This window comes from Cibotium barometz, chromosome 1 (genome assembly GCF_041138505.1).
Source record: "Cibotium barometz isolate CiBa-2024 chromosome 1, ASM4113850v1, whole genome shotgun sequence".
NCBI classification, from domain to species: Eukaryota; Viridiplantae; Streptophyta; class Polypodiopsida; order Cyatheales; family Cibotiaceae; genus Cibotium; species Cibotium barometz.
In genome coordinates, this window is record NC_141046.1 from 50,958,811 (window position 1) to 51,024,007 (window position 65,197).

A 65,197-nucleotide genomic window follows, 5' to 3' on the forward strand; every position below is an offset into this window, starting at 1 on the left:
CAATCACTGTATTGATAGGATCCATTAGTCTAGTCTACACCCATGGGTTAGCCAACCGCCCAATCACTGTATTGATAGGATCCATTATCAAAATTTGGTTATGTTTTGTCTCAGGTACTAGGGAAAAGAGTTCCTAGGCCCCCTATCCCCGGCACTCAAGCAAATTACAAAATAGACACACCACTTATGCACCCAATATAAAATTGCATTTTCATAGATTCAGCTGTCTTTAAAATAGAGTTGGAACAAAACCAAAGTGTTTCCCATCAAGATCCTCAGTATTTCATTTCCCAGTCCAATTTCGAATCATTTCTTCCTTGGCATACCTATGGCATCATTGGCAACTAGAATGCTCACCACCTGCTCACATAGGGGCCTTTTCAATAGTCCTTAGCCCATAGTACCTAGGAATATAATCACATAAAATCTATATGGACTCTCCATTGAAGATCAGCTAGATCAAACAACAAGATCCATGTAAAAGAGCCATGAACTCATTCGTTAAAGACCAGCAAGGCCAATCAACCAGATCCATGCCCATTTCAGAAAACAACTCCAACTCATTTTCTTCCCCGACGCACACGTGGGTATCATGGGTGACCCAAGCATCGTATAGTCAGTGCCCTCTAGGCTCCTTCGCAGGTCACCTAGAGCTTCACTCATAGGCTACTTCCTTGGTCCCTCATCCACTGTACCGGAAGCTTACCATTTTAATCGAACTGAGGCTGGTCAAGACCTTGGCCGACCTTGCCATGCGAGACGCCCTTCATTGACTCTCGGTCAACTTTTTTGTAACCTTTTCACTTAGATCCTCATCAACGACCTTATTTGACAACATAGTCAAAATGCCTCCTCCCGCATTCTTGACAACATAGTCAAAATGCCTCCTCCCGCATTCTTGACATAAAACAATCTTTAAAAACAAATTTCATATACAAATACAATTTCCAACAAACTCCCATTATTTCACATCATTTTTTATTATTCCACATTCTTCTACATCAATCACATCGCATCATTCCACATCCATTCATATCCATTCACATCGTCCTACATCCATTCACATCATATCACATCCATTCAAATCATATCGCATCCATTTGTATCATATCACATCCATTCAAATCATATCGCATCCATTCAAATCATATCGCATCCATTTGTATCATATCACATCCATTCAAATCATATCGCATCCATTCAAATCATATCACATCCATTTATATCCATTCACATCATTTCATATCCATTCACATCATTCCATATCCATTCATATCCATTCACATCATTTCATATCCATTCACATCATTTCATATCACATCCATTTATATCCATTCATATCCATTCACATCATTCCATATCCATTCATATCCATTCACATCATATCGCATCCATTCCATATCCATTCATATCCATTCACATCATATCGCATCCATTCATATCGCATCCATTCATATCCATTCACATCATATCGCATCCATTCATATCGCATCCATTCATATCGCATCCATTCATATCCATTCACATCATATCACATCCATTCATATCCATTCACATCATATCCATTCACATCATATCGCATCCATTCACATCATTCCATATCCAATCACATCCATTCACAACATATCCCATCCATTCATTCAGGTTAAAAGTATAGTTACTCTACTTTTGAATAGTGAGAGAACTTTTATAAGTCTCGGTTGGCTTAGTTAAAGGCAACTTTTTCTCGATTCCATTAAATCTAAACTTTTGTTCACTTTTTGGATCCTTGCTCCTCTCAAGGATTCTAGATTCCTTTCCCAGGGAATCTAGGGACAGGTTAGTCATAAGTATTCATGTTTATCCAACTCAGCGTGTTTCTGACATTTTTTTGGGTAAGTCAATATTAGGTAATTTGGGAAAAATCTCACATTTTGGGAATCAAATACTCCATATAGTTTTGGATATATCTTGAACATACTAACTCCAAATTTGTCGAAGATCATAGATTTAGATTCTACTCTTCAAGATCTTTCCGATGATATGTCACATGAGGGGGTTTTGACAAACTTTTGGGACAAGTTCACCATGCTCCCATTTTTCAAATGGGAATGGGATTTTTCCCAAATTATCTAATATGGTGTTGGGTGGAAAATCCTTTTCCCGTTCAGAATATGTACTCCAAGATTCTTTTTTTCAAGAATCCAGACGTATAGTTCAAAATTCCAAAAGTAATACGTGTTCAAAATTCCTTTTTTTGATTAAGAATTATCCGTGTTTTCTCGATGTATTCATATGAATATTTTCACATTCTTTCTCCAATTTCTCAAGATAAAATATGCTCAATATACTTCTTTTTAAATAAAAGGTTCATGGAATTTACAAAATCAATTATACCCATATTTCCTCTTTCCATATAAACACTAATGCATTTATCTAAATGTCGAATCATTTCCATAATTCTCATAAATTAAATGATTCTAGAAAATTTATGCATAACCTTCTTTATTTTTCAGACAATTCAATAATGCTCAAAACTTCACTTTTAGCATAAAATTTATTATGCATAAATTCATTCTCTAATGATATAAATTTTTCCATAGCTTCCCCATATTTTATATAAGAAATGATAATACTCAAAACTCTACTTTTAAATAAATAAAAATATCCATATTTTGAGATATGCCAAAAATTCCTCTTTTAATATTCAAAATGTTTGTACCCAGAATATCGTGAAAATTTCTCTTTTTGCATCTAAATTTTTTTGCATGTAAAAATAAATATAACAAAAATTCCTCTTTTCTCTATTTAAACAATTGTGCATAAATACTATAAAAGTATTCTCCATAAATATAACAAAAATCATTCTTTTAGCATGAAAATGTATATTCCTAGAATATAATGGAAATTTCTTTATTATTAAATTTATGCATAAAAATAAGATTCATATTTTTTTTGAAAAATTTTACCATAGCTTCGCTGTAATTTCGGAGAATGTTCAGTTTTCTAATCTTAAATAAATACTCATAATTAAAATGTGATAGGAACACCTCTTTTAAACTAAAATTCTATTATGCATACATAGCATAATTATATTTAAACCTTTTCATTATTCTTAAAATATCCATTCATCATTACTATATGAAAATACTTACAAAAATATTAGCATAACTCTCTTTCAATCTTAAAATGAATTAATATGATTTTTCTTAATCATAAACAAGCTTAAAAGAATTAATCATCATTTTTAACTAGATTAAAATCATAAAAATATTTAATCTTCTTCTCTAGCTTAACAAGCCTAGAGTTTTGATTAAGATAATGAGATTATCATTAAGATCCATCCTTTCTAACAAGGATCTAACCATAAAGATGATTAATCTTTCAAAAGGAGAGATTTACTAAAATGAAAAAAATATTATAATTAAGCATAAAGATTAGCATTAAACCATTTAAACATTATGAATCATTAAAAAGCTTGATTTCAAGAAAAAACCATCGATTAAAAAGTTTCCCAAGCATTAGAGGGGTTGGGAAGAAGATTATCATTCAGAAAGATAGAAAAACATCATGGATTAAGGCTTACCCTTGATTTTTGGATTGATTCTTTTAAAACGAAGTGAAGCCCATAAGGCAAACTTGGCCACCAAGATGGGGAGGGTAATCTCCAAGAGAGGATAGAGATTTGTGAAGCTCCAAAGCTTCCCAAAGTAGAGGCAAAATAGAGGGATAATAAACTTACACTAAAATGAAGATAATACTTGCATGTAAATACACAAAGATGAAAATACAAAGGAATGAGGGTCTATTTATAGGTGAGGGAGGCCATTAACCAAGTCCAAATGGATTCTAGAGGTTTCTAGTTTCAGTTTTATCCAGTTTGGACAAGATTTGGACCAGTTTGGCTTACTTTTTGATCCAGTTTAGAGGAGGAGAGAGGAGAGATAAAAATATCTCATTTTTTTAATTAAAAATGTAAGGTAATGATGAGAAAAGGGTGCCTCCTTCATGAGCCCCCTTCCCCACTTATGAGATATCAAAAATTGATTTTTTTTACTAACAAACCTCAATTTTTAACTAATAAACCGAGTACTTAGTCAACTCTTCATTTTATGTAAACATTTACTCGTTTTTGGGGGATTTTCTTTTATTCTTTGTATTTTTGTCATCTCAACACTTGGATTAATCCTATTGGCCCTTTAGAACCTTATTTGGACCTTAATCAAAAATTTCTTAAAATGTGAACCCTTAGGCTAAGGTCTCTTATACACATTCAATTAATTTCTAATGCACATTGGAAAATTATTTTTGAACTTCTATTTCAAGGGAAATCATCTTAAATATAAGAAGAAACTTTGTATCCAAAAATATCTCAATTCTATATTATCTCTGTCTAGAACATTTTCTCTCTCTAGGACAAAAACAAGGGAAAACAATATTTTCTTGCATACTGAAATAGGGGATGATTACAAAAATTGAAGGGGAGGTTTTTACACCTTTACATCTCAAAAGACGGAGAGAGGAACCTTACATCCTACCCCACTTAAAAATGCGAGATGTCCTCATCTCGCAAACTGGAGGATAATCTCTTTCTTCTTCTATTACTTCTAGCGTTACTGCCTTGGAAGTGGACGGCTGGTTTGGGAACTTCTCTCTTTGATTTTCCTAGTTTTTAGATTGAGGTCTTGCATTACTTTGCATTGAAGCTAAGGGTTGGTTAGGGAGTCTACCTCTAGGGTTTCCCTGATTTTAATGGAAAGGACCTTGATTACTATGGAAGGAAGGAGCTGGAATCTAGAATCTTAGTCCCTCACTTCCTTGTCCTGAAAACCTTAATCCAAAAGGAGTTGGGCAATCCATACTACGATGACCGTATCCCTAGCAGTTAAAGCATTTAACTTCTTTGTTCAAGGATGGAACTTTTGAAGTTGAATTCCTGGGGATTGTGTTGCGAGAAAAAGACCTTTCTTCCATTTTGGAATTTCTCATATCCTGAGTTTGACCTTGTTGTCTCTTAGGAGGTGGAAAGTTGGAATCACCTTCCGGAGCTAGGAATCTTTTGAAAGATGATGGTGTTCGCTTCGGCAGGACCTTGACAACAAAGGCCTTGGCGAAATCCTTCGCCATCCACATTGCTTCAGCCATGGAAACTGGCTTGGCATTCTTTACCAAGGTATCCAAGGGTTCGTTCATTCCCCGAATAAACCTGACCATCAACTGTTCTTCATCTAGTGGTGGCAAGTATTTGAGGAGGAGAGTGAACGCTTGGTGGTATTCCTCCATGGTTCGGCTTCCCTGGGTTAGCTCTAGGAATTCATTCATCTTAGTTTCCAAGAAGTTAAGAGGAAAGAATCTCTTCCTTAGGTAAGCTTTGAGATCATTCCATGTTTGGGTATTCCGATCCAAACGGTTTTTCTCACACTAGTTTCTCCATGCTACTCTGGCTGTTTCTACAATCTTCAGCCTGGCAAGAGCCACCTTACTCTTTTTGTTGTACCCTATGACATCAAAGTACTCCTCCATAGCTTTCATCCACTTCTCTACAATTTCTCCCAAGTGCTCTCCTTCACTTTTGAAAGGTACAGGCTGCTGAGATCTATGGTCTTTGCAAACATCTGAGTCGAGCTCTTCCTCATCAAGTCAGGATTAACATTCCTACCACGACGACCTCGATCCATGATCCTATCAATACGAAAATTCTTGTTAAGTCCTTTTTTCCAACTTAACCAAGATACTCTGGTGAAAAGACCACTTTATAATTTGAATCCAACTTTAGATCCAACTGATTTTGGGATTCCTTAAAGTTTGGTCAATCCTCATAGAATCTTACGCGATAAAGATCCCGTCTACAAGAAGAACATTACCAAAGAATAGTTTATTCATATCCTTAACACAATAATGGTTCATCAGACCAGTAATTCCATCTGAACATTTCCCTCCAAAATTTCAGTTATATAAGTTCTCAATTTATCATTCCTCAATTGGGTCCACTAGGTCAAAGGTCAACTGCGGACAATCTGTCAGCACATGATCCACTAATCTCATAGTAATTTGCTAAAAGTCTTAATCGTCTTCCCAAGTTACTAACATCATCACTCGGATTCTCTCCATTCATCCTCATCATGGCTTTATTCAACTTATCTACTACTGTCAACCAAAATTCTAAAATCATCATCTTTCAATTAGAATCCAAATCAATTCATCGATTCTAAACCAGAATTCTAGCATATCAACCAGCATCCGAAATCATCATCTAGGATAGCATTTTCGCTTATAACTTGAAGGTCTTAGATTCACTCGTATATATTGTCAATAAAGAGCTGCAGTTATACCCATGGTATACACGGGTAATCACGGTCCTTGGAGCTATAAGGTAAATACCATCATGTCTAGGCCTCAATCAGTCAGGGATTCCACACAATTGCGGTACTTCCATCTAAAAACCCAATTCCCAATTCATGAATTCCCATTCTGAATATCAATTCATCTGAATTTCAACACACAATTACAATCTTTTACTATAACTCTATGAAACAAATACCAAGGCACGTAAGATACAGTTGAAGAATGAACTTCATACTGTGGAGAAAAAGAGCATGTCTGTGAATGACTATGCGCTGAAGATAAAGGGTATTGTGGAATCCCTTGCATCTATTGGTGTGTCAGGAGATGATGATGATAAGGTGGAAGTCTGTCTACATGGTCTCGGGCCACAATACAAGGCATTTAAGACGTCTATTGAGACTCGGAAAAACATTCCCAACTTTACAGATTTGGTGTCTATGCTGATTATAGAAGAGAAGAGCTTGGGTGAAGATCAAAAGTCTTCACAAAAAAAAATAGTTCAGAGCAACAGGCCTTCTACACAAGTTCAGGTAGAGGACGAGGTAGAGAAGGCCGTGGACGCGGTCAAGGAGGTGGCCGTATAGGTAATCTGAATTATGGCCAGCAACAGCAACAACAACAGTCCCAGAATACACAACAACAACAACAACAACACGCAAGTGGAAGAGGCAAATTCAGAGGCAAGGGGAGTCAAAGAGGCCGTGGAAATTGGCAAAGGCAGTATAATGATGCACATGAATGCTATTATTGTGGTAAGCCTAGACATGTGCAGGGAGAATGTTATAAGAAGCAGGCTGACATGCAAAATGGGAAAGTGCAGCAAAACAACTATGCATCCTCAAGCAAAAATAATGAGGATAATGAAAGGTTGTTTGTTATGCAGCAGCATGTCGTGAATGCCATGTCTGAAAATGTTGAAGCACCACAAAAAGATAACGTGTGGTATGTGGATTCAGGTGCTTCGAACCACATGACAAGTCATGGGGAGTGGTTCAAGGAAATGAAAAACCCGGAAAGACTAGGTTTTGTGGAAACAGGGAATGACACTGCTCATCCAATTGCCCATGTTGGAGATGTGCCATTGTCTATGCAGGATGGTAAAGTGAAGTACCTTGCAGATGTACTTCACGTTCCGAACATAACAAAGAATCTGGTTTCAGTTGGCCAAATGATTGAGCATGGTTTGCAGGTTCGATTTAACCTTGATGGTTGTTATGTTGAAGACTTTAAAGACAAGTGCAGGTTGGTTGCAAAAGGCAACAGAGTGGACAGAATGTTTACGTCGAATGTAGACATGCTTAAAATGAGTGCTGCGATGTTTGCAAATGGTTCAGGAATTGTTGCAGACATAGACATTTGGCATAAAAGGATTGGACATGTGAATGTGCAAAGATTGAAGTCTATGCAGACTAAGGGAATTGTGGCAGGGCTGCCAAAATTTAAAGTGGAAGGTATGCAGAAAATATGTGAAGCATGCCAATTTGGAAAGCAAACAAAGCATGTGTTTCCACGTAACAGATATGTAAGCAGAAATGCACTAGATGTTGTGCATTCAGATGTATAGGGTCCTACGAAGACCATATCTATGGGAGGCTGCAGGTACTATGTGACTTTCATTGATGACCACACAAGGAAAGTGTGGGTATATTTCATGAAGGAGAAGAGTGAGGTGTTCACTCACTTTCAGAATTTCAGAGCTTTGGTTGAAAAGCAAACAGGGAAATATGTAAAGTGCCTAAGGTCAGATGGAGGGAGAGAGTACTTCTCCAATGACTTCTCTGAATTTTTGAAGAAGAATGGTATTCAGAGGAGACAGTTTACATGCAAATACACTCCGTAGCAAAATGGAGTTGCTGAGCAGAAAAACAGGCACATTGCTGAGATTGCGCGAGCATTGATGGAAGAGAAAAATATACCGCATAGCTATTGGGATGAGGCTGTTTCTACAGCAGTATACATCATGAACAGGACTTCAACTGTAGCCATACATGATGTAACTCCAGAGGAGAGGTTTACTGGCAGAAAACCTAATTTGTCTCATCTGAAAGTCTTTGGATGCATTGCATATGTGCATGTGCCAGATGAGCTGAGAACTAAGCTGGATCCAAAAGCTGAAAAATGTGTGTTTATTGGATATTCCCTTGAACAAAAGGGATATAGGTGTTATAACCCTGCTACACATGAGTTGAGGGTAAGCAGGGATGTTGTCTTTAATGAGATGAGCAGCTGGTATGCTGCTGAAAAAGAAGCTGTTGGGGCTGATGTGAGTGTAAGTGTGGTTGCACAAAATGCAGGTCAGCAAATCACAGTCTTTGAGTGGACCAGGAGAGTCCTCATCTAATGGGTCTGTTGATAGACCATGGAGTGGCAGGCTACATCATAATACCAGTCCTGCAAATGTGATTAGTACAGCACGTAAAGGAAAAGAGAAAGTGGTTGAGCCCCTTGGTATGCTTGACATTTTTGCAGGGCATTCTCATGTTGATGGAGAGAGTAGTGGCTCAGATATGAGCCTTGATGAGGAGCTTGGGATCCCAGCCATGAGAACACCTGGTGTAAAGAAGGCTATGGAAGCCATGAATGAAAAGCTGCGAAGATCTGAGAGAGTGAAAAATCCTGTGCAGAGATTTACCTATGATGGTTATTTGGCACATCACTATGCATATATGGCAAAGGTTGTGCAGGTTGTTGAGCCCACATGCATTGATGAGGCTATTGGAAATGTGTGTTGGGAGAAAGCTATGGATGAGGAGATGAATGCACTATATGGAAATGAAACTTGGGACTTAGTGCAATTGCCTCAAGGCAAGAAAGCCATTGGATGCAAGTGGGTGTACAAAGTAAAACATAACAGTGATATATGGCATTGATTATGAGGAAACTTTCAGCTCACTATTGCCAAGATGGCAACAGTGAGAGTTGTGATAGTAGTGGCTACGTCAAAGCAATGGTCTTTACATCAGATGGATGTAAAGAATGCATTCTTGCATGGGGATTTGCAAGAAGAGGTGTATATGTTGCAGCCACCTGGCTATGAGGATGTGAGTCACTCCGAGCATGTTTGCAGGTTGAAGAAAGCCTTGTATGGCTTAAAGCAAGCACCAAGAGCATGGTCTGACAAGATTTTTGAATATCTTGTCACTATTGGCTTTCATGTAGCCAATGCAGATTTCTCGCTATATGTGAGACATGGTGATAGAGGGGTTGTACTTGTTGTCATCTATGTAGATGACTTGATCATTACAGGGGACCATGATGCAGAGATCTTTGATGTAAAGATCTTGCTTAGACAGAAGTTTGAGATGAAGGATCTGGGGGAGCTCAGATATTTCTTGGGCATTGAGGTGATTAGGTGACCACACGGGATTGGATTACTGCAGAGACAGTATGGCTTGGACATGTTGTCCAAGTATGGTATGACAGGCTATAGGCCTATCTCAGTGCCATTGGATCAGAATGGCAAGTTGAGTGCAGGCTCAGGAGAGATTTTGGAGGATCCTACTATGTATAGGTGCATAGTAGGAAGCTTGATCTACATGACGATCACGAGACCAAATTTGAGCTATGATGTTGGGTTGGTGAGTCAGTTTATGCAGGTTCCATGGAAACCGCATTTGGATGCATTGAGACGCATACTGAGGTATGTGAGGTCTACTTTGCATTGTGGACTATTCTATGAGACTGGGACAGAGATATGTGTACATGGGTACACAGATGCTGATTGGGCTGGTAGTATCTCAGATAGAAGATCTACCAGTGGATTTATGTTTTCTTTGGGGAGTGCTGCTGTGACTTGGAGCAGCAAGAAGTAGACGGTTGCTTTATCTAGTACACAGAGGCCGAGTACAGAGGAGCTGCTACTTGCAGATTTGGGTCTATCAGTGGATAGACAAGTTGTCATTTTCTGTGACCACATTAGCAATATACAGTTGGCCAGGAACCCAGTATTTCATGCTCGTACGAAGCATATAGAGGTCCACTACCATTTTGTCAGAGAGAAGGTCTTGGCAGGAGACCTTGATCTTGTTTATGTCAGCATAGAGGATCAGGTAGCTGACATCTTCACCAAAGCATTGGGTACAGAGAAGCTCCGCAGATTCAGGGCTTCACTTGGTGTACATGAGAGATGGAGTTGAGCTCGAGGAGGAGTGTTAAGATATCGAGCTCGTCTAGTGAGGCGGTGGACACTGATGAAGACCCGCCTGGGGGATAGGCCCCACACTTACACCACTGGCATGGTTGGTGAGATCTTGGGTGATATGCAGCCAGTGGGATGACAGGCTGTGTGACAGCCACTCTAGAGACTGGCATAGTTATAGCGCCAGCTCATTTTAGTTGGGTTCACACTATAGAGAACCCATGCGTGTATTGGTTGAGTACCTTTTATATTGTGAGTACTCTTATCTTGTATATGGTGTGTTGAGTGTTGAGTGAAGAAGAAGAAGATATTCAGCCTCTCACCTTGTGTGTTCTCTATTAGGGTTTTGTGAGTGTGTGTGTGCTTGCAAGAGCTCAAGCTCTCTTCCCCCAGCATCTTTTTAGATTATGCTATATATATATATATATATATATATATATAAGTTGTTGAAGCTTTGTTGTGTCTATATATGCTCTTTAGTAGATGATTACATAGCTTGATTAATTCTTTAAGGTTAATATTTTCTTCCATGATTTGGCCTTAATTTCTTGGGTTTTGAATGTGCATTTTCAAACTTTACAGTTCTTGGATCTTGATACTCGGATCCCAACTTTTTGATTCCATGGGAATTTTGGCATCAAAAATGACACATTTCTATGGTTTAAGATTCAAGTTTGTCTTTTACAATTGTGAGTTATAATGCTTTAAAAGAGTTGGCACATACATTTGCGAGAACCAACAGGAAATAGCCGATGACTTGCATTAATATAAGCAATCTTCTTCTTTGCTTATTCATATGCACACCTATATGTATATTTAAGTGAATTTGGCTTAACGAAAAACCTTTGGGATGTCGACGACCACCATCGAGCATGATGGTCAAAAAGGTAATGGCCAAGCTAGCAACGTAATAACGGTCAGAGACTGTGTATTTGTGTGTTTTTGGAGAGAGAGAGAGAGAGAGAGAGAGAGAGAGAGAGAGAGCAGCAACATGTGTGGAAATATGTAATGAGAGAGAGAAGAGAGAGGGGGGTAAGGGATGAGTGTGTATATTATATACGCATGGGACTTTCTCAATTGCACTCCGTAACTTAACATGCAATCGTCCTTGTCGTCGAGATAGAGAGAGAGAAATGTTTTTTAAAATAGTTTTTTTCATTTTATAAAGATAGTTATAAAAATCTCCATATGATTACTTGCTCCAACATGAGCATATAAGTGAGAGAGAGTATTATGTTTTTTAACATATACATTACTCATACTATAAAGATATTTATGAAAATCTGTGGTCGTTACTTTGTGAAAAATAAGCATACAAACAATTAAAATTTTACCTTTGTACAAAATTTCAATTGAAAAAGTTTTATTTTTCATGTTGTTTTTTGAAATCACATGTGTTTATATAAACGTTATTGCATACATGCACATATCACATCTACGTATATATGTTGTACATCTTACTATACATGTATGAATGTGTATATATATACATATAAACGTACATACATACATACATATATGTATGTATGTATATATGTATGTATGTATGTATGTATATATGTATGTGTATATACATATATATACACATACATACATATCTATATATATATATATGTGTGTATGTAGGTATGTGTATATACATACACATACATATATACATACATATATATATATACATACATATACATACATACATATATATACATGTATGTATGTATGTATGTATGTGTATATACTTACATAATATATATATATATATATATAATATGTATATATATATATTTATGTATGTATATATATATATGTATGTATGTATGTATGATATATATATGTATGTATGTATGTATGTATGTATGTGTATATACATACATATGTATATGTATGTATATAATATATATATATATATATATATATATATATATATATATGTATGTATGTATATATGTATGTATATATATATATATATGTATGTGTTTATACATACATATACATATGTATGTACGTATGTATGTATATATGTATGTATGTATGTATGTATGTATGTATATACATACATAATGTATATGTATGTATATACACATATATATATGTATGTATATATACATATATGTGTGTGTGTGTGTGTGTGTGTCTGTACACATATATATGTATATATATATGTGTGTTTATAATGGTAGTTGTTGGTACGATTTGTTGAGATATCGAGCTCGTCTAGTGAGGTAGTGGACACTGATGACCCGCCTGGGGATAGGCCCCACACTTACACCACTGGCATGCTTGGTGAGATCTTGGGTGATATGCAGCCAGTGGGATGACAGGCTGTGTGACAACCACTCTAGAGACTGGCATAGTTATAGCGCCAGCTCATTTTAGTTGGGTTCACACTATAGAGAACCCGTGTATGTATTGGTTGAGTACCTTTCATATTGTGAGTACTCTTATCTTGTATATGGTGTGTTGAGTGTTGAGTGAAGAAGAAGAAGATATTCAGCCTCTCACCTTGTGTGTTCTCTATTAGGGTTTTGTGAGTGTGTGTGTGCTTACAAGAGCTCAAGCTCTCTTCCCCCCTGCATCTTTTCATGGTATCAGAGCCTGGTTCATGCTAAGGGCTGAGCTGCAAGCAAGAGAACCACAGGAACCGGTACGAGAGTAAGAGCTTCAACTACTCTTCCCTATTTGTGTTGGTGACTATACCCTTGTCGGGAGCTCTACGGGAGGCACCGGCCAACGATCTCTAATTGAGGAGCTTTCTTCGCGGGAGTAAGGCTACAGGGCAACTATACTATCCTATCGGACTTCATAGTTTGGGCCGAAAACGCGTTTTGGGCGCGTCTAGACCTCCGTTTTTTAGAAAGCAGGCGATTTCGAGCACTGCGGGTAAGTCGTCAATTCTCTGCAGAACTCTGTTTTAAGAACTGCAGGAAGACAAAATGACTGTGCAAACACTGTGGGTACTGCAAAGAGGTCAAAAGTTACCATTAGGTGTATGTATGCACATTGAAGTCACTGGTTGTGACATTTGAGAGTACTACAGTACCGCTACAGGAAATACAGCAATTTGTGCAAGACAAATCAGAGTGCTATTTCTGGTAAAATTGTGTGTTTGACAAGATGTCAAATGATGGGATAACCCAGATTGTGGCTGAGAAGCTTGATAAGAATAACTTCCATGCTTGGAGGTTCAGGTTGACGAATTTCCTGATGGGAAAGGGCTATTGGGACTACATAGAAGGTAAGCATGAAGAGGCACCAGAGATACCGGACATAAATCCGACTGCTACTACAGATGTGAAAGAGTTTAAAGACTGGAACCAAGGAGCCAGGAAAGTTATGTATTGGCTTTTCTTCCACAATACCCTTTATCTTCAGCGCATAGTCATTCACAGACATGCTCTTTTTCTCCACAGTATGAAGTTCATTCTTCAACTGTATCTTACGTGCCTTGGTATTTGTTTCATAGAGTTTAACCAAGGTGTCCCACGCCTCTACATAACTTTCCTGGCTCCTTGGTTCCAGTCTTTAAACTCTTTCACATCTGTAGTAGCAGTCGGATTTATGTCCGGTATCTCTGGTGCCTCTTCATGCTTACCTTCTATGTAGTCCCAATAGCCCTTTCCCATCAGGAAATTCGTCAACCTGAACCTCCAAGCATGGAAGTTATTCTTATCAAGCTTCTCAGCCACAATCTGGGTTATCCCATCATTTGACATCTTGTCAAACACACAATTTTACCAGAAATAGCACTCTGATTTGTCTTGCACAAATACACCATGATTGGGCACATTCAGGATGCCAAGTCCCCCAAGGAGGCGTGGGACACCTTGGTTAAACTCTATGAAACAAATACCAAGGCACGTAAGATACAGTTGAAGAATGAACTTCATACTGTGGAGAAAAAGAGCATGTCTGTGAATGACTATGCGCTGAAGATAAAGGGTATTGTGGAATCCCTTGCATCTATTGGTGTGTCAGTAGATGATGGTGATAAGGTGGAAGTCTGTCTACGTGGTCTCGGGCCACAATACAAGGCGTTTAAGACGTCTATTGAGACTCAGGAAAACATTCCCAACTTTACAGATTTGGTGTCTATGCTGATTATAGAAGAGAAGAGCTTGGGTGAAGACCAAAAGTCTTCACAAAAAAAAATAGTTCAGAGCAACAGGCCTTCTACACAAGTTCAGGTAGAGGACGAGGTAGAGGAGGCCGTGGACGCGGTCAAGGAGGTGGCCGTACAGGTAATCAGAATTATGGCCAGTAGGCAGCAACAACAACAGTCCCAGAATACAGAACAACAACAACAACAACACGCAAGTGGAAGAGGCAAATTCAGAGGCAGGGGGAGATAAAGAGGCCGTGGAAATTGGCAAAGGCAGTATAATGATGCACGTGAATGCTATTATTGTGGTAAGCCTGGACATGTGCAGGGAGAATGTTATAAGAAGCAGGCTGACATGCAAAATGGGAAAGTGCAGCAAAACAACTATGCATCCTCAAGCAGAAATAATGAGGATAATGAAAGGTTGTTTGTTATGCAGCATGTCGTGAATGCCATGTCTGAAAATGTTGAAGCAGCACAAAAAGATAATGTGTGGTATGTGGATTCAGGTGCTTCGAACCACATGACAAGTCATGGGGAGTGGTTCAAGGAAATGAAAAACCCGGAAAGACCAGGTTTTGTGGAAACAGGGGATGACACTGCTCATCCAATTGCCCACGTTCGAGATGTGCCATTGTCTATGCAGGATGGCAAAGTGAAGTACCTTGCAGATGTACTTCACGTTCCGAACATAACAAAGAATCTGGTTTCAGTTGGCCAGATGATTGAGCATGGTTTGCAGGTTCGATTTAACCCTGATGGTTGTTATGTTGAAGACTTTAAAGACAAGTGCAGGTTGGTTGCAAAAGGCAACAGAGTGGGCAGAATGTTTACGTCAAATGTAGACATGCTTGAAATGAGTGCTGCAATGTTTGCAAATGGTTCAAGAATTGTTGCAGACACAGACATTTGGCATAAAAGGATTGGACATGTGAATGTGCAGAGACTAAAGTCTATGCAGACTAAGGGAATTGTGATAGGGCTGCCAAAATTTAAAGTGGAAGGTATGCAGAAAATATGTGAAGCATGCCAATTTGGGAAGCAAACAAAGCATGTGTTTCCACGTAACAGATATGTGAGCAGAAATGCACTAGATGTTGTGCATTCAGATGTATAGGGTCCTACGAAGACCATATCTATGGGAGGCTGCAGGTACTATGTGACTTTCATTGATGACCACACAAGGAAAGTGTGGGTATATTTCATGGAGAAGAGTGAGGTGTTCACTCACTTTCAGAATTTCAGAGTTTTGGTTGAAAAGCAAACAGGGAAATATGCTCCGCAGCAAAATGGAGTTGCTAAGCAGAAAAACAGGCACATTGCTGAGATTGCGCGAGCATTGACGGAAGAGAAAAATATACCGCATAGCTATTGGGCTGAGGCTGTTTCTACAGCAGTATACATCATGAACAGGACTCCAACTGCACCCATACATGATGTAACTCCAGAGGAGAGGTTTACTGGCAGAAAACGTGATTTGTCTCATCTGAAAGTCTTTGGATGCATTGCATATGTGCATGTGCCAGATGAGCTGAGAACTAAGCTGGATCCAAAAGCTGAAAAATGTGTGTTTAGTGGATATTCCCTTGAACAAAAGAGATATAGGTGTTATAAACCTGCTACATGTGAGTTGAGGGTAAGGAGGGATGTTGTCTTTGATGAGATGAGCAGCTGGTATGCTGCTGAAAAAGAAGCTGTTGGGGCTGATGTGAGTGTAAGTGTGGTTGCACAAAATGCAGGTCAGCAAATCACAAACTTTGAGGGAACCAGGAGAGTCCTCATCTAGTGGGTCTGTTGATAGACCATGGAGTCGCAGGCTGCGTCATAATACCAGTCCTGCAAATGTGATTAGTACATCACGTAAAGGAAAAGAGAAAGTGGTTGAGCCCCTTGGTATGCCTGACATTTTTGCAGGCTGCGTCATAATACCAGTCCTGCAAATGTGATTAGTACATCACGTAAAGGAAAAGAGAAAGTGGTTGAGCCCCTTGGTATGCCTGACATTTTTGCAGGGCATTCTCATTGTGATGGAGAGTCTAGTGGCTCAGATATGAGCCTTGATGAGGAGCTTGGGATCCCAGCGATGAGAACACCTGGTGTAAAGAAGGCTATGGAAGCCATGAATGAAAAACTGCGAAGATCTGAGAGAGTGAAAAATCCTGTGCAGAGATTTACCTATGATGGTTATGTGGCACATCACTATGCATATATGGCAAAGGTTGTGCAGGTTGTTGAGCCCACATGCATTGATGAGGCTATTGGAAATGTGTGTTAGGAGAAAGCTATGGATGAGGAGATGAATGCACTATATGGAAATGAAACTTGGGACTTAGTGCAATTGCCTGAAGGCAAGAAAGCCATTGGATGCAAGTGGGTGTACAAAGTAAAACATAACTGTGATATATGGCATTGATTATGAGGAAACTTTCAGCTCACTGTTGCCAAGATGGCAACAGTGAGAGTTGTGATAGCAGTGGCTACGTCAAAGCAATGGTCTTTACATCAGATGGATGTAAAGAATGCATTCTTGCATGGGGATTTGCAAGAAGAGGTGTATATATTGCAGCCACCTGGCTATGAGGATGTGAGTCACTCCGAGCATGTTTGCAGGTTGAAGAAAGCCTTGTATGGCTTAAAGCAAGCACCAAGAGCATGGTCTGACAAGATTTCTGAATATCTTGTCACTATTGGCTTTCATGTAGCCAATGCAGATTTCTCGCTGTATGTGAGACATGGTGATAGAGGGATTGTGCTTGTTGTCATCTATGTAGATGACTTGATCATTATAGGGGACCATGATGCAGAGATCTTTGATGTAAAGATCTTGCTTAGACAGAAGTTTGAGATGAAGGATCTGGGGGAGCTCATATATTTCTTGGGCATTGAGGTGATTAGGTGACCACATGGTATTGGATTACTGCAGAGACAGTATGGCTTGGACATGTTGTCCAAGTATGGTATGACAGGCTATAAGCCTATCTCAGTGCCATTGGATCAGAATGGCGAGTTGAGTGCAGACTTAGGAGAGATTTTGGAGGATCCTACTATGTATAGGCGCATAGTAGGAAGCTTGATCTACATGACGATCACGAGACCAGATTTGAGTTATGATGCTGGGTTGGTGAGTCAGTTTATGCAGGTTCCACGGAAACCGCATTTGGATGCATTGAGACGCATACTGAGGTATGTGAGGTCTACTTTGCATTGTGGACTATTCTATGAGACTGGGACAGAGATATGTGTACATGGGTACACAGATGCTGATTGGGCTGGTAGTATCTCAGATAGAAGATCCACCAGTGGATTTATACCTTTGTACAAAATTTCAATTGAAAAAGTTTTTTTTTTCATGTTGTTTTTTGAAATCGCGTGTGTTTATATAAACGTTATTGCATACATGCACATATCACATCTACGTATATATGTTGTACATTTTACTATACATGTATGTATGTGTATATATATACATATAAACGTACATACATACATACATATATGTATGTATGTATATATGTATGTATGTATGTATATATGTATGTATATATACATATGTATGTATATACACATACATACATATCTATATATATATATGTGTGTATGTAGGTATGTGTATATACATACACATACATATATATATGTATGTGTATATGTAGGTATGTGTATATACATACATATGAATATGTATGTATATATATACATACATACATACATACATACATATACATACATACATACATACATATATATATATACATACATATACATACATACATATATATACATGTATGTATGTATGTATGTATGTGTATATACATACATAATATATATATATATATATATAATATGCATATATATATTTATGTATGTATATATATATGTATGTATGTATGTATGATATATATATTTATGTATGTATGTATGTGTATATACATACATATGTATATGTATGTATATAATATATATATATATAATATATATATATATATATATGTATGTATGTATGTATGTATGTATGTATGTGTTTATACATACATATACATATGTATGTATGTATGTATGTATGTATGTATGTATATATGTATATATGTATGTATGTATGTATGTGTATATACATACATAATGTATATGTATGTATATACACATATATATATGTATGTATATATACATATATGTGTGTGTGTGTGTGTGTGTGTATACACATATATATGTATATATATATATATGTGTATATAATGGTAGTTGTTGGTATGATTTGTTGAGATATCGAGCTCGTCCTAGTGAGGCAGTGGACACTGATGACCCGCCTGGGGATAGGCCCCACACTTACACCACTGGCATGGTTAGTGAGATCTTGGGTGATATGCGGCCAGTGGGATGACAGGCTCTGTGACAGCCACTCTAGAGACTGGCATAGTTATAGCGCCAGCTCATTTTAGTTGGGTTCACACTATAGAGAACCCCTGTATGTATTGGTTGAGTACCTTTCATATTGTGAGTACTCTTATCTTGTATATGGTGTGTTGAGTGTTGAGTGAAGAAGAAGAAGATATTCAGCCTCTCACCTTGTGTGTTCTCTATTAGGGTTTTGTGAGTGTGTGTGTGTGCTTGCAAGAGCTCAAGCTCTCTTCCCCCCTGCATCTTTTCATGGTATCAGAGCCTGGTTCGTGCTAAGGGCTAAGCTGCAAGCAAGAGAACCATAGGAAGCGGTACGAGGGTAAGAGCTTCAACTACTCTTCCCTATTTGTGTTGGTGACTACACCCTGCTACACATGAGTTGAGGGTAAGCAGGGATGTTGTCTTTGATGAGATGAGCAGCTGGTATGCTGCTGAAAAAGAAGCTGTTGGGGCTGATGTGAGTGTAAGTGTGGTTGCACAAAATGCAGGTCAGCAAATCACAGTCTTTGAGTGGACCAGGAGAGTCCTCATCTAGTGGGTCTGTTGATAGACCATGGAGTGGCAGGCTGCATCATAATACCAGTCCTACAAATGTGATTAGTACATCACGTAAAGGAAAAGAGAAAGTGGTTGAGCCCCTTGGTATGCTTGACATTTTTGCAGGGCATTCTCATGTTGATGGAGAGTCTAGTGGCTCAGATATGAGCCTTGATAAGGAGCTTGGGATCCCAGCGACGATGAGAACACCTGTTGTAAAGAAGGCTATGGAAGCCATGAATGAAAATCTGCGAAGATCTGAGAGAGTGAAAAATCCTGTGCAGAGATTTACCTATGATGGTTATGTGGCACATCACTATGCATATATGGCAAAGGTTGTGCAGGTTGTTGAGCCCACATGCATTGATGAGGCTATTGGAAATGTGTGTTGGGAGAAAGCTATGGATGAGGAGATGAATGCACTATATGGAAATGAAACTTGGGACTTAGTGCAATTACCTGAAGGCAAGAAAGCCATTGGATGCAAGTGGGTGTACAAAGTAAAACATAACAGTGATATATGGCATTGATTATGAGGAAACTTTCAGCTCACTGTTGCCAAGATGGCAACAGTGAGAGTTGTGATAGCACTCGCTACGTCAAAGCAATGGTCTTTACATCAGATGGATGTAAAGAACGCATTCTTGCATGGGGATTTGCAAGAAGAGGTGTATATGTTGCAGCCACCTGGCTATGAGGATGTGAGTCACTCCGAGCATGTTTGCAGGTTGAAGAAAGCCTTGTATGGCTTAAAGCAAGCACCAAGAGCATGGTCTGACAAGATTTCTGAATATCTTGTCACTATTGGCTTTCATGTAGCCAATGCAGATTTCTCGCTGTATGTGAGACATGGTGATAGAGGAGTTGTGCAAATGTGTGACCACCTGGATCGAGAAGGAAGTATCCAAGATCCTCATCCAAAGTGAAATCACCACCATAAATATCATCAAACCATTGTCCAAATAACTGCTTAGGTGAGAATCTAGATGTGATGCATGTAAATCCACATAATGCACCATATAATCAGATACCATGCATCTCAAATGATATATATTACATCCAAAAGTAAATGCCCTGGCTCTAAAGAAAACAGGATCGTGTCGACATCCGTAGAAGCCAAAAGAACACATCTCAAGGTTGGCATCATACGAGGGTAAGAGTGAATCAATGTTGTCATCCCATGTAGCCTCACTCAAAATGTCAAAAACATGATCCACTATATCAATGGGTATATGGGCATGAGCCAAACCATGCACTACCCCCTCATGTGCAAAACCCTCTATGTGTGTATGATGATCTAAGATATCAATATACTTATCAGCATCATCATAATTATCACTAAGAAAATGAAGAGGTATCCTCACATGAAAGATAAATGGTATCATCCTACGACATGTCAAAGACCTTCAAGGTCATCTTCATAAACATGGTCTATCTCCATCAATGATGCACCTATGTGACCTATATCCCATGATAAATGTATCTCCAACAATATAGGATATAAGGAGATGTATAGATTAAATGCAAAGCTCTCTAGATCCACATGCATAAGCCTCTCTCTCCTACAAAGCCCCACCTCAACAAAATCATTTCTATGCTCATGTGCAATGCCTGACTGTGCATGTATATGCACTAAACCCAAGTGAATGCTACCAGGTATCCTATGAGAGCTATGAGAACTAGAAGTAGAGATAGAATCATAGATATCACCCTGAATAGAGGATCTAAAAGAGTATCTTGACTCGTCTAGCACTAGAAACTCAGGTCTATGCTCCTCATGCACTAGCATATGCCCATCAACATGTGAAGTAACATCATCCTGAATCTCACACACTGCAATGGATGCATCACTAGTCACAAGAGCTAATCCCCATGATAGTCTAATGCATCACTATGATCCACCAATACATCACTATCTCCTAATGCATCACTATAATCCACTGTAAGGTAGGTAGACATAGGCATATCAACAATCACAATGCTCGAAATGCTTCCTGCCACACCATCCCTCCCATTAAGATCATGCCCACATGATTTGACTCACACATATCACTCTCACTATCACTATCACATACATCATCATCATGTGCATATGTGTGTCAGTGGCAACATGTGCACGCATATCACTATCATTATGTGTATGTGTGTGCGATACATAAATATAATCATGTGTATTTATGCATGATACATCATCATAGGTATGTGGGTGTGATACATCAATGTCATCACATGTGTGTATGATCATCACCACGTGTACATGTGTCAACATCAATATCATCATCAACATGATGATGATCATCACTATCCACATCATCATCCACTGAATGCATGTCATCATGGTACCCATACTTAGGTATATAGTCATCTCTGCGCACGAGTGTAGGGCACTCAATCAAGTCCCCTCATACATCATCCCATTAAAGCAATTCGGAACCATCCATGTAAAGATAACCACATAGATCCTCAACAAAATCACCATGTGGAGAATGTCTGGACCGTTTGGCATGGACATTCTCCTCATAAAATAAGTTTCTAAACTGGCTAGGCAAAAAGATCTAAAGCTCAAACATCCATATGTGACATGAATATGATGTGTCATCATAGCATGATATCTGTGAAGAAAGATCTAGAGGTCGAAGCCGCGATGTGCCAAATGTATGCATGAACTCGACCAATGATATGTATCTCCACACCTGAAATTGTAAAGCATAATGAGGGGCATGTAGACATAGTGATAGGGTATGAGCGGATGCCACACGATCAACGTCTGGGATAGAGTCATAGTGATGTCGATGGCGATGATGGTAGGTAGTAGCACGGCAATCCTAGGTGGGGTAGAGGTAGTAATGGATCCTCATGTAGTTCGCCACTGCTTGAAAGTGTGGAAACACCCCCAAATGCGCTCAAGAATGCCACACAACGTGTGGAAAAGGCACCAATATGCTCAAATAACCTGCCTGTGCATGAACAAGGGCAAAAATACGCGTGTGAATGCCCAAAATACACTAAACAAGGGCCAATATGTACGTGTGAATGCCCCCCAAAAATACACCAAATGGCCAAAATGCACGAAATTGGGCACACACCACATGAACCAGCTCAACGAAGCTCAAAGCATGTGAACAAGCCCTCCAAAAAAAATGAAGCGTGTGAATGCTCTCCACTAATGAAATACACTTGGCCTCAAATGCATCCCCTCAAACACAAATAGCAAGCAAAAGTATGTGAAAAAGCATATAGTCTAAGGAGGTGTAGGTGGTGGATAATGAGAAATGAACAATGAATCCCAAAGGAAGTGCCCCCAATATGAAAATGTCCAAAGAAGTTTAAATGGACTAAACAAAAGATGGAAAGTGTGGAATGGCCAAAAACCTTAGGAAGTGTATGTACACACAAACCCTAAGTTTTGGGTATTTTGATAAAAAGAAAATAAAACCAATGTGTCCTTCTGTGGCTGAGAGTTTTTTTGCTCTCTTCTTCCCAATCACCATACTCAGTGTTCCTCCCCAGGACACTCTACTCCTTAAGTCCAAGAAGCCTACAGATTGAAGATTCCATATATATATATGATGGCTAGACTTGCTTCTCCAGTTTATAGTGTTCATCTCGCCCCGAGAGCTCGATGACAATGCGCTTCAGCTATGAACGATGCGCTTCATCTCTAATTAAGAGCTATATAGAAATTGAAGTTTTTTTTTAATTTCTTTCTTTTTTTGTTTTTTTGTTTTTTAACGTTTGCGCTGTAGAGAATCACTGGCTTCTATCACCGAGATGGCTGCCTGTGGTGCTGGGTGCCCCCCCAGACTGTAGAGCGAGCCTTGCACTGCTAATAGAGCAGGGCCTTCCTACGCTGCTCCCCGGCTGCTTCAAAAGCCCCCGATGGTGCGAATACCGCCGCTCTTAAAGGCTTGGGGTTCAGCTGTGTGATCTTGACAGCAACTTGCTTAGATAGAGTCGAGGGACATTGTGGTCGGTTAAACGTTTTAGTGCATCTGCCGAAGTCCATGCAGGGACTGCATGGTCACCTATAGCAACGCCATGAGTAAAGAGGATTCAGTTTGGTGGAAAAGTTAAATTGCTTGCTGAGATTGGTTGTGCTGGGTATGCAATAACATAATTGTCATCCATGTGTGCATGTTTTGCTCATACAAGTTGTAAAAGACTTGCAGTGCTTCAGAAAATGCTTCTAGTGTTGGCCTTCTGCTCTTTCTTGTAATTCAAAGGCTTGACATGAGGTAAAGTGATAACAGTAGTGTTTTATTGTCAAGCTTGTAAGAAGGTATGTATTAGAGATGTTAAGAAAGGAGAGCATATCCTCATTAAGGGCCACTGCAACTTCTTAGCTTGAGAATATCATGATCCCAGCTTTGTTTGATGGGCTTGTATGTTGTAAAATGAACTGTAGAAAACAACTGAGTGTTGCACTTTTGAGGTTGAGAGAGTAGCTGAGCGAACTGAACGAATTGTAAAAACTCTCTGCTCATAGCAAACTTAAAAAGAATGCAGACTCTCTATTGCACATGTCTGAGCCTAAAGAAGGAAATGAAGACGATGAACTATGTTAAGCAAAGAAGCTGTTGTACGTGTCATCTGAAATTTGTAACTCTTGTGCATTTTTCTCTTGCACCGACCATACATCCTTAAGCAGCCATAGCGTCGATCTTTATTTCGGAGGCATGCTCTTTGCATGCACCAGCCACATCTAGTAGTAGTGGGTGATGGCCTAGGAAGCAAGCAAGGGTATGCCTCACTATCCTAGGAGTGGTCGATCACCGAAGCTCGAGGGTGACCGTCTCCATTGAAGGAACTCAAATTGCAGGGGCCATTGTGGATGGCGGTTCTAGTGTTAACATTATGCCTAAATCTATTAGGCAAGTCTTGGGTCTCCGAATTACTGAGCCAGCTTCCTTTGCCATCTAAATGGCGAGGCAACAAGAAGTGATGCCCTTAGGACTAGTCAGGCAGCAAGTTCCGATAACTTTTAAGGGATTAGTATTTGAAATGAATTTTGTGGTGTTAGACCTCCCACCAGCTAGAGGAGCCTACAGCTTGCTCCAACAAGGGTGTTCTTCATGTGGTCGATGGTCCGCCGCCTTAGCTTTTCAATGCAAACTACTGAACCCTCTCAATTTGCATCCTTGAGCTCCTTAACATTGGTGTGAGACTCAAGTAGGGCTTAGTGCAAACCACCTAACGTACCTTGAAGAGCATGTAATTGTGAGGACAAGTAGAATACTCTGCCCCAACATCACTTGAAGAGCATGTAATTGTGAGGACAAGTAGAATACTCTGCCAACATCACTTGTTGATAATCTCTTGCAATACCCGAGCATCCCATTGTTACCATCTCCCACATACTGAATAAATGACGGAAAGTCTTTGAAAGTTGGTGGGTATCGCGTAGAAGGGTGTGCTGGGTATAGATTTTCATCAACCCATAGATCCACATTTGTGTGACCAGCTTGTCTTCGTGCAATCTTCTCTTGTTCTGTGAGATGACCCTTGCCCAAAGATGTATACCCTTCTAACACTCGAACATGCAAATCCACCTTGCGTCTTGCGATGGCACATTCACATTAGTGATTTCATGCAAGGCCATGATTCTACTTAGGTCACAAGTAACACAACCGGATGAGCTCCAAGTGAAGAAAAGAATTAATATGTTAAGTAATGTTTGATTAACAGCTCTATGTTGATGTTAAGCCATGAAAGAATAGTAGAGAGAGTGACAAGGACATGAAAGCATACTAGAGAGGGAGAGACGAAAAGTGAGTATGCAAGCCATAAGCTCACAATAGAGAGAGAAAGAGAGAGAGAGAGGGAGGGAGGGAGGGAGGGATTTGATAGTAGAGAGAGGGATTGTGTGTATGTAGGCCATTAGCTCACAGAGGAGAAAGAGAGAGAGAGAGAGAGAGAGAGAGAGAGAGAGAGAGAGAGGAGGCTGATTTGGAAGAAAAAAGGTAGGGTAGAGATGGTTTTAGGTGGAAATTGAGTTTAAAAAATAAATTTTATACATGTATATGGGTTTAGGTTACGTTTTAAAGCATGAGAATTTAAAAAAGATGAAAAAAATCACTATTTTTGGCCCCCACCTAGTTGGGAGAATGATGATGTGGAAAGTGATAGGATAATTTGGAGGCATTTAATGAGGGTGATTTGGTAGGGGAAGTAGAGGCAATAAATGAGAGAAAAAGATGTCACATTTAAGGGGATAGAGGAGGTTTTGGAGGGGAATGGAGATTGAAAATTGAATTTTTGATATATGTAAGGGTCAGGGATAAGTTTCGAAGCCGAAAACCTAGCAAAATGAAAAACAAAATCACTATTTTGTCCCCCTCCCCCTTAGTTACGAGCTTGGTGATGTGTAAAGTTCTTGCTACAAGAGAGAGAAAATGACTACTTTAAACCCCTAAAACTACATGCTAGAAAGAGCAAACTATAGGCTCAAAGTAAGCCTCTTTATTACCCTTGTCTCCTCTTTAGCCTTAATCCCAAAAATTAGGAATCCTTATAAGGCCCAAAAGATGTCCAAAGGCTACCTAATACTGACTGACCAAAAAAATAGCAAAAACAGCTAACATAGGAACGAAACATACCAGCACCAGTGGCGCGTACAACTTTCACAGGTTGCAAAAGTAAACACTAGAAGCCTTTCCCCTAGCCATTTTATTTTGAATGTGTGCCCCAAGACAATGATGTTTCAATTGAAAGAGGAATATAAATAATTATATGGTCGTGTGTTACACATGCTCCCATAATCCAAGGTCCACGAATCACTTTTACAAACAAATTTACAGGTTGAAGCTTTTTGGAAGGAAAAATTTACATCATCTACATCGTGGCCATTGCCACGAGTTCCTAGTTAATGTTTTAACACGGGAGGCACAGAGGCACCCGGGCAGCCAAGGGTTGTTGGAGTACGTGTAGAGGAGCCACATACCTCTGAGGGAAGTGCAGAGCCAGAACTACATCCAAGGGTTTTGGAAGACCGAGAATTGAAGGACCCAGATGTAGATACGATGTTTGAATTTGAAGAGTATAACATAGACCAATTTGGGCTCGTAGGGTAGACTGGCCTGGTTGTGGGTAGAGGCATAAGCATGCTATCTTGAAGAGCTTGGGTAACCTGTCTCATGGTGGGTCGAGACTCGGGTGAAGGGTGGCAGCACATCAGAGCAACGTGCAAAACACACCTCCATTGGTGCTCTTCAAGGGCTGGTATGTAACTTTGGATGCTTGGGTCAAGGGCCTCCATGAGCTTGTTGCTTTGCTGGAGCAGCCACACCCAGTTCACCAGCCGCATTTCTTGAGGTTGCAGAGAACCGTCTATGGCTGGGCGCCCGCAGGCTACCTCCAGGGCAAGTGCGCCGAAGCTGTACACATCAGCTTTATCGGTGACCCTGCCCGTGTACACTACCTCCGGGGCAACATAACCGGGTGTCCCTGCGGCCGTCATGGTGACCAACTGGTTGTGGCTGATGAGGCGGGCAAGACCAAAATCACCTAACACTGGCTCAAAATCCTCTGTCAACAGCACATTAGCCGCCTTCACATCTCTGTGCAGCACACACTCCCCTAAACCACCATGCAAGTACTCCAAAGCAGCAGCCACCCCTACAAGTATTCTGAACCTTGTCTCACTCTGCAGAGTGCCTTTCTTCTTGCCAAAGAGAAAGCTGTCCAGGCTACCATTACTCATGTAGTTGTACACTAGCAATGCTTCTCCTTTCTCGTAGCACCATCCTCGCAACTGTAGCAAGTTACGGTGGCGAATGTTGCTGATGATTCTGATCTCCGAAGTGAACTCGGCCTCCCTTCTCAAACCCTCCTTTAGCTTCTTCACAGCAACCGTCGATCCATCTGATAGGGTACCCCTGTACACACTACTGAACCCACCTTCACCCACCTTGCCCTTATCACCAAAACTATGAGCAGCCTTGCTTAGCTCTCTGTAGCTGTAGCGCGGCATGATGCTTGAGGCAAGCTGTATAGTTCTATTGTCATTGCTTGGACGAGATCTTGCTTTGTGCTTGATCCTCCTCCTTTTAATGCACACCAATACACCACATACACCCACCGCGAAGAAGACTGCTATAGCTAGAGCGAGAGCTAGAAGTAGCTTGGAACTGATCTTTTGACAGGATTTGCAATTTGCGGTAAGCAGTGGTGTAAGGTCGTCACTACTAAAATTCCATGAATAAAGAGCAATCCCTTCCATGGCGTTTTCGCCCGCCATGTTTGTGCCTGAGAACCCAACATACATAGACTGTTGAAAAACACTCGAGAGATCATAATACAGCTGCAGGCAAGGCTGGAGAGGACGAGTAGGAGAGGTGGAGTTGGTCATCCAAACTTGAATGAGGCTGCTGGAAGCGTTGTACTCTATCCATGCCGTGAAGGTGTAGTTGTTGTAGAGGTAGAGCTCTGGGTAGGAAGAGGTTCCGGGCCTTGCAGTATCGGTGAAGTTAGAGGACATCAAAGAATTGATATCGATTCCGATGTGGCTGGAGCTCGGATCTTTATACTCAAGGGATAGAAAGGTATCAAATTCCACAGCGAAAAATTGAGATAACCCTTTTGTTGGAGAGAGTGTTTGATTAGAAACGAGGCCAAAGGCTCTCCCATCACTGTGCTCCGGCGCTTGATCATAATAAGAAATGAAGAAGGCCATACCACTGCCAGACTTTCCATAGGCGCCTGTTGTGATGATTCGGAAGCTGAAGGACGTGTTGAAAGACGCGGTCCTGTTGGGCACACTGTTGTCGATGAACTGGATGCGATCTTTGTACACAATTTTGCCTATGTTGCTGTATGCTCTGGTATCGGCTACTCTTGGATCTGGATTAAGCCAGATGGCGGGCACGCTGTAAAATGCGTCCTGACCTTTGTACCAAGCGCCTTGCTTTACAAAGGTAATATTGGCAATGTCATCTGAGCTGTCGAATGTTGCATGCTCGAATTGGAGACCCCTGACTGCGCCGTTCCACAATATTATGATTGAGAATGCAACAAGCAGCTGGCTTGCTTGATTGAACATCGGGACAGCATGCGAGCACCTTGCTCTCTTCATTGCCTCACTGTATCACTCTGCAGTTCTCTGAGCACTTCTAACGCGACGGCCTCTGGATCACTCTGCAATTCTCTGCGTGATGGATGCCAACAAACTAGCTAGATGCAACCAACATTGAGGAAGGGGGCACTGGGGGGAAGGAGCTCAGAGACGTCAAGGCTTGACCTTTTCCTGTCACGGGATTACCGTGAGTCACGGTGGGTCACTAGTGAAGGTTTTGTCCGGCCCAGGGCTATGTTCGTATGATTGTATGATTTTATTTAAATATAGCCTATACCCTATATTTTCTTGTCTTTGGATGGTTTTGTTTAGATATATTTTATAATTTATATTTGACTGATCTCACATGTCACAATCATGTGCTTTATTATAACGAGTGGCCCAGACCCGTCTTTGTCTCCCGCTCTTTTATATTTTTCCCCTTTAAAACAAAAACAAAAACAAAAAACATTTTGTTTATACTAATTCTGCTTTCTCTGTCTCTCCTCTCTCCCTCTTCCTTCTCCCCTCTTCTTTTCCTTTAAAAAAGTCTCGTTAATCAAACAAAATATCTTCTAGAAAAAAAAGTTCTCTCTCTCCTAATTCGGTCCTCTCTCTCTCTCTCTCTCTCTCTCTCTAGTTCTCCAACTCTCTATCTAGAACTCTCTTTGTCTCTCTCTCTCTCAATCTCTCTCTCTCTCTCTCTCTCTAATGCACTTTCTTTACCTTTGTCTAACTCTCTCTTTTGAACTCTCTTCTTATCTTTTTCTCACCTACTCTCTCTCTCTCTCTCTCTCTCTCTCTCTCTCTCTCTTAAACTGGCCAACTCTCTATAACACACGTAATCTCTCTCTCTCTCTCTCTCTCTCTCTCTCTTTAACTCTCTTAAGCTCTCTTACTCTCTCTATATCTCTTAAACTCGCCAACTCTCTCACACACACACTCTCTCTCTAACTCTCTCAATCTCAATACTCTCTCCAATTGTCTCTATTTCTTTCGATCTGACCCACTCTCTCTCTTGCTCTCCCTAACACACACACACTCTCTCTCTCTCTCTCTCTCTCTCTCTCTCTCTCTCTCTCTCCCTCTCTCTCTCTAGTTGTCTATCTCTCTTTAAAACTCAATCTCTATTTCTAAGTTTCTCTCTCTAATTCTCTCTCTCCCCCTAACTCTCTCAATCTCTCTTACTCTCTCTATTTCACTCGAACTGGCCAACTCTCTCTCTTTCTCTCGCTATCACTCACTCTTTCCCTGTAACCTACTCTCTTTACCTCTCTCTAACTATCTCTCTAGCTCTCTCTCTTTAACTCTCTTTAACTCTCCATAACTCTCTCTCTCTCTCTCTCTCTCTCTCTCTCTCTCTCTCTCTCTCTCTCTCTCTCTCTCTCTCTCTCTTTCTTTGTATTTATCTCAAAATGGCCAACTCTCTCTCTCTCTCTCTCTCTCTCTCTCTCTCTCTCTCTCTCTCTCTCTCTCTCTCTCTCTCTCTCTAGCTCTCTCAAACTGGTCAACTTTCTGTAACACACTCTCTGTCTAACTCTCTTTCTCTAACACTCTCTAACTCTCTTTCTTTCTCTTTCTAACTCAATCTCTCTCTTTCTCTCTCAAGAGTAGTACTATAGTATAGTATCTAACGCAATCTCTCTCTCTTTCTCTCTCAAGTGTATCTAACTTTCTCTCTCTCTAATTCTCTCTATATCTCTCTCTCTCTCTCTCTCTGTAACTCTCACTCTCACTCTGTAATTCTTTCTCTAAAAAATCTCTAACTCACTACAACAAACAAAGAGCACATCCGCGTGAAGAGCCGTGGAAATATGGAAAAAAATATTCATGCAGCTATGCATACGGTTGCAAGCCTATGGCTATAATTGCTCAATTAACTACGTGTACAACAGCATGTATAGCCACACAGACATAGCCGTGTATATAGCCGCATGTATAGCCATGCGCGACTGTAGCCATGGACTCTACCAAAAAAACAAGGACAAAATGGGTGAGATATATGGGGACATGTTTTTTTGAAATCACATCATTTAAACTTTTTTTAAAGACACTTAGACACTTAGACACTTAGAACACAAAAAATAATTGCAATACAACAATGTAATGGTTTTTATTACAAATTATAAACATAGTTTGCAAATTACAATAGGTGTCATGAGTGGGGGAAAGCTCGAAGATTCTTTGCGAAACCCCCAAAGAAGCTTGGTAGAAGATTAAGCAATCACGTAGGATAAGAGGAGAAAGCGTGGGAGCTCTAAAAGGACTTGTGCAAAGTCACAACTGATAATGAGGTCGATCCAATTGTTGTCAATCAATGCAGACAAGTGTGGGCAACCTTTAATAAAGTGCTATGCTTAATGAATCAAAGCCATACCACTACGGAGCAGAGGAATCAATTCCAAGCAGATTTACTTGAGTTTACAAAGTCCGTTGTGACATCCTGGGGAGAAATGAACATAACACATTACATGGTATGCCTCTTCTAAATTTATAATGTTTCTCTTGTACCATGTTTCCATGGGGCTAACTCCATCCAACTTTAACTGTAGCATATTCTTTATGCTCATGGTGCATATTTTATGAATAAGTATGGTTCCCTAGATATGTTTAGCACACAAGGCATGGAGAAGTCCCATTATCGTGCAAGAGGAGTTTATTTCAAGAACACGCGGATTGGAGGAGGACAAGTGTACTAACTATCTTGCTGAGATGTTCAATTGGCTCTTCAGGTATACCTTTGGTAGGGTACGAAATATGGAGTGTACAAATGCGTATGACCTTGCAAAAGGGAAGAGAGGACCACAAAATCCTATAGATGGAACTTCTCGTTAGGTCCATGGCATCATGCCATGTGGCGCAGTACTATGATAGTCATGGTAAAAAGTGGGTCAAAAACACACAATAATCCTTTTTTGATGCATGTAGGCCTCTCGGCATGTACACGGCCTAATCTAGGAAACCCTACCCTTTTTTGGGTACCCCATGTTTTTTTTGGGTACCCTGTCCTTTTTCTAAAAACTATATAAAGGCTCATTTTGGCTCATTTTTTTCCAAGTCCTTTTTTTTGGCACCTACCTCTCCCCTCCCCCCTCAGCACACAAACCTCAAAACACACTATCTAGCACACTAGTGTTGTGTAGGAAAAACACTGTAAAGAAGACGATGCCCAACCAGAACACTCTCCAAGGTGCGCAGCAACAACCCACTGATCTCCCACACGAGGCTGAAGGTTCAGAGGGGCCACATGTAACTGGGAAGATATTGAAGATCACATTGAAGAGACCAAGGGTAGACCCTGAACCAGATCCAAATCCCCAAGATGAGGATGCTATGGAAGAGGATATAGAGGAAGAGCGCCCAAGGCGTGTTGTGAGCGATTTTGATAGAACAGATGACGATGAAGACTCAGAGGCCACCGATCCCGATAGGCCACCGTGGGATGGTGAGGATATTCCCAGACATCCTACCCCACAGGAGAGGCAAGGCCATGCACGTGGGCATGGGATTTTAATAAAATAAACAATGTGACTCAAGGGCTTATAATTGGAAGTTAAGCCCTTTCGTTCACCCTCGGAGCGAGGATAGATATCTGAAAACGAATAAACATGTTGCACAATATCAACTGTGCCTTCTACCTTCTTCTTTTTGAACCCAAGGAGCCTTCCTTTCCAATGCTAGTCAAGAACACCCCTCCTGAGGTGGAGAGAATGACTGTGTGTGTAGTTTTGGGGAATGAGAAAGAGAAAAGCTAATTTGGTGTGCAGGCATGGAGGGCTTGGGAGGGGATTTCGGAGAGTTGTTTAAAGAGTAGAGTATTACAAATCTAGTTTGCTACAACCATGGAGAGATTGGGAGAAGGATTCTAGAGAGTGCATTGGAGAGGAGGAGATGTGGAGGAGTATTGCTTGGGAGAGGCAAAGGAAAGTAGTTTGGGAGAGGAGGAAGAGAAGAGTGTAGCCATGGAAAGCTTGCGTGAGAAGAAGGGGATGGAAATCTTGAGAGAGGTAGAGAAGGATTGGAAGCAACAATGCTAGTTTGCTGCAGCAATGGAAAGATTGGGAGAGGGGGAGGAGGGGATGGAAAGCTTGAGGGAGGTAGAGAAATTGAAAGCAACAATGCTAGTTTGCTGTAGCCATGGAAAGCTTGGGAGAGGGGGAGGAGGGGATGGAAAGCTTGAGAGAGGTGGAGGAGAGGATGGAAAGCTTGAGAGAGGTCTAAGAGAAAGATGGAAAGCAACAATACTAGTTAGATGCAGCCATGGGAAAGCTTGGATTTTAAAGAGGGAAAATGGTTTTTTCATCGTAGTGTAGGTTGGGGGGAGGTTTGAGAGGGAAAAGAGAGGATTTGGGAAATTTTTGAAAATTTAAAATTCTAGGGTATTTTGACCCAGCTAGATTCACCAATCTAGCTGGGGAAAAGTAGGAGGAGCCTAAAAGTAAGGGACCCCCCTTTACCCTCTCTCACTAGGGACAATGTAGTAATGAGGGGGACAAACTAGCCTCTCCTCTACTTTTAGGAGGGGCCCAATTTGCATCACAACCCTCTTCCTATTGGTCCATTGCTAATTACTTTCTTAATCAAAAGGGCCCTTCATAGTCCAAAAAAAATCCTAATGATTTTGTTCAGATAAATAGGCTAGTCGACTACACTTTAACATGACTCATTAGAAGGTCCGAAGGTGGATAAGGGTCATGTGGAGATGTCCGAGTTATAATGCTACAGAAAAAAGAATTTTGGCGGTCAGAACTTCTCAAATCTTTAGAATAGAGAATCCATGAGGATCTTCACTTTTGTTGATGTAGTCTCTTCCAACTATTTTTGTTCTCAATTGGGAGGTTTTTGTTTTGTTTTTGTTCTCAATTGGGAGGTTTTTGTTTTGATGTCAGATTGTACTATATAAATGAACAATAGACTGATACGTTTAATACATCCAAAATTTAAACATATTATAAACATGAATACAATGAATGCCTAGTATCAATCCAGCAACCTTGATTGATAGAATGAAAACATGGGTTTAACTATTTCACTATAACTCTCTCTTAAAGAATTTAAAAAAAAAAAGTTCAAGTCTTAAGTGAGTTAATGTCAAATGACATTACCAGGGAGAGGTCTTATGTGATTGCTTAAGGCCATAAAGAAGGTCTCTAAAGTAGGTAGGACTTTGGGTTTATACAACCTTTCAAAGAAGGAGTTATGATCATGCACTTGTGTTAGTGGAGTTTCATGCAAACTCACATGTACAAAAAGAACGAGTTATGATCATGCACTTGTGTTAGTGGAGTTTCATGCAAACTCACATGTACAAAAAGAGGGCATGATAATAATTTCTAACATAGCTTCTATTTTCTCTAATATAAACTAGGACAAAAGAAATAAACTTGTACATGTTATAAACTTTGGAACATCACTAGTTCTACCTTGAATAGTTCTCACCTTGGTTCTCACAAGGATTTCCCTCCATAATTTAACTTACTAAAAACTAGATTGATGTCAAATTAAGTATTGTTCTTTTTAGAAATGGACAAAATCTATGGGATAATTCCTTCAAATCTTATGAAAGTAACTTCATAAGTTATATATAGGGCATGTGCCCCTCAAACTTGAAGAAGACAACCTTATGGTCATAAATTTCCAATTAACATACAAGTGTAAAGGAAATCCTCTAAGAGGTTTGCTCTTAGTGTCACATGATGGAAAATTATCCCAATTGTTCCACCATCTTTTGGTTTTAGTAAATCTTAGCTTTTAATTACCTAAGTGAAATAGAAATATATATCTACATCCCTCGCATAAGAATTATGCTTGAGGTTTTCGGCCACTTAAATTTTGACTTCACAAGCTTTAAATTTGAGCATGATTAAAAGCTTTTAGAGCGGTTTAAGTAACAAAGCTTTTAAATAATATAAATCTTGAAGCTAGGCTTAATAGCTTGGAATAGATATATTATTAGCTCTTAGCTATTATAGCTTGAAGTTTTAGCTATTTTAGATTGCTTTGGACAAGAGAAAAACATGCATGGCAACACCAAGAGGAAATTAAAAAAAATAAAGAAGAGGAAAAGCTTGGAGGCGGCTCATGCAACGGTAATATAAATGTCTCTATTATAAAAAATTGAAACTTAGAAATTTTAAGGCTTTTTAAAGCCTTGACTAAAGCTTAATCTAAAGCTTTTAAACAAATCATCTCCACAATCCATCCCACAAGTGCATAGGAGAGAGCATGAAGCTCTTCTCTCTCTTTTTTAAAAATAAATAAAATAAAGCTAAGATTTAACTAAAGCTTAATATATTAAAGCTTCTCCATGGCTGCAGCAAAACAATGCAGAACGCTAGAGGGGAAGATTTAAAAAATAATAAAAAAGTCACTAGCTTCATGAATTCACAGCTGCCAGAAAAAATTCATAGCCTTAATTTTGTCTCTTAATTATGCTTAAATACAAAAAATTATTTACTCTACAAAGCTAATTAAGGATTTCCCTTTTTTTTCTTGAGAACCCACCATGTCCATCCATTAAAGAAATCTACTGCTTTTAGGGGTTTAGAAATTTACAAAGGAGCTAAAATCTCCTTCAATTGCGGATTCCATCTATATGGTTGGATGTTAGAGAGGAAGAAGAAATCAAAAGGTGGTTTTGTGAAGAGAAGGGTGGTTTTCCACCTTTCTTTACCCTTTGGGTAAAAGCTTTATTTCTTCTTATCCAAGGGTTCCTCCACCTTGTCCTATGTCTTGGAAGTTGATATATACCCTTATGCAAAATCTTGGAAGTTGATATATACCCTTATGCAAAATCTTGCAGCCTTTGTCCTGTCCCATGAAAATTGTTTACAAACTTTCCAAATTCAATTTAAGTTTACAAGAGTTTAACCATACCTGTGAATTTTTGAATTAATTCAAATTTTTTAAAATTTAAAACCTTGAAGAGGTGTCCTTTGTACTTGCCAAAGCTCTGATACCACACTGAAACAGGAATCTTTTTCCAAGTACAATCTTAAACCAAATTCTTACAATAATAAATAAATTGAATAGAGAGAAATTAAATCAAACATAAGAAGATGAACATAAAACACTTAAAAAATATGCTTCACAACACAAGAGACAAGTATTGGGTGCAATCTCCCTCCTGATGTGTGTGGCTCCTTCTCCCACACACGATATTTATGTCATTCATATTTTTAGCTCTTGGAGCCAATAATAGCGTCTTTTCCACTTTTGGACTTTTGATTTACATATAAATAACCTTGTCAAGGTTTCTAAGGTTTATACGTGCTCTCCGCCGAATGTGCTAGAGTGAATGTGATACAAGAGAGTGTCTCCGCCGAATGTGCTAGAGTGAATGTGATACAAGAGAGTGTCTCGTGCCAGAATGTGCTACAATGAATGTCCTACAAGAGAGAGTCTGTCCTGATGCCGAGAGAGTGCTCCCCTTATCTTCTCCTTGGGTGTCCTCCTCCTCGAAGTCCCCACCCTCATCATGTAGTGTAGAGGGAAGATCTTCTTTCAAGAAAAGGGAGATGGTGCTCAAGAGGATCTCGCCCTGCTTTGGGAAAGGGAGAGGGGTGTTTTCTCTATGAGTGGCATCAGAGTTGGCCATGCACATCAAAGATGTCAGAGGGCACCAGTGGTAATGGCAGCCGGAGATGTTAAAGGGCACGGCCGATGAGGCGATCAGAGCCATATCGGAGGGTACCAGCAGTCGGAGGGCATCAGTGGTGAGGTCAGAGATGTCAAAGGGCACCGTTGGTCGGAGAGCATCGGTGATGATGACGGTCACAAACGTCTTGAAGGGCAGCGGCGGTCAGAAGAGGCATCGGCAGTGGGGCGGTTCGAGATGTCAAAGGGCATTGGTGGGGTTGGAGCAGTCAGAGATGTCAAAGGTGATGGTGGGAAGCTCGTGGTGGAGTGTGGAGGACCTGGCTTCCCATCCACAATCGCACTTGTCACATCTTTGTAAAAATTCTCCTTCCAAGTGCTTACTTGATTGATACAAAAATATCTATGAATGTAGACTCTTACATTTGTAGATTGATGTATCAATATCTCGTTCTCTACCTTTTGGCATAGATTATATTTACATTCATCTGGATGCTATTTGCAATACCTCTTTGTAGATAACATTGGCTATGTAGACTTTTTGCACTTTTAATGCTACTTCTATGGTCCACAATAACTTTTACACACTTTCACTACATCTCAGGATCTAACACATGACATAGTACCATATAATTGTCCATGTGTGAATACTTGTATGGCCAAATAAAGTCCCAACACAATCAATGTTTGTCCTTAGGACTTATTTATTGACATACCAAAAGCTAGCCTCTTACATGATATTTTTTTCTCATGTTAAAAAAGGCAATTGAAACATAGATGGTATGAATGTTATCCTAGGAATAAAGACCATGTATTCAATATTTTTACCTATAATAATTTATGCTTTTATCACCTTCTTTGAGTGAAATTACTTGCATATCTGTCTGGTACAATTACAAAGTCCTTACATAGGGTCCAAATTATGAAGCAGCATGATAGGAGGTTTATCTTTAGAAGAATTTATGCTTTTATCACCTTCTTTGAGTGAAATTACTTGCACATCTGTCTGGTACAATTACAAAGTCCTTACACAGGGTCCAAATTATGAAGCAGCATGATAGGAGGTTTATCTTTAGAAGCAAGCAGTGTGAGGAGGGTAACCACCACCTAAGTTCAACCTATTCAAATACTTAATGGCATACAATATGCTTTAATGTGTAGAAGAAACAACCAAACCTGCACTGAGGTATTCTCTTTCAAGACCAAGTAATGCACAATTCAACCTATTCAAGTACTTAATGGCATACAATATGCTTTAATGTGTAGAAGAAACAACCAAACCTGCACTGAGGTATTCTCTTTCAAGACCAAGTAATGCACACAAGGCTAGTTTATTGATCTCATTGACCTCTTGATTTCAAGGTGCAAGAATAACACTGTCTTTGAAGAAGCATACGTAATCCTCCACTCTTTAAAGATCTTTGTACACCCATTCTACCAAATTCAGCAGAGAGTTCCCATGGTGCATGTAGGCATGACAAAAATTTCCCTTGTAAATGGTTATTCTTAATGTAAAACATAGCAGTAACGATCCTATGCATGAGGTTTTGAATGTGTCTACTCCTTCAACTCCTCACACATTTAAGGGTGTCAATAATGGTTGCTGCAGTGCACACCAAGTTACCTTGATTATTTGGATGGTTTATAGAGCTATCTCCAATTTGTAAAGTCCATTTGATAAATTCTTGTCTCGTTCTTGTCATATACCATTATAACCACTCTGAATGACCCACATTTTAAAACATTTACATATCCAAATATATGACCTGCACAACGTTACATAAACAATATCCTCGCGTGATCTCTTTGCCACCACAATAGGTAATATTTGCCTAAAGTCACCACCAAAGAGCAAACGTTTCCCTGCAAAACACTCTATCACTTTGCATTATGTCTTTTAATGTCCTGTGTCCAATGCTTCATATGCATACCGATGCATTACTTGAGCCTCATCCCAAATGATCAATCTCGCAAGCTTCATCACCTCGGCCAATGGGCTATTCACTTTAATACTACATGTGCTCTCTCTCTCTCTCTCTCTCTCTCTCTCTCTCTCTATCTTGGTTACAAAAAGATTAAAAAATTGCATCTCTCTCTCTCTCTATCTATCTTGGTTACAAAAAGATTAAAAAATTGCATCTCTCTCTCTCTCTCTCTCTCTCTCTCTCTCTCACACACACACACACACATGCTAATTAGAATTAGTAGATCTTCTCTCACACACACATACACACACATAAACAAACAAGCATGTCAGCTCTCTCTCTCTCTGGCTATTACACACACAATCTCTCTCTCTCTCTCTAGCTATTACACACACACACACACACTCACACACTTTCTCTCCCTCTCACTCTTTGTTTTCGTGTAGCTCTCTCTTGCTATACTACGCAAATGTAAGCACACATATTCTCTCTCTCTCTCTCTCTCATGTAACACACACAGTCTCTTACTTTTAGTGTGTGTGGTGCGAAACGTAGCAGGGACAGTGTGAGAGAGAAATAGAAAGAAGGAGAGACCATAAGTTTTTTTTTTTGTTTTGGTTTGTGTGTGATTGTATAGAGGCAAGGCACATGGTTGATAGTCAGTGAGTTGGTGGTTTGGGATATCATTCTCTTTTATAGCTTTGAGGGTAGCTTCATATGTAGACCTTTCTCTCTCTGTCTCTTATAGCTTTGAGGGTAGCTTCATATGTAGACCTTTCTCTCTCTATCTATTTGTGTGTTTTTGATTAATATATGTGCACCCACATCCAAAGAGTTTATTTTTAGTAAGAAATGCAGGAGAGAGAGAGAGAGAGAGAGAGAGAGAGAGAGAGAGAGAGAGAGAGAGAGAGAGAGAGAGAGAGATTATAACCTCCTCACACATTCTTTCTCTCTTGTTTTCATAGAAATAAAATGTTGAGGTTAATCATTTATTGGTATGGTACTTTGTGTGTGCCCAAATAGAGTTATTTATGGTGATATGTAAGGTTGGCTGAGAGAGAGAGAGAGAGAGAGAGAGAGAGAGAGAGAGAGAGAGAGAGAGTAGAATGCACATAAACATACTTTTATCTCTCTTTCTCCCTCATTGAATGTTTGATAATTGATAATTGGTATGGTATATGTGAATGTAGAATAGAATGCACATAAACATACTTTTATCTCTCTCCCTCATTAAATGTTTGATAATTGATAATTGGTATGATATATGTGAATGTAGAATAGAATGCACATAAACATACTTTTATCTCTCTCTCTCTCATTGAATGTTTGATAATTGATCATTGGTATGGTATATGTGAATGTAGAAATGCTTTTTTGCGTGTTCGATAATTGTGTGGCCACATTGCTTTGGTTTATTATAGAGAAATGCAAGAGAGAGAGAGAGAGAGAGAGAGAGAGAGAGAGAGAGAGAGAGAGAGCAATCTCTCTCTCTCTCTCTCTCTCTCTCTCTCTCTCTCTCTCTCTCTCTCTCTCTCTCTCTCTCTCTGTGACATTGAAATAAATTATGCAAGGTGAGAACTATCAATAAATGTTTTAGCACATGTTCTACTTCATTCTCAATGGAATATCATGTACCTAATTTGCACATGTAGCCTTGAGGTATTAGTGAAATATTTGATTTATTAGACCATTGTGTGACTATAGAGTGATGTTTTAGAGAGATAATATCGTGGGCTTAAGAGAATATACATAAGTTAAATTATTCGAGTACTTTTACTTAGACTATATTAGCCTTCAAAAATAGAAAAATGTGCTTAAAAAGTAAGAAACTTTGTTCATGGTTTCTAATACTACAATTTTAGAGAGATGGATATATGGCATGCTAAGAGAATATTTTGTTTCCTCTTTGAGACTAGGAAGGTATATACATGTAAATAGTGTTAGCATATAGTTGGGATATTAAGGTTATGTTATATATTGACTAATATTTTAAGAGATTTTTTTGAGAGCCTTAAGATGTTAATTTTGGATTTCAGTAATGGAGATCCAGAATGAAAACAATGGCTCAGATGTCGTATAGTAGCTGCGTATGGAGCTTCTAATTCTGATGTAGCTTTATCTACCCCACCTAAGCTAATTAATGTTCGAGTTCTGAAACACCTTTCTCGAGCAAGGTCTCCATCAGAAAAATCAAGCTCTAAACATCTATAGACTATTACAGACATATACGAGCGCACTGAAAAAAATTCGGTTACTTATTGCAAAAAGGAGTACTTAAATGCCCTTTGGGATGAAATCTATGGAAGTGGCACCCAAAGAGGAGATATGCTAAGAGATGAGTTAACACATCATCTTTATCACGTTCTTAATATTAGTGGTCCCATGGAGGCCACATGATTTCCACAATGGAAAATTTACACGTTGACATTAGGGAACATCTAGGTGGATGTACTAGGGAATGTAAAGAACAAGCAGATTCTTTAAAAGAGCAAGTACATATTTTAGTCTTGGAGGTATTGATTCTAAAGATATCTATTAATAACTTAGCGCCATTATGAAAAAGATGAGCTGTATGTTGGAAACCAAGGTAGTTGCCTAGAGATTTCATGAGAGTCGCTTCAAAATTGATGTATCTGTTTAAGGAAAAAATCTTATTATAAATTTCCAACTTGCCTTCTTTGTTGTGATATTTATGAATTTTCTATTTTCTCATTCTCTTTATATTTTCTTTCTCTTTCTCTCTCTCAATGTATTTTATAGTTCTATGTTTTATTCTCTCTCTCTCTCTCTTTGGAGTAATGTATTTACTAGCAAAGAAAGGTGAGAGACGGAGAGAGGTCATTAGTTATTAGTTTCATACATAGAAGTTAGAGATATAAATTTGTTATATCACTAAATTTCTTTTTTAGCATGGCATACTTTTCTATTAGAAATTTATCTAATAAGTACATCATGTGAGCTATTTTGGAGATTCTATCTCTAAGAGCAGGGTCACATGTTGAGATATAGTCCTCTAGGATCAGGGATTTCACTGACGTAAACAAGAACATGTGAACATGTTATTAACATATGTTAATAACATATGTTAATAACACAAAAAATCTTGTGATCACATGTTATATTCACAAAGCTTTCACAAGGGCCTTAAAAAATTAACTTTGTCGGGCATAAAAAATCTTCTTAGGGGGCCACTGACCTGCTATTATGTGAAGAATCTGTGAATAGCTTATTCCCATGTGTAGCCAAGCTTTTAAGGGGTTTCCAAATGTTATTTTGTGAACAGTAACATGAGAACATGTGAATAACTTGTTCACATGTGTTATTATCACAAAAAATCTTGTGATCACGTGAATATTAAATCCCTATCTAGGATCATTTGCGGACGATAACGTGGGTATAAAATAGGAGTTTTGGATGCTTATATCAACGATGGGTTTGAAATATCTTCTCAATTATTGCATAAACTTTGTTTTCAAAACAAAATTTTCAAGACAATTTAAATGTGTCAAGATAATATTTTGTCATGAGTTCTAAGTTAATATTGTTTCTAAAAGAAAAAAAAAATAGTACTTGATTTTTTATTTTTTAAAGGAAGTTGAAGATGGTTAGGAGCTGCATATATCTAAGTTTGAACCAAGTTCGTCGCCTTTGAATTTTGGATGCAATGCACCTATCTCGATGTAATTGTTTGCAAACAAGTACTAGCATTCAAAAGTAGATTTATGCTAATTTAAAGGAGCACTTTAATGTAAATCAAGTTGAAACAATTGGAAGAGATGAAGGTAGGAGGAGCATTTGGATGAACTAGAAATAGAAACGTACAAACCCCATCACTCCATGCCATGCATGTGAGCGGCATATGCTATTTACATTGTCCCGTATTTATTGGTAGTGTAGAATACATTTTCAGTGTTATATACGTGTTTTCTCCTAGAGATCATCTACAAAGGGAGAACATAAAATTATTACCATTTCGTTGGGCTTAACAATCTAAATAACTAAAATAAATTATTAAAACAAATTGTGAACAATATATTACACTTAGTTTTCTTTATAGTCGAGTTAACAGATAACCCTGTAAGTTTTCACAAATGATATCATGATCAGTAAGGTTCTATAACAAACAAACACAACAAACAATATAAAAGCACAAAGAAATTATGATTAGCAAACATAGCTTAAAGAACTTTACCAGACTATTAAGATGGAAGAAAAAAGAGTGTAAATGAAAGAAAGGTGCATCTAGATTAGCCTAGGAATGTCCTAATTATCATGGATTAGGGAAAGCAATAGAGATTAGCACTAAGAATCATGGAAAGTAAAGTGTAATGAGTATCACAAGATGTCCAGAAAGGTCCAAATCTCCTAGAGCACATGCCTTTTATAGTCACAAGGCCTATGTACCTAATCCCACATGTAAATGACCCTAAGCCCATGTGCCTAGGCCCATCTCATGTGTATGTGCATCCTAAGAACACTTTGTTACAAACCATCCCCTCCTAACATGATTTCGTCCTCGGAATCGAAGGGTGGTCATGCCAAAAGAAAAAATAAAGACATATACAAGTGGCTATGTAGAAAAAATAAAGACATATACAAGTGGCTATGTAGAAAAGCCAAAAATCACATCCATGACTGAATGTCAATGTAGCGGAAGACCCATACATGAATCAGATGACCCCCACAGTTAAATGGAAAGGATAAAGGGCTCCCGATGATGAGGGTATCTATGCAACCACCTGGGTTGAAAGGAAATCCGAGGCATGAAAAATCCAAGGCAATGGTTCCATGATAATATGGTGCAAGTGGAAAGGATAAGGAGCCACTGTCGATGACAAAGCTAGTCCCTCCAGGATCAAATGGAAAAGATACTAGTGTCACGCCAAGGATGAGGTAATCCACACAAGTGTAACCACATAGATGTAATGTAAATCCAAACCATGTAGGCTCGAAAAAGCAATGACTCTCGAATTGCTTGGATCGAATGGAAAATGTAGAGAGGCAATGTTAGTGTCATGGCCGGCTAATCCTCCTGGATCAAATGGATAGACACCCATGTCGATGTGTAGGACGAAGCTATACCTCCACTCGGGTCAAATGGATAGCCAAAGTGTAGACCATCTAACCATGGAACAAATGTGTGACCACTTGGATCGAGAAGGAAGTATCCAAGATCCTTGTCCAAAGTGAAATGACCACCAGATATATCATCAAATTCATGGTCCAAATAACTGCTTAAGTGAGAATCCAGATGTGATGCATGTAAATCCACATAATGTACCATATAATCATATACCATGCATCTCAAATGATATATATTACATCCAAAAGTAAATGCCCTTGCTCATGTCGAAAACAGGATCATGTCGACATCCGTAGAAGCCAAAAGAACACATCTCAATGTTGGCATCATATGAGGGTAAGAGTGAATCAATGTTGTCATCCCATGTAGCCTCACTCAAAATGTCAAAAACATGATCCACTATATCAATGGGTATATGGGCATGAGCCAAACCATGCACTTCCCCCTCATGTGCAAAACCCTCTATGTGTGTATGATGATCTAGGATATCAATATACTTATCAGCATCATCATAATTATCACTCAAAAAATGAAGAGGTATCCTCACATGAAAGATAAATGGTATCATCCTCTAAATCATCATCTACGACATCTCAAAGATCTTCAAGGTCATCCTCATCATAAACATGGTCTATCTCCATCAATGATGCACCTATGTGACCTATATCCCATGATAAATGTATCTCCAACAATATAGGATCTAAGGAGATGTATAGATTAACACTAGTTTGGTACCAAAACAGGACACTTGAGTGTCCTTTTTTGGGGGTTGCGAAAAAAAATCAAACTCCTAATGTAGGCTTTAAAAACCAAAACGCTTCATTGGGCATGTAGAACATAACCCTACGCTTATGTAAAAAATGCTAAACATATAAAATGCCTTTTTATTTGGAAGTACATAAGCAACAAAGTAGCATATTTCTTGAAAATGAACATTTTTCAGGATTTTTTAGGATTTTTCCAAATATGCAAGCATCATTCTCTCAAAAAAAAAATCCAATGATATGAATAGCATTTTTCCCAAGATATTTTGATAGCATACATCAGTCCAAGGAGGTAGAAGTTCACGAAAAAAATCATTTTCCTTTCCTAGAATTTTTTCCAAAAAAGTTATATAAAATCAGCAAAAGTAACGCGTATTATCAAAACTCAATCACGCCACTAAAAAAAATTGTAGCCCTATCAATGAGAATGTTGATTATTGGTTTTCATGCTTGAGATGAGATAAATAAGCCATAATTTGATGTGTATGACACTAACTTAGCCTCCACTTAAGTAGGTTCTTATCGCCTAGTTCTAAAAAAACTGTAAAAAACAAAAATACAAAATTTGATCATCTTTTTTCAAAAACTAATCATAACTATGCTTGCACAAGTAGTCTACACCTATAGTTACAACAAATAATGCACTTACACAGCTTTCCCCTTTGATGAAAAAAAATCAAAATTAGGCTCATAATTAGACATTTTACGTATTAAAAACAGGTTGCGCAAAAGGCCATGTATGAGAAGAGGCCCAAAAAGTGGCTCTAAAGTTTTGGAAAATTCAAAACAAAGTAGTATTTACCCTATATAACATGGGTGCACCTCAAGTTTTACATTATTAGCTTGCATATGGAAGAAGAAAAATTCATGCTCCACCTGTATAAAAAACATCATTTCAATATTAGCGAGTCAAAAATTTATCCGATAATTATCGTTTGATGATTCCAAGATTTAGTTTACATCATGGGCTTTCCATCAAGCCAAGTTTCATGATCAAACTATGTCCCTTCTAAAAGTTATGTACAAATTACTACTATTTTGAAAACAGCAAAAATCATGCGTTTTATCAGCATGTGTCTAAGAAAATTAAAATATTGCCTTGCAAAAGCTAAGCAAAGTGCAATTTAAAAAATCTCAATTTTTTTTTGGGTCTTGAGGAACATCTGTGGATGTTAAGCATTTCAAAACTCTTAAAAGATTGCCCACAAAAATTCAAGAAAAATGCTAACTTTCAGGACACTTTAGTGTCCTCAGGACACTTTAGTGTTCAATTACAGAACTAGTGTTAAATGCAAAGCTCTCTAGATCCACATGCATAAGCCTCTGTCTCCTACAAAGCCCCACCTCAACAAAATCATTACTATGCTCATGTGCAATGCCCGACTACCCATGTATATGCACTAAACCCAAGTGAATGCTACCAGGTATCCTAAAAGAGCTATGAGAACTAGGAGTAGATATAGAATCATAGATATCACCTTGAATAGAGGATCTAAAAGGGTATCTTGACTCATCTAGCACTAGAAAATCAGGTCTATGCTCCTCATGCACTAGCATATGCCCATCAACATGTGAAGTATCATCATCCTGAATCTCACACACTGCAATGGATGCATCACCAGTCAAGAGCTAATCCCCATGATAGTCTAATGCATCACTATGATCCACCAATACATCACTATCTCCTAATGCATCACTATAATCCATTGGAAGGTAGGTAGACATAGGCATATCAACAATCACAATGCTCGGAATGCTTGCTCCTTCCCATCAAGATCATGCCCACATGATTTGACTCACACAAATCACTCTCACTATCACTATCACATACATCATCATCATGTGCATATGTGTCAGTGGCAACATGTGCAGGCGTATCACTATCATCATGTGTGTGCGATACATAAATATAATCATGTGTATTTATGCATGATACATCATCATAGGTATGTGGGTGCGACACATCAATGTCATCACATGTGTGTATGATCATCACCACGTGTACATGTGTCAACATCAATATCATCATCAACATGATGATGATGATCATCACTATCCACATCATCATCCACACTGAATGCATGTCATCATGGTACCCAGACTTAGGTAGTCCCCTCATACATCATCCCATTAAAGCAATTCTGAACCATCCATGGTAAAGAAAACCACATAGATCCTCAACAAAATCACCATGTGGAGAATGTCTGGACCATTTGGCATGGACATCCTCCTCATAAAATAAGTTTCTAAACTGGCTAGGCAAAAAGATCTAAAGCGGGTATTCCACTTGAGACGGTTAGTCTCGCAGTGATTCCTCCAAGCGACTCTGGCCGTTTCCACAATCTTTAACCTGGCGAGAGCCATCTTGCTTCTCTCATTGTAGCCAGTTATATCAAAGTATTCCTCCATTGCCTCAATCCACTTTTCCACTACTTCACCTAACTGCTTCCCTTTACCCTTGAGGGGACTAGGTTGGGATATGTGTAGGGCTTTTCGAACATCCGGATCTAACTCTTCATCATTGGTTAGAGGATCCGGTTGCCTTGCACGGGCCGTGCACCTCATGACTCTCACAAAATGAGATTTTTGTCAACTTAACTTTGACAACAGATTTATGATTATTTAATTTTTGTGATTTATTCCTAAATGTATGCATGAACTCGACAAATGATATGTATCTCCACACCTGAAATGGTAAATCATAATGACGGGCATGTAGAGATCTCGGGGGGGTCACTTAGTGTAAAGCCCCTATATCATGTGCGTTCAAGGCCTCTTTTATAAACCCCTATCACTACAAGACAATGCTGCCATACACGCATTTCATACACGCGATAAATTACGGGCGCGTGTATGGTCGCGCATGTATTTGAATAGAATCGAGCACGTGTATTTTGGCATTTAAATTCGCGTGTATATTGGCATCTATCAGCGCGTGTATAAGCGCGTGTATATACACGCAATAATACATGCATCAATACACGCATTAATACACGCATCAATACACGCTTGGTAAAAAAACTGAATTCCTTTACAAAATTAAAAACTATTTTCTTTAAACCATCTCATAGTACATTACAGTATATATCATTACACAATCCCACTACATGCATTTACAACAATGAAATATATTCAAAAATAAATCATGAGATGATAATTAAAAGACAACACATACAATAGAAATGTCATCAATTTAGAACGATACAGTGACGGATTGGTTAGGGTTCGATCTCATCTTCAATAAGATCCATCCTTGCCAAACGATCAACATCAATATCCATTTGATCAATTTGTAAGGCTACGATTAAATTTATTCCACTATCGATATTCTGTCCATTGATAATGGTATCGATGTCCTGATCATCCTCATCAACATCACCATCATCCTCAATGGTAGGGTCATTCTCATAATCATGAGAAATGGCATGCTCATCCTCATTATCATGATCATCTCTTATTTCTTGATCATCGATCACATCTTCATTGGCATGTTCGACATGATGCGAGGAATTATAGGAAAGTGTCGCAAGACTTTACGAGAGGTACATCAAAACTCTTCACATCTGTTCTATACCTTGCTTCACCACAAGTGGGACAATGTCGAGCCTCCTTATGCGTCCCACGAAAGAAAATGCAATCATTGACGCATGCATGTATGCGATCATAATCCAATCCTCCAAGAGATGTCACATAGCGCCTCGCTATGTCTCTTGAGGTGGGTAGTCTATTTCCCTTTGGAAGCATGTTTGATAATAGCCTGCATCCAATATCATCAATTAGTCCTAGATCCTAAACCTTAAACCACTAATTCAAATTTGCAAGTTAGAATGCTTACTTCAATAATGCGTCAAGACTTGCATTGCTCCATCCATAAACTGTTTGTATATTGAGTAGTTCAAGTGAAGCACATAAAATAGAGAATGTGCACCCTTCAAAAACCGGTGTCAATGAAGCCGTGTAAAGATGCTCTTGTTCCATATCATCGTCGTCCATACCTTTGGGATCATCCTTAAAAATATTCCGCACCATATCATCAAACACTTCCTCTTCCACAACTTCATGGGGTGCAGGGCTATTGTCATCCCTTTCCCACTCATCTCTGACAATAGATCCCGAAGCTCCAGCATCATCTCGTCAACGCTTTGCGTACTCTCGTTGTGCGTAGGGCACCATGTTAGGGTGTGGTACTGCATCTTGCTTCAATTAGAGTTTATATATTACAACTTCATTAATTTAATTTGGATACCATGAGTCATTGCAATTTACATCTACTTACCTCTAAACCTGTTTGATTCCATTCTCCATACATGGAGATGTGATTCAAGGTAATTCGACATGCTCGTACAATGCATCCTTGACATCGATTACACATACATTTGATCCTTGACATCGATTACACATACATTTGATCCGTTGTCCCAACCACACATCGCGATTACGATGACGCATTGTCTCATCTTCCCCAGAACTGCATGAGGAGGTTGATGACATCCTATGTACAAACCAGAAAACACAAAATCATAATATTTTTTTAATGAAAGTATAAAAATCGCGTGTATTAACGCGGCTATTTCCTAAAAATTGCGTGTATTAACGCGGCTATTTCCTAAAAATCGCGTGTATTAATGCGGGTACTTCCTGAAAATCGCGTGTATAAACGCGGCTAGATCTTTAAAATCGCGTGTATAAACGCGGCTAATTTATCATACATGCGAAAATACACGCGTTTCTACACGGGACGGCCTGTTTAAACTAAAAATAACCCGCCTTCCCCAAATAAACATTTTGAACTAACATATCTGCTCTCTTTCGTTTTTGCCTCTTTCAACAGACACTAAACCTAAGTGCAAGGAGTGAGCAGAGAAGGAGCACACACGGGTGAAGGAAACCGACCAAGAAAGAAGACTCACTTTTTCAGAGGTGAGTCAGTTTGTCCTTTGCCTTGTCTCCTTCCTCAGATTTATTTATGCTATTTTCTCTTTGCTTTTTGGGTTTGTCTCCGTCCTTTTGCTTGTCTGGTTATGATTTTGGGTGAACGATTCTGACAGGGGTGACAGTGGGCCTTTTATAAGGACACATTGTCGGAGGTCGGTCGCTTTCAAAAAAAAATTTTGCGCAGGTCGCGTGTAAAAACACGTGTATCTCTGCGTGTATCCTGTCTGCACAGACTGTTCACGCGGATATACACGCATTTCTGGACGGGTGTATACACGTGTTTTTGGACGGGTGTATATACACGTTTCTGGATGGGTGTTTCTGGATGGGTGTATACACGCGTTTCTGGACGGGTGTATACACGAGACTGTGTTTCCTGTTTCTATGGTTTGCAGGCTGATAGGTGACTTGGATGATGATATTTATGTGAGTCAAGAGACTGCCCTTGATGTACATGAGGATTATTTTTACAGATTCTTTATGGATATTCCAGGTTCTTCATCCGATTCATTTGCGTACAGCAATTGGCTGATAGAGATGCTAAATCATTTTGGGCGCCATCCTGGTCCAGTTGAGCTTACAGAGTACATGTATGCCGATCCCCCTCCTTCCATGCCTAGTGTCCATACCCCTACTGCGAGTATCCACCAGGGCACTCCACAGCCATCTATGCCTACGAGTCCGACGAGACGGCATGCAGCTTCTCCTCTTCCATGCCCACGGAGGAGACATACCTCATCCCAGACACACTCACGCACACCCTCCCAAGCACCGTCATGTCAGGGCGGCTCACAACCACCATCACGTACTCCCTCAGAGCCACCGTCACGTCAGGGCTCACAGCCACCGTCACGTAGACAATCCCTCAGTCATGACTCCACCCGCAGCAGTAGGAAGAGTGGGAGTGGAGGATGCGGCGGGGTGCTTTGGTGGGGGAGGTAGTAGGGCACGCGGTGAGAGAGGAGATAGAGGGAGAAGAGTTAGAGGAGACAGTTCGGAAGAGGAGGAGGTGAGAGAGGTGGAGGGAGTGATCTGCTATGATGTGACGGATAGGGGCGGGATAGTGATGGATGCGAGGGGGAAAGAGGTAATCGAGTAAATGCGTGGGGTAGTATCAAACTTGTATAGAAATTATTTTATTAAATTTAAAGATCAAAATAGTTGATTAGTTGGGGAGGTGATAGAGGCTGTACATAGTCGGTACCCCAATCCCCCACATGCTACATTCTTGGATGTATGGGGAAGGACGCGAATAAGGGAGATCTTAAGTAATAAAAGATCTCACCTTAAAAAACTCGCGTACGATGATGGGCTAAATGTAGCTGTGGGTGGCTATCCTGCCGAGAAACCTGCCCCACTGTGCACAAATGCGAGTGGAAGGAGGCAAAGAAATGAGTAGAGGGTGGCGTGAAGAGCAGGCAGCATGTGGAGGCACGACGGATCCAGATGGAGACCATTGGATCTTCGCATTTCGGATCTAGCGGCGTCGAGTCATGGGAGGCAGAATTCGTAAGTATCTTGCCACTTTATTTGATTGTTTACTTAATTCATTGATTCTATGATTGTTTTAATCTTACAAATTGTGTTGATTATGATGACAGGTTACGGGGAGGAAGCCCACAACCCACGATACAGCGACGGGTTACGGGGAGGAAGCCCACAACCCACGATACTGCGTATGCTCGCTGGCATAGCAAACGTGACACGTGGGCCATCTTCAGAGCCGAGGGACATATTACGGACGCACAGTTTGAGATGGCCATGAGACCATACGGTCGACAGGTACTTGAAAACTCTAAACGAATGATTTTGGTTTATTGAATTACATATATATATACTTATATACTATATATTACTTGAACAAGCACAAGCTGCTGATGATCCACCCGCCGCCACTGTAGAGGGTGGACGTGAGCACTACTCATCGGACATTCCGACCGATGTGAGCTCATCTGAGCATGGAGGGAGCACCAAGTCATCATCTAGGTCTGAGTAGTACTCAGACTTATAGTATCACATTCCATATTCAGGATGTGTTTGTATATATTTTTTTGTAAACTGAAGCCATGGGCTACTTCGACATCTGGACTCCCTTGTATATATGTGTGGAATTTTGATAGTAATATTGAATCATGAATCGATAGTATTGCATTCATGTCTGTCTTGAATCGTGTATTGACAATGTATGCATTCATGTCGTTCTTCTCTTAATCTTCCTCGTGGATATGTTCTTCGTGGATATGTTCTTCGTGGATGGTCCAATGCACAAAAAAAAAAGTCCAGAGAGTGTTATTGGGTGCTGGAATGCTGGAAGAGCATTCAGGTACCAAATAGCACTCTCTAGATTTTTTTTTTGCTCTCTGTTCGCGTGTATAAACGCGTCAGAACTGCAAAAAGTTGCGTGTATATACGCGGATAATCTGTAAAACACGCGTGTATAAACGCGTCAAATCTGAGAAATACGCGTGTATAAGCGCATCTAAAGTCACAAAACGCGTGTATAGACGCTTGTATCAGCGCATCTAAATGCAACTGAACTGACAGAACGCGTGTATACGCCCGTGTATCAGCGCGTCTATACAATCCTATACACGCGCTTTTACACGCATGTCTCTAGCCGTGATGATACACTCGCTGATACATGGGCCTGCTACTTTTTTTCACAAGTCATTTTTAGCGGCTAGGAGCGTGGGTATGAGCCTGATCCCTTGTAGTGTATGTAACCTTTTTTGAGTAGTTTTCTCCACCCTTCTGTAAAATTTTGTAAATTTTATAAATCCCTTACTGTCAATATATTTTTTTTGAAGAGATATTTCAAATATCCTTATATACTAGATACAATTATTTCTTTTGTAAAGATTTAGAGATGACATTGAGAAGGCAGTGATTGATCCTAGAAAAAGCCAAGGTAAAGTTGAAGCCTGATAATGTGGACATCTACTACCCCCTGTATTTCAAAGTGGTGGGGTATTTGCTCTAAGGCCAAGTGCTATCAACAATGAAGATCCACTATATTATGATACATTGGGTGTCATTATTTGTGCTATTGGTGCGAGATACAATAGTTATTATGCAAATGTTGCAAGAACGTACTTGATTGATGGAGACCCAGTTCAATCAAAAGCTTACAAGGCACTTCAAAAAGCCCACAAAGCTGCCATGAATGCTTTAAAATGTGGAAATCCTGCTTCACCTGCTTACAAAGCAGCATTATATGTTATGGAAAGGGAAGGGCAGGAGTTCTTGCCCCATATAACTAAAATCTCTGGCACAGGTATTGGCATTGAATTCAAGGAATCTAGCCTAAGCCTGAATTCCAAGAATGATAGGATTCTAAAGGCAGCTATGGTATTCAATGTTAGTTTAAAAATGTAAAATTTACAGACATAGAGCTCATATGACCCCAAGACAAAGAACTTTTTTTTGCTGTTGTGACAGATACTATAGTCATAAAAGAGAAAGGTCTTGAGAGTGCAACTTCGAATTGTTCAAAATCTTACATGATATTGTGTCTTCTTTCAAAGATGAGGAAGAGGAGGAGCAGGAGAAGCCAAAATCAAAGCTAAAGCTGCCATCGAGTAATGGAGCTAATGCCCAGTTTCTGAAAGCAAATTTGCACCCTGACAATCAAGAGATGAAAAAGGAAGAGGTGTGCAAGCAACATCAAGCGGAGCTTGCTCAACAAAAGAATGAAGAGACTGTTAGGAAGCTGCTGGCTTTTGGGGGTCTGGGCCAAGGAGACGAGCAGGGTGTGGTCAGGACCACTAGAGATTTAGTGGCCTATCAGAATCTAGATGATATTCCTTTCTCAAAAGAATTAATGATCCAGGTAGATCAGAAGAACAAGTCAATTTTGCTACCAGTTTATGGTTTAATGGATCCCTTTCACATAGCTACTATAAAGAGTGTTACCAGGCAGCCAATAGGATGGAGGCCAATCCTTCATTCGAATTATTTTTAATGTGCCCGGTGCTGGTTATTCTGCCCCACTGACTTGGCATCACAGAAGTTCCTCGGTGCAATTTAGTGGAAGGAAGTTTCCTTCCGATCCAATTATGTGAGACACACTAACCAAGTAGTCCAGCTGATTAAGACATTGCGTCGCCAAGTTGCTTTGAGGGAATCAGAGAAGGTAGAGAGGCCATGCTAGTGACACAAGAAAAACTATAACTTATGAGAGCAAAACCTATAAGACTATTAGATTTATGGATTAGGGCTGTCTTTGGAGGCAAGGGGCGCAAGTTGAGTGGTACATTAGAGGCACACACCAATTGTTTTAGGTATTCAACCATGAAAGCTGACGAGAAAGTTGATATTACGTACAGAAACATCAAGCATGCTTTTTTTCACCCTGCAGAGACGAAAATGATTACCCTGCTGCACTTTCACTTGAATAATTTTATCATGATTGGGAACAAGAAGACCAAGCATGTGCAGTTTTTTGTGGAGGTGATGGATGTGGTGCAGACCTTAGGTGGTGGAAGATGTAGCACTTATGACCTTGATGAGATCGAAGAAAAGCAGCAGGAGAAAGGGATAGAAAAAAAAATACAAAGTTCAAAATTTTTGTGAGAGAGTTTCAAAGTTGTTACCTCAAAGCCGTTGCTAGCTCAACGTCTCTCTCTGCTGCAGTTGCGTAGGCCTTGCAATCTCGTCATGGATTTGGTTCCCCTTGTCTTCGATCATGGCACATGCTTTCAAGATACGTATGAACGTTACTGCTTCTGGAAGGATGCCCTCACGCTGCATCGCTTCAAAGAAGCGAAGTGCTTGCTCTGCATGACCTTCTTGAGCATGTGTCCTGCAATCACTCTGAATGATTCAGCTAATTTACTATAGGACAAGCAAGGAATCCCCTGCATAAGAGGCCAGCAAGTACTAAAACAGCCTTTTTCATACTAAGGTAATCAATCATTGAACTCTCACTCAATCTGAAATCTTGATTACAAAGAGAACTTATGAATAAAACTAATTTTATGCTTTACAAAAGCTGTGTGCTTCAGCTTCACCTTGAGGCTTACAAAAAGGTTTTCTTTCTTTGCTTCCGTGATGGGGGTATCCAGTGCCGTTTAAAGGCGATCAGGTTCAGTTGTAGTGGAGGTTGGTATCAAAAAAGGCGATCAGTGGAGGTTGGTATCAGAAACGGTACCATGTATTGCCTTCAGTGCTGGAATAGATGAAATGCCATGCAACTTTCTGAAAAAGGACAAGAGGTGGGGTAACCTTAGAGGAAACCAAAGGAAACTCGGTTGCCTAGAGCAGAACCACCAGGTACAAGCTGCCAGCCCTTTTCATGGTCTTGGCAATGGCAAAAGTGTACCCGGATCCACTACTTGTGCTCCACACTCAAATTGGCATTAGCCCCAAGACATCCTCCAGGAATCTTTGGATAATGTGTGCAAGGCTCCACTGACTCGTCCAACACACAAGGAATCATGATCCCCTTTCTTCAACCCTAGAATGTACAAATGGAAATCACCCAGCTTGCACAATGTACCCAAGCATCGAATATTCACTAGTAGCCAGGTTATGACTGTAGCTTAGCAACCACATCTCCACAAATGCTAGCTGAGCTTGCTGAAAACCCTTTTTCTCGGAGCCTTGATGCGACACAGAGTGCACCCTGACCATCTTCAACAGTCTCAAGAGCTTGCGCAGTGTGACCTTCTGGTGCATATCCTGTAATCAATGCACTCCAAGAGACAACATCCCAAGAAAACAGCCCAGTTAACATACCCTTGAAACATCATCACATTTGGCATACATGTCCACTAGAGCATTGCCCAGCACAATGTACCCTTGCCTTCCAATCTCATCATGGACGATGATGGATCTGTTTCCCCTTGTCAAGGCTACTCGGATCGCGGCACATGCTTCCAAGATGCACCTGTAGGTCACTGCATCGAGAAGGATGCCCTCACACTATAGGTCTTCAAAGCAGTCAAGTGCTTGTGCATCATGACCTTGTTGTGCATAGTCTGCAATTAGTGCACTCCAAGAGACAACATCCCAAGAAAGCAACCGGTCGAGCACTTGTTGTGCCTTTGAAATAGCACCACACTTGGCATACATGTCCACTAGAGCATTGCAGAGCATGACTTCATATTGCAGCAACCCCTACCTTCGAATCATGTCATGGATTTGTTTCCCCTTATTGGTTTCGCTGATCGTGGCACATACTTTGAAGATGCACGCGTAGGTCATTACACATGCATCTTGTCAGCTGAGACCATCTCAAGAAGGCAGCCCACCATCAAACACTTGTCGTGCCTCTGAAACAACCCCGCACTTGGCATACATGTCCACTATAGCAACACCCACCACAATGTTGTCCTACTGCTGCAACCCCTGCCTTCCAATCTAGCCATGGATTTGTTTCCCCATATCGGCTGCTCTGATCATGGCACATGCTGCACATATGCTTTCCAAATGCATGTGTAGGTTGCTACATCTGGATGGATGCCCTCACGCTGCATTTCTTTAAAGCAGTCAAGTGCTTGCTTAGCATTTCCTGCAACAATTAATGCACTCTAAGAGACAATAACACAATTAATGCACTCTAAGAGACAATAACACAAAAAAGCAGTCCATCAAGCACTTGTCATGCATTCGAAACAACACCACACTAGGCATACATGTCCCCACCACTAGAGCATTGCACAGCACAACATCATTCTTCAGCAGAGCAACCCTTGCCTTCCAAACTCGTCTGGATTTCTTTCCCCCTTGTCAACTGCTTGGATCATGGCACAAGCTTTCCAGATGCATGCATAGGACGCTGCAGCTCTTCGAAGCAGTCAAGTGCTTGTTCAACGTGACCACCTTGTGCATATCCTGTGATCAGTGCACTCCAAGAGACAACATCTTGAGAAGGCAGCCCTTCAGGAATCTTCGGATAATGTGTGCAAGGCTCCACTGACTGGCCCAGCCCACAAGGGGAATCATGATCCCCTTTCTTAACCCTAGAATGTACGGGTACAAATCACCCACCCCAGCCCTTGCGCAATGTACTAAAATGTCGAATATTCACTAGTAGCCAGGTTATGAGACTGTAGCTTAGCAACCACATCTCCACAAACGCTAGCCGAGCCTGCTGAAAACCCTTATTCTCAGAGCCTTGATGCGTCACAGAGTGCACCCTATCCCTTTCGTGGGCACCTTTCTACTATTGATGTGTGGTTCAGAGAGAAGTGTGGCGATGTTCTTTCTACTGTTGATGAGCAACATTAGGCGGGCGCAACAGAAAGGAGGCCTTTACCCAACCCTCTCTTCCTTCAACCAACTGGCATGCATATTTGCGCTAGCTCATCGATGACTGATCTCTGCTTAAAAAAATCTCAGTCCAATTGTGATAAGAGCAGGCCTTGTGCACGATTCCCACACTTTGGCCAGAGTAGTAGGGATGGGCTTGAAGTGGGCAGGGTCTCTGTAGTAGAGGTACTGTTGAGTTCTGCTTCAGCATGAGGGATCGTCAAGAATGTCATCCTACCTTTTGTAGTTGAGATGCACTGAAGCTGCTGCCGAGCTGCCGAGCTTCTCCCAGATCGAGAATAACACCTCTTTTGTGAGAAGCACGCACATAGAGGAGACAAACACGAGAACTTCTCTCCATGGCGGCTGCACATTTCTCGCCCGGATTTGTTTTTGCTTGCTCCGCATGACTTTCTTGTACATATCTTGCAACCAGTGCACTCCAAGAGATAACATTCCAAGAAGGCAGCTTGCCAAATAGTAATCGCGCACCGCATTTGGCATACATGTCCACTAGATTGCAGAGCACAATGTCATTCTGCAGCAACCCCTGCCTTGAAATCTTGTCATGGATTTGTTTTTGCTTGTCAGTTGCTTGATCATGGCACAATGTCTGGATGCACATGCTTGTCAACTGGTCCGATTGTGGCTCATGCTTTCAACATGCATGTGAAGGTCACTTCATTTGGAAGGTTGCATCTCTTCAGAATAGTCAAGTGCTTGCTCGGCATGACCCTCTTGTGCATATCCTACAATCCGTGCCCTCCAAGAGACAACATCCAGAGAAGGTAGCCGGTTGAACACTTGTCGCGCCTTTGAAACATGACCGCACTTGGCATACATGTCTACGAGAGCATTGCCAAACAGAGGTGAGATACATAAAGAACATAGATGAGACACGATACATCCAACTTCATTTGTAGTCCACAAAGGTAGATACATAAACAACGTAGGTGAGACAAGATACATTTAACTCCATAAGGAAGATACACAAAAAGGTGGTTCAAAAATACTGTGTTACAGGCCATTTCAGATTTTGGACATAAACCTCATCGACACTACTTTCTCTTTTACCGTACTAAATTATGAGATCGAAAGGATAGCTACAAAAAGGATAGCTACAAAAAATGTATATACAAAACGTCTTTCAACAACCTATTAACTGAATGTAGCTACAAAAGGTAGATACAAAATGTGTTTCTACCATTGATAAAGCGAATGCCTTAAGCACCTTCACTTCTCATGTTTAAGGTAGTTTTCGCTACAATCCACACGTTGATGTATATATCGAAAACTTAATATTCAATGCAACTTTGTAGTTTGCACAAAACCTCAACAAAAAACTCCAATCTTCGTTTGGACAGCCATGTAACAACAAAAGTTATGTTCATGCAAAAAAACCATAAGAGACCAACAGGTTACATCAAACAAGAAATATGTTGTAAATGTAGCTCAAAAACACAAACTCTTTTGCTTTTACACAGTAGGATTTAGTAAAGAAGACATGATGTACCTACTAAATGCTCCTAATGGTCCTTCACAAACTTAGTGAAAACCTTCCAATCGTTTTCGTCAAGTTCGTACTTATTCTTGTTTCACAATCATATGTGAGATTTGCTAGAGCAATGATGCTTTCTATATTTATCATTTCAAGGTCAGTCAAATCATATGTAAAGCATCTCGTTCCTTTTGCTTTTTGATACCATCCTAGTTGAACCTCCACTGTTAAAGGCCTATTAGAGAGGCTGAACCCTCTCTTGTACTCCACATATGCACCACCAACCTTTCTTCTCATCTTTTGAACTCGACCTAAGTACCACACGCTTTTTGTTTTCTTCTTACTTTTTGAGGAGCTTGGCTTTCATGACCGTGTGATCTTCCCATTGGTGTTCTCTTCTTGGAAGTATACCGCCGCACAATCGCAACCAATGCCAAACAAATTTTCATTCGTCCCTTTATGACATTTTTCTTCCTTAGAGTAGAACACTCCTTGTCGAACCCTTGCCAGCCTATCTTTTGACAATGTGGGATTGCCATTCAATTGACTTACCAATGTGGACTTGAAAATTAACTTGTTCTCAAACTCTACAACCGGGCTAACTTCTTCTTTTTCATCCAAAACAGAATCCATGACATGTCGTATCTCACTGATAGAGACATCCTCATCTAAATCTACTTCTTGATCTGTTGTAGGAGCCTCTTCATCTGTATCAGAGTCTTGGAAATATGAGTTTGCATAGGCATCAAAAAATCCATCGAACCAAGGTTGCGACCACCATCACATGTCTTGTGTACCTTTTGGCTTCATATGTAGGCGTTCACAAATCTGTTGAGCGCTATGTAATCCCCTCTGTAAGGCACTAATGATCATCTCATTGGTAGAAACATAATCATAGTCACCTAGATTGGCTTCTTGCATACCCTCTTTGAGATTTAACTCCCTCCATACATGCTCTTGCTTCTTGTGAGCTCTTGTAAACGACAAACCCTCTTCCTTGCATTCAAAATGTGCTATCCTATTCAAAATTGACACTCTATTCTAAAGACATATTGAACTTATGAACAGAACTTAACAATAATACCTTCATTTGTTGCCATATAAGAATGCAATTTCTCTATTGAAGCCTCTATGACTTGTCTATCACCCTCTTCATGCTCAGTGACTCCATGGTGCATAGCTTCTTTTTGAAGCCCACGAAAAGCCATGTAATTCTTCTCATGTTTTTTGCTCTCCAATATGTGGGTCCTCATGAAGTTAGCGAAGCAATTATAAGCATCTTTCTTCCCTTCTACCGAGCCTTTTCCATATAAAGAACCACATTCATGACACCATATAAAGAACCACATTCATGACACCATATTCGTACACGGGGCTGCCCATCAAAGTCTTCTGTATGCAACTCAAACCTATCATCCCTTGGGATATTCATTACTTTCAGCTTTGATCTTGTTCTATCGCATTCTTGTTGCCAATGCTCTAGAACACTTGCGCTCAATAATGTACTAGAAATCCTTGAACATGGGTTGCTTTGAGTATCATGATTTTCTTCAACGTTTGCTTGAATGCATTGTCTCTTACTCGGAGAAGATGTCCCTTCTACATTAGTGGCACTCCTCTTGATCCGGACTAGAAGTCTATCATCTAGTGTCCAACGCTCTTCTTGTCTCTTGTTCAAGATATACTTATCATCATCTATGAACTCAAAGACTCCACACAAAAGCTCATCACCTTCAATCTCTTCTCGAACTTGAGAAAAAGTGGGCCTAAGTGTATCTTGTCTCACCCTCACAAATCCTAGTTGCTCCTCATTATCATCGTTGATCACTTGAATCTTGTAGAAAGATCCCATGGCACCCAAAGTGTATTCAAATAAGATCGCACTTAATACCTACATAGCACAAAAATTGATCAAATAAGAGAATTACTTGGTCCATGCATAAAACCAATTTATCATAGCAAAAGAAGAGATATCATTATGATCATCTTGCAAGGACATACATTCTAACATTGTCCCTATCAAATATTATTCATACTCCAATCATACAGTGAGAAAGAATATTTGAATAATTTTAAGCTACTATGATTTTCTCTCTCACCACATGGAAATACATTTCCCTCTCTCCATGAACCTTCCACAACCCCTCATCAAAGTGCATTTTGTAGGTAGATAAGAAGACTTGTAAAGCTTTATTTTAGAATTGACTCTCTAAAGAATCATTAGAGAAGAAACTATGCATGCATGTAGGCACTTACCTACCTACTCCATGTCATATGAGCTCACATGTCACCAAAATCTCACACCCTCTCTAAAATGGATTTTATCTAAGCAAAGGTGAACCCCATAGCAAAGTTCAAAAACACTTCTTATCACAGGACTATCTAACGAGCTATACACTTTTGGTTATATGTAGACATCTATCACTCTCCTACAAACAAGTAGCTCCCATCCTTTGAAAACCCACACTATGCTTACTTATAAATCTAAAAAGAAATGGCATTGCATTGTACAAGGACAATAAACTTACAAGAAAATAGAAGAATCTCTAAGGATTAGCAATATATTCAATCCACTTCACTTCCAATGCCACTTTAATAAGCCCACAAGGTTAACTCCTGTGATTCATGAACAAGTACTAATTAGCAAGATTAGTAGATGAAAAAAGCCCAAAACAGCATAATATACATATTAGTTAAAGCTACATCTAATAAAAATTGATTCTTCTTCATAACAGCTTGAAAGAAGCCTCATATCATATTGAGTATTAGTAGAGAGGCTTTGAAAATTACATGAAACCTCAGCCTAATCTTATTTTCTTACAAGAAGCCTCATATTGAGTATTAGAGAGGCTTTGAAATTTACATGAAACCTTAGCCTAATCTTAATATTTTCTTACAGCATAAGGAAGAGAAAAGGCTGAAATCAATGCCATAAAAATGCATTAATCATAAGCTTTAGCTATAGAGAAGGAGAAAACTACTTACAGTTGAAGCTTGCCTATTGAGAATAAAGGAACAGCAACACCATTGTGAAAGGGAGAGTAGATGAGGAGAGCATGAAGAAGAAAGGGGCAACAAGAGAGAGGCTACTTCTATGGGCGCTAAACTTTTCATTAAAAGACCCACTAATTCAAAAACAAGGCTTGTAATGTCAAACATTTTCAATAAATAAGAAGTTCATGTTAAAAATAAAAATAAGAAGCTCACGTTAAAATTAAAAATAAGAAGCTGAGCTTTTATTGAGCGTGGGCCTCAAGGATTTGAACCCAGAACGTTTGGCATGCTAAAATTTTTACCTTTATCATCTATGCCACTCTTCCTACATTCTACTTGTGTCATTCTAAGTGATTGGCAGCATATATAAATATAAAATACCCTTCTGTATATAGAATGCCTAGGAGACTGTAAATAAATTTCTGTGAGTCCATCCTAAAAAATAATGCCTTATGTTGAACGCACGTGATAGACACTTTTACATGTTAGTGACCCCCCCTGAGGTAGACATAGTGATAGGGTGTGAGCGGATGCTACACGATCAATGTCTGGGATGGAGTCATAGTGATGATGATGGTGGGTAGTAGCATGGCGATTCTAGGTGGGGTAGAGGTAGTAATGGATCCTCATGTAGTTCGCCACTGTTTGAAAGTGTGGAAACACCCCCAAATGTGCTCAAGAATGCCACACAACGTGTGGAAAAGGCACCAATATGCTCAAATAACTTGCCTGTGCATGAACAAGGGCAAAAATACGCGTGTGAATGCCCAAAATACACTAAACAAGGGCCAATATGTACGTGTGAATGCCCCCCAAAAATACACCAAATGGCCAAAAATATACGTGTGAACGCCCAAAATGCACGAAATTGGCCACACACCACACGAACCAGCTCGACGAATGAAATACACTTGGCCTCAAATGCATCCCCTCAAACACAAATAGCAAGCAAAAGTATGTGAAAAAGCATATAGTCTAAGGAGGTGTAGGTGGTGGATAATGAAAAATGAACAATGAATCCCAAAGGAAGTGCCCCCAATATGAAAATGTCCAAAGAAGTTTAAATGGACTAAACAAAAGATGGAAAGTGTGGAATGGCCAAAAACCTTAGGAAGTGTATGTACACACACACCCTAAGTTTTGGGTATTTTGATAAAAAGAAAATAAAACCAATGTGTCCTGTGGCTGAGAGTTTTTTTCCTCTCTTCTTCCCATTCACGTTTGATGCCATACTCAGTTTTCCTCCCCAGGACACTCTACTCCTTAAGTCCAGAGATTGAAGATTCCATATATATATGATGGCTAGACTTGCTTCTCCAGTTTATAGTTTTGTTTTGTTTTTTTTTTTTCTGCGTGTCTGCGTTCATCTCGCCCTGAGAGCTCGATGACAATGCGCTTCAGCTATGAACGATGCGCTTCATCTCTAATTAAGAGCTATATAGAACTTGAAGTTTTTTTTAAAAAAAAAACGTTTGCGCTGTAGAGAATCACTGGCTTCTGCTGTAGAGGATCACCGAGATGGCTGCCTGTGGTGCTGGGTGCCCCCCCAGACTGTAGAGCGAGCCTTGCACTGCTAATAGAGCAGGGCCTTCCTACGCTGCTCCCCGGCTGCTTCAAAAGCCCCCGATGGTGCGAATACCGCCGCTCTTAAAGGCTCGGGGTTCAGCTGTGTGATCTTGACAGCAACTTGCTTAGATAGAGTCGAGGGACATTGTGGTCGGTTAAACGTTTTAGTGCATCTGCCGAAGTCCATGCAGGGACTGCATGGTCACCTATAGCAACGCCATGAGTAAAGAGGATTCAGTTTGGTGGAAAAGTTAAATTGCTTGCTGAGATTGGTTGTGCTGGGTATGCAATAACATAATTGTCATCCATGTGTACATGTTTTGCTCATACAAGTTGTAAAAGACTTGCAGTGCTTCAGAAAATGCTTCTAGTGTTGGCCTTCTGCTCTTTCTTGTAATTCAAAGGCTTGACATGAGGTAAAGTGATAACAGGAGTGTTTTATTGTCAATCTTGTAAGAAGGTATGTATTAGAGATGTTAAGAAAGGAGAGCATATCCTCATTAAGGGCCACTGCAACTTCTTAGCTTGAGAATATCATTATCCCAGCTTTGTTTGACGGGCTTGTATGTTGTAAAATGAACTGTAGAAAACAACTAAGTGTTGCGCTTTTGAGGTTGAGAGAGTAGCTGAGCGAACTGAACGAATTGTAGAAACTTTTTGCTCACAGCAAACTTAAGAAGAATGCAGACTCTCTATTGCACATGTCTGAGGCTAAAGAAGGAAATGAAGACTATGAACTATGTTAAGCAAAGAAGCTGTTGTACGTGTCATCTGAAATTTGTAACTCTTGTGCATTTTTCTCTTGCACCGACCATACATCCTTAAGCAGCCATACAACTCTTGAGCGTTGATCTTTATTGTGGAGGCATGCTCTTTGCATGCACCTAAAATTGTGTGCGATTAGAGTGATGCCAAACACTACTGCTGTTCAGAAAAGATGATGATACTAGCTAGTCAGAAGATTTGACTTTGAACATCTCTTTGGTTTTCTGAAGATCTGACTTGCTGCTATGAGAAGAACTGCTACCAAGCTGTGCTCCAGGAGGTGAAGAGAAAAGCTGTGAAGAAATAAGCCATAGGAGCCTGCTAGTAGGATTTATCATGGAGCTCCTTTCTCAAGGATCTATAGCCATGGTTGGTATCGTTGTGGCTATTCAATATGTTCTTGAGAAGTTGCACCTTCGAGTTTGTAAGTTCCTATCTCAAGCTGCTTGTGTAATGATGTTAGGCTTTGCCTATTGTTGTCAAGATCCTTGGCTAGCTAGGTTAGAAGACCCCTCCTATGCTGCCCGACTTACTGTGAATGCTTAAAGGCTGCGAACTAATCAATGGTTCGTAGTCTCTCCCAATAGCCAACACAACTCAAGCCTTATGGTGTATGGAGCATATTGGCTAGTGCCAATGGTTTGGGTTCAACTCCTAGTGAGGCTTCTTTAACAACAGATAGTTGCAGCAAGAATCCACCTCATAGGGCATACATTCAGTAATCTTTATTGTAAAAGTGTGTTTAGCATTAATCTTTGAATGATTAATACTAATCTATAATAAGACCTTGCTGTTGTACAAATCTAAAAAGGTTTAACATAACTTTTGCACACTATCTTGCACATCTGCATCATTCCATTGTTGTTCTTTGTTGTAAGTCACTGCTCTTGAAACTTTACAATTTCTTTGCATTCGCTATGCAGTCTTTGGCACAAGTTGTTGAGATTCACTTAATCTTTCACCAAACTTTGAAATCTTGCACAAGTTTTCAAGAATTTACCCTTTAGAACAAGATTAGAGTTTAGGCAAACTCACTGCACCATTCTTGCTCCATATTTTAAAGAAAATTTAGTTTTGTGCATTTTTCTTGAAAATCTGCATCGAGATTCTGCAACATAAGTCTGAGAACTCTCACAACAATCTAAATTCTTTGCACAATAATCTGAAATTTTTGTACAACAATATGAATATTCTGCACAGTATTCTCAAAACTGTGCACAACAACCTTGATTTTTTGATCTTGAAGAAATAAGAGCTTAAAGGATTAATATTTGAAAGTGTAAGCTCTCTAATTAAGATAATGTAAGCTCTCTAATTAAGATAATGTAAGAAAATCATTCTAAATTGGTTGTTAAAATCTTTGCTAGTCTTAATTTCTAAATCAAGAAAATTTTCAAATTGGATTAATATTTGAAAGTGTAAGCTCTCGAATCAAGATAATGTAAGAAAATCATTCTAAATTGGTTGTTAAAATCTTTGCTAATCCTAATTTCAAAATCAAGAAAATTTTCAACAAAATCAAGATCAATAAAATCAAAAAGTTCAAGAAATCAAACTAGAAAGTGGATTAGGGTTCAGAAAAAAAATGATCAATATAGATTTGAAAATATTTAATATAAATTTCATTGCTAATCTTGTTAAAACAAGAAATTAGCAAATATGAAAACTATGTAAAAATCAATTTTGAAAATGATTAACATTAATCAATATTAAGAAAATACATTTCAAAAAATTAGATTAACAATAATCCAAAAATGATCATTACTAATCAAGATCAAGAAATTGCATTCTAAAAATTAGATTAAATATAATCTAAAAATAATTATCACTAATCACTACCTAAACAAGGATCTAAGCCAAGAGCTCTAATACCAATGAACGAAAGGTGTATCTAGATTAGCTTAGGAGTAGGGAAAGCAAGAGAGATTAACACTAAGAAACATGGAAAGTAAAGTATATCGCAAGATGTTCAAAAAGGTCCAAATTTCTTAGAGTGCATGCTTTTTATAGTCCCACGGCCCATGTGCCCTAATCCCACATGTAAATAACCCTAAGCCCATGTTCCTAGGCCCATCCTATGTGTATGTGTATCCTAAGAACACTTTGTTACAATAAATTTCTACAAGAGAAGAAGTAGATAAGGCAAAAATGAGTGATGCACAGGAGAGGCAGGAAAACAAAAAGAATAAAGTTCAAACTATGGAGAAAGTGAAAATATTTTTGGTTTTTATCAAACACAACTAAAACTCAAGTTCCTTCTAGTCTCTAAACTAGTTTTCAA

General features: G+C 39.6%; 2 protein-coding genes and 1 pseudogene across 2 annotated transcripts; 1 reads left to right on the top strand and 2 right to left on the bottom strand.

Annotated features, from left to right (window-relative positions):
• Positions 1–26,230: 26,230 nt before the first annotated feature.
• Positions 26,231–28,714, bottom strand: LOC147642149 (L-type lectin-domain containing receptor kinase IX.1-like). The gene has a single exon (XM_086803308.1). It carries the CDS (start codon positions 28,558–28,560, stop codon positions 26,353–26,355), a length of 2,208 nt encoding a protein of 735 aa, XP_086659434.1. The 5' UTR covers positions 28,561–28,714; the 3' UTR covers positions 26,231–26,352.
• Positions 28,715–31,704: 2,990 nt separating this feature from the next.
• On the top strand, positions 31,705–53,414 carry LOC147642150 (FACT complex subunit SPT16-like; annotated as a pseudogene).
• Positions 53,415–53,447: 33 nt separating this feature from the next.
• LOC147642151 (pentatricopeptide repeat-containing protein At4g14050, mitochondrial-like) lies at positions 53,448–56,718 on the bottom strand. The gene is made up of 4 exons (XM_086803818.1): positions 56,332–56,718; positions 54,579–54,764; positions 54,322–54,521; positions 53,448–53,643 (listed from the first exon to the last, which is right to left on the bottom strand). The coding sequence occupies exons 1-4, from the start codon at positions 56,716–56,718 to the stop codon at positions 53,448–53,450; spliced, it is 969 nt and encodes a 322-aa protein (XP_086659944.1).
• Between the last annotated feature and the right edge of the window lie 8,479 nt (positions 56,719–65,197).

Bases quoted from the DNA above. Each gene is read 5' to 3' on its own strand.
- LOC147642149 (XM_086803308.1), bottom strand. From the start codon at position 28,560: ATGAAGAGAGCAAGGTGCTCGCATGCTGTCCCGATGTTCAATCAAGCA.
- LOC147642151 (XM_086803818.1), bottom strand. From the start codon at position 56,718: ATGTGCATCCAGACATTGTGCCATGATCAAGCAACTGACAAGCAAAAA. The intron at 54,765-56,331 runs GTAGGATGACAT...GAAGACCTATAG, and splicing joins GTGCATCTCAACTACAAAAG to TGTGAGGGCATCCTTCTCGA. The intron at 53,644-54,321 runs GTGATTTCCATT...GAGTGATTGCAG, and splicing joins GGGTACATTGTGCAAGCTGG to GACACATGCTCAAGAAGGTC.